Source organism: Marasmius oreades, chromosome 10 (assembly GCF_018924745.1).
Source record: "Marasmius oreades isolate 03SP1 chromosome 10, whole genome shotgun sequence".
Taxonomy (NCBI): Eukaryota; Fungi; Basidiomycota; class Agaricomycetes; order Agaricales; family Marasmiaceae; genus Marasmius; species Marasmius oreades.
The window spans coordinates 2,613,255-2,684,184 of record NC_057332.1 but is presented as its reverse complement, the minus strand read 5'-3'; the positions used below and the strand labels follow the sequence as shown (position 1 = coordinate 2,684,184).

The 70,930-nt window shown below is 43.3% G+C and overlaps 9 protein-coding genes across 9 annotated transcripts; 4 read left to right on the top strand and 5 right to left on the bottom strand.

The window, feature by feature from the left end:
- Positions 1-17,825: 17,825 nt before the first annotated feature.
- E1B28_002863 (uncharacterized protein) lies at positions 17,826-19,324 on the top strand (the record flags this gene model as incomplete). The annotated part of the gene is made up of 9 exons (XM_043159811.1): positions 17,826-17,912; positions 17,969-18,279; positions 18,334-18,366; positions 18,431-18,452; positions 18,511-18,589; positions 18,646-18,798; positions 18,864-18,951; positions 19,003-19,126; positions 19,181-19,324. 9 exons carry the CDS (start codon positions 17,826-17,828, stop codon positions 19,322-19,324), a joined length of 1,041 nt encoding a protein of 346 aa, XP_043003417.1.
- Positions 19,325-52,772: 33,448 nt separating this feature from the next.
- On the top strand, positions 52,773-53,654 carry E1B28_002862 (uncharacterized protein). The gene is made up of 3 exons (XM_043159810.1): positions 52,773-52,866; positions 52,923-52,953; positions 53,022-53,654. The coding sequence occupies exon 3, from the start codon at positions 53,030-53,032 to the stop codon at positions 53,564-53,566; it is 537 nt and encodes a 178-aa protein (XP_043003416.1). The 5' UTR covers positions 52,773-52,866; positions 52,923-52,953; positions 53,022-53,029; the 3' UTR covers positions 53,567-53,654.
- A 215-nt stretch (positions 53,655-53,869) lies between these two features.
- On the top strand, positions 53,870-56,333 carry E1B28_002861 (uncharacterized protein; the record flags this gene model as incomplete). The annotated part of the gene is made up of 12 exons (XM_043159809.1): positions 53,870-53,932; positions 54,009-54,520; positions 54,570-55,104; positions 55,158-55,191; positions 55,253-55,330; positions 55,386-55,439; positions 55,500-55,573; positions 55,622-55,680; positions 55,743-55,884; positions 55,939-56,006; positions 56,072-56,109; positions 56,184-56,333. The coding sequence occupies exons 3-12, from the start codon at positions 54,815-54,817 to the stop codon at positions 56,331-56,333; spliced, it is 987 nt and encodes a 328-aa protein (XP_043003415.1). The 5' UTR covers positions 53,870-53,932; positions 54,009-54,520; positions 54,570-54,814.
- A 559-nt stretch (positions 56,334-56,892) lies between these two features.
- On the bottom strand, positions 56,893-57,538 carry E1B28_002860 (uncharacterized protein; the record flags this gene model as incomplete). Its single annotated transcript, XM_043159808.1, has 4 exons — positions 56,893-57,071; positions 57,141-57,211; positions 57,273-57,444; positions 57,511-57,538. The coding sequence occupies 4 exons, from the start codon at positions 57,536-57,538 to the stop codon at positions 56,893-56,895; spliced, it is 450 nt and encodes a 149-aa protein (XP_043003414.1).
- Positions 57,539-58,191: 653 nt separating this feature from the next.
- On the bottom strand, positions 58,192-58,658 carry E1B28_002859 (uncharacterized protein; the record flags this gene model as incomplete). Its single annotated transcript, XM_043159807.1, has 2 exons — positions 58,192-58,518; positions 58,592-58,658. The coding sequence occupies 2 exons, from the start codon at positions 58,656-58,658 to the stop codon at positions 58,382-58,384; spliced, it is 204 nt and encodes a 67-aa protein (XP_043003413.1). The 3' UTR covers positions 58,192-58,381.
- Positions 58,659-61,709: 3,051 nt separating this feature from the next.
- Positions 61,710-62,060, bottom strand: E1B28_002858 (uncharacterized protein; the record flags this gene model as incomplete). The annotated part of the gene is made up of 3 exons (XM_043159806.1): positions 61,710-61,813; positions 61,875-61,979; positions 62,036-62,060. 3 exons carry the CDS (start codon positions 62,058-62,060, stop codon positions 61,710-61,712), a joined length of 234 nt encoding a protein of 77 aa, XP_043003412.1.
- A 975-nt stretch (positions 62,061-63,035) lies between these two features.
- E1B28_002857 (uncharacterized protein) lies at positions 63,036-64,539 on the top strand (the record flags this gene model as incomplete). Its single annotated transcript, XM_043159805.1, has 9 exons — positions 63,036-63,304; positions 63,370-63,532; positions 63,594-63,647; positions 63,709-63,785; positions 63,851-63,909; positions 63,985-64,114; positions 64,190-64,257; positions 64,325-64,362; positions 64,429-64,539. The coding sequence occupies 9 exons, from the start codon at positions 63,036-63,038 to the stop codon at positions 64,537-64,539; spliced, it is 969 nt and encodes a 322-aa protein (XP_043003411.1).
- A 788-nt stretch (positions 64,540-65,327) lies between these two features.
- E1B28_002856 (uncharacterized protein) lies at positions 65,328-65,835 on the bottom strand (the record flags this gene model as incomplete). Its single annotated transcript, XM_043159804.1, has 3 exons — positions 65,328-65,451; positions 65,507-65,685; positions 65,782-65,835. The coding sequence occupies 3 exons, from the start codon at positions 65,833-65,835 to the stop codon at positions 65,328-65,330; spliced, it is 357 nt and encodes a 118-aa protein (XP_043003410.1).
- Positions 65,836-67,432: 1,597 nt separating this feature from the next.
- Positions 67,433-68,532, bottom strand: E1B28_002855 (uncharacterized protein). The gene is made up of 5 exons (XM_043159803.1): positions 68,119-68,532; positions 67,986-68,050; positions 67,797-67,925; positions 67,684-67,738; positions 67,433-67,611 (listed from the first exon to the last, which is right to left on the bottom strand). The coding sequence occupies exons 1-5, from the start codon at positions 68,452-68,454 to the stop codon at positions 67,534-67,536; spliced, it is 663 nt and encodes a 220-aa protein (XP_043003409.1). The 5' UTR covers positions 68,455-68,532; the 3' UTR covers positions 67,433-67,533.
- Between the last annotated feature and the right edge of the window lie 2,398 nt (positions 68,533-70,930).

Here is a 70,930-nt window from a genome sequence, read left to right as displayed (position 1 = left end):
CAAAATCTGGGTTGAACGCGCTGCTCCGATCGTTGAACAAGTCAGCCAGTTGCGTCCCTACGCTAACAAGCTGTCCGCTGAGCTGTTCACCAAACAGCTTCTCGACGTTGTGGTACGTTCAGCACCGCTCTTTCATCTCTGTTTCATTGCAATGCTTCTGCACGTAGGTTCAGACCAAGCTCCAAAGCTACCAGTCTGCCAAAGACGATGTCGCGTTCGATCTTTATTTGCAACGTCGTCGAGATGGTCACCGCCGACATCGAACAGTTCTCCCTCGATAAAAGCGTCGACTTCGCGAAGGCCAAATCCTTCTACGTCGAAATGTGCGCTGTGCGCAACAAGGCATCTGCTATCAAGCGCAAGAATGTAAGCTCTTATTTTATTAGTCTTTCTAATTTTCGATATTGACTTCGCCGTAGGGAGCTAGCTCTTCTCGCAACGAAGCTACTATCGAAATCTCTGATACTGAAGAAGCAAACACTAAAGTAAGCCCTTCAGTTCGTTCTAAACCTATCTACGGCTCAATCCGTTTATCAGAATGACGACTTCAAAATGAAGGACAACCACAAAGGTAAAGACCCTATGAAAATTCGCATTTCCAAGAAGAAAGAGGTCCGTAGATCGCGTTATTCGCATCATATAATCATTTCTAATCTTTCCGTAGATCGAAGCAAAGCCTGCTAAGAAGGCTCGCATCGATAAGGCAGGCGTAGACCTTACACCCGAGTCCGAGGGTGAGTGTCCTCCTTGGGACCGTCCTCTCTTTATTCGTGGCCGTAGCATCACTTATGACAACTTGTTGGACAGAGGAGAAGAAATGCAGAGAGTCTACGCATCTCTCTGTACTCAAGGTCATAGCAGCATGCCGGCCTCATTTTGGTATGGACTCCCTTTCTGCGTCCGACCTCGCCGCCATTCAGACCCTCCTCCGTACGGAGGTCAATGCATCGGCCTTTTCGATCCTTCCACCAAGGAGCAGCGTACCGGGCAGCCTACGAAAAACTCGTCGAGGCAAATCAGCTAGTCCTTTCCCGCCTCGCCCTTTCCGTCGAACAGTCAGCTACGTCGACTTCACACAGGAGAGGTCTACAAACCAGCCTACTGAGGCGGATGCAGGTGCTCCTATGGAGTCTATTCAGTAGTGTATCTTTCCGTAGATCACTCTTTTAACAATGGCTGGCTGTAGCGATAAACGGTGTCCGCTCCTTTCATATTACTGTCATTTCGTATACTTGTGCACTAGTTAGATTTTATTAGAATCTAACTGGATTTTTCGGTTTCATATGTTCAGTCAGATCTGAGAGAATCTAACTTTCTTCTTAGCAGACCTAGTAACTCTTACTGGATCGTCCATTGGATCCTCAGATTCGCTAGGTAGCTCAATTTCATTATCATTTTCTGCCGTAGCTGAGGCATTACCATTCAGCCTCAGATTTTGAGCCCTGTCAAAGATGTAGTCCACTCCAAGTTCATACTCAGTTGGTTCATCTTCGTTAGCCATGGCTTCTAACTCATCTTTAGATAGCTGAATTAAATCTTTTATTTCCGTAGGAAGGTCAATGTGGTATCGCGCCGCGTGAGGTAGGATGCGAAAGGCTCCATATTTTCCCCGTAGCAACGTTCCATCCATTTCCGCTAAGATATAAGAGCCACCTTTAGTACGTCGAATGACTACGCAAGGCCCAAAGTATCTAGGGAACATTTTCCTATCCAAGTTCTTTTCAATAGCGGTATTCCGTACTTGAACCAAGTCTCCGGGTTCAAAGTTTAAGGGTTTTATAGTATGTATATATTCCCGTTCGTACTTGATCAAGCGTCTACGCTTTTCTTCTGTAATTCTATCTCGCATAGCTGTTACATGCGTTCTGTGTTTAGCCAGAGCTTGCGCTCGAAAGCCAATTAACTCTTCTCGTGATAGAAACCTATTGGGTAGTTTCACTAGCCACGTAGATTCCACAATATCAAGCGGTAGTATAGGTTCTGCACCGATAACAAAGAAGTAGGGGGAGCAACCTAGGTCCTTCCTAGTTGTTACTCTATCCGCCCACAAAATATGCTTCAAAAACCAGTACCATTTCGCAAGGTCTCCAGCTACGGCTTTCAAAAGCGCGCTCCGTAGATCGAAATGCGCTCTCTCAATCTTTCCGTTTGCTTGAGAATTGTACGGTGAAATCTTAATGCTACGGACGCCGTATTTGTCCGTAAGCCACCTTGCCATAGCAATCATTTGTGGTGCATTATCCGTAACAACCTCCTCGGGACAACCCCATCTACTAATGATATCGTCAAAAAACCACTCTGCGAGTATTCTGGCTGTATCACTTTGAATAGCCCTTGCTTCGGACCATCTCGATAGTGCGCATCGTCCGTGAACAATCAGTTTACAACTGTTGCTAGCGGGAGTCATACTTAAAACATCTACATGGATCACTTGGAACAGCGACGGTGTGTGAGTAACCACTGGTGGTATTCTCAAAAGATCAAGCCTTCGATCCTGGCATTCTTGACAGCTACGGACAAACCAATCTATGTCCTTGTCCATATGCGGCCACCAAAATCGTTTCTCCATGATCGACTTAGTCGCAAACATTCCTTTATGTCCTAGATGATCGTGACTTGCTACGAGCATCCACATCCTCTTATCAGGAACTACATACAACCTATGTTGCGTAGAACCATCCGTAGATCGTTTGTACAGTCTCCCATCAGGGTCTAGAAAGAATTTTGATCCCAATGTAATGAAACTGTTCATTTCGTTTTTAGATAACTCGCTTACAAAATCTGCTTCGGGATCTAGAAGCCACTCTTCAATTTGTGGAACTTTCTCATCGAACCTTTTAATCTCATTCGTATATTCATGTATAGGCTTATATGGATGAGAATCATTCCAACTGTCATCTACGGCGGGCGGAACCACTGGTACTTGCTTCAAAAATGTTGAAACATAGTCTGGAGGTTTCCGTAGCGCCCAATTTCTTATCTTATCTACAAAGTTTGCTTCATCTACGGCAGACCGTAAGTCTTCTAAATAGCAAAAGACAGATGTAGCCAACTTTGGTTCTTTCTCAGCTAATGAAACCAAATAACCTGACCGCGGATCTATATCATCCTTGAACGTATCAATGTCAAAAGGTTCATCCTCGATTCCATCTCCCATTCAAAACTTTACTGGCTGACCATCGTCGTCGACCAGGAATTCTTCCCATCCTTCTGGTCTAGGCGTAGATATCCCACCAGGAGGAGGTCTCGAAAGTCCATCTGGACCATGTACAAGTCCTTTAATATGAACTAGTTCAAAATGATAGAGTCTGATCTCTTCAATCCACCGGTTAATGCTAGCATTCGGAGCACTATCCGGATTGTTCAACATTCCTTTGATATAGCTGGCGTCCGTTTCTACGGTCAACGGTCTACATCCAAAAGTTTGATACTTCGACGCTCGTAGCGCCATAAGTAACCCGTAGAGTTCTCTTTTAGGTTGTGAGAAGCGAGCTTCTCTCTCATTGAACGTTATAGACCCAAAGTAATTGTAGAACTTCATTTTTGGATTTTCGGGGTCTACTTGGTACAAGTAATAGCCTACACCGTGCCAAGACGAATCTACGGCCAAAGTGATACCCGTCGGATTCTTATAGTTAATGGGCCGTAGCGCGGGTGCATCACGGATTCCATCTTGAACCTCTCGGACAGCTTCACAAGCTTCCTCGTTCATTTCAAATGGTACAAAAGCTCCAGTGAGCTTATTCAATGGTCTTGTCTTCTTAGCGTAGTCCTTAATGAACATGCGCATCTGTCCTGCAATCCCCAGAAATGATCGAATATCAGTTTTGTTTCTGAAGTTTTTCGGATCCCAAGAGAGAATGATCTCTGCAAACTTCTCCACAGGGTTTTCACCGTCGTAGGACACTCTATGACCTACTACCATTCCTTCAGCGCAACAAATGAAAGCCTTTGGACCTGAAAAGGTACCTCCTGCATACTTCATCCGCTGAACTATTCGATTCACGTTCTGTAAATGCTCCCAAACGAATCTACGGATGCCTGGATTCTCAGGAATCACCTCGTAGCCTCCGTCGGGCAACTCATATCTAGTACTAGGTCCTCGTATAGGTACGTCGTCAATGTATGGTCTAGTAACATGAGGAATTTCTTCCCGTAGGATGTATGTTACATCCTCATGAAACAAAGGGACTGAATTAGTCCATCCCATAGGTAGTTTTACTAATCTATAAGGACCAAAGGGCGTTTGGAACGTAGTAAAGTCTCTCGATTCCTCGTCGATAAGTCTTTCATCGTATCCAACCCAAATATCTAACATTCCTATGCATGCTCTTCCGGAAAAGCTACTAGCAATCTCAGCTGTTCCAGGTGGAATCCCAGAATGCTGAATCGTGACTGCATTCAATGGTTCTAATGAATGAACCAGCCGTAGACTCTTTCCATCTTTCTTTAGTACCATGAACCACTTCGATCGATACGACAACGTAGTAGGTTCGTATACTCCTGCTGCGATTTTGTCCTTCAAAATCTGGCAGACTTCTTCGTAAATCCCAGGTGGAATAGGGATATTACGCTCAACCCAGGGCTTGTGAGGCAACACTGGAAACTTAATCGGCGGGAAGAAATCTGTACGAAATGTTCCACCTTCATCTGCACTCCAAGCGAATCCTTTCTCTTGGATTTTCATCAGGTGGTGTACCAACTTCATTTCTTCGGGCCATAGAAAGCCTTCATTATGATTCTTTTCTATGATTTCCTTACGTTCTTCTGTATACCGTTCTCCTGGATTGAACTCAGGAGGGTGCGGCGATAGTACTGGCATCCCTTCAAGCGGATCGCCAGTAATATTCCTAAGAACTCGGAATTCTTCTGGCATCTTAGCCAATTGTGGTCGGACTTTAAGTGCTACTGGCTTATATTTTCCGTAGACCGACTGAACTGTATGTTTTCCAAGCGCCGTAGCACCCTGGGAACATAGTTCTCACGCTCTATAGACTGCGAGCTACTCAAGAATGTGCTATATGAATTCGTAGGAAGACTTTCTCTCGAAAGCTTTCCTTCTAAGTTGCGTAGAGCAAGCCCCATCTCTTGTACACACGCATCAAGTTCGATAACGTAGGCATTCAGAGAGTCCGTAGACGATAGAATCTCATCTATCGGGGTTTCGCCCGTATAAAGGTCCTTAGGAAAGTTGTCTATAGTCCCGTAGACTTGCAACCATCTTTCCTTATGAAAAGCTAGTTCATTGAACAAAGTCTTTCCACGTTTCTCAGGATCCTTAGCTAACCTATCCAAATCCAAGGCTATACATTCGTCGGTTTGGTAGTGATTTTCGTACATCCTTTGGTGATAATCTACTAGCGCAGATGCTTCATATAGCATTGTATCAAATGCACTTTCATTTTCAACCGCACCCCCTACAAAACTTCGTAGTCGGAGCAACGGGGGTATCAATCTATCTGGATTTTCTTCAATTCTCGACGCATCAGCGAGATCCTTGAAATTCGTACTAAGCGAATCAACAAGTTCACATAGACTATGGGTATCTTGAGCCTTCAAAAGTAAAGCTCTGCCGTCTACGGCGACCTCACTAAGCTCATCTATCTTATCTTGTTGAGAAGAGTCCGATCGATGTGCCAATTTTTGGCTGTTGAAGCCTTCGAGGGTTGAACCTCTTCTAGTAGTACAAAGCAACCGTTCTCGTTCCGTAGATTCACCGTGTATGGAACCTAGGGAATTCGAAACTAGTGCTGATGAATATAAAGAAAGAAAACTGTCCGTAGCACAAGGAGAAATAGAAGCACTGTTTCTGTGTTTTGTATCTTCTGTGTGTTTTTGGTCTTTTTCGTTTATATCAATGTTTTTCATCACTCTCGAATCAGACTGACTAGTAGTCCTTTCACTACTTGAAGCTTCTATGAAGGCTCCAGCCAGCTCCGTAGGAGAGAATTTTGTATTTATCAAATTTTTATATTTTTCAATTCGTGGAACACCGTGAGCATCTACGGATATTTGTAGAGCCACCTCTCCTTGATCCTCTATCAATTCATCAAGGTGGACTGAAAATTTGAAGATTCAGTCCCTCGTTGTTCTCTTTCTTTCTGCGCTTCCTCTGAACTCTGCGTCCGTAGGGTTGGTTCCCGCTTAGGTTTTATCTTAATGCCTTCCCCTCTCATGTATGTAGGGATGACACTTTGAATTCCTTTGTTTGGGCATGAAACCGTAACCCACTGATCTCCATCCTTGAAGTTTTGCACTTTTGATTCCGTTAGGACATCGAAAGGTCTACCCAAGAGAATCTGAAAGGGAGCTTTCTCCACCACATGAAGTTGCAAGTATACTGTTACTTCACCAAACTTGAAAGGTACATTTCTGCACACTCCCAGTGTTGGTTTCAGCTGTCCATTGGCAGACTGCATGTGAATCACTGAATTCGGATCCCATTGCAAGCCTAATCCTTGAGCAACCCATGCGTCAATCGCGATTATTTGCGATCCACCATCAATCACTGCTTCTACTCTTTCCGTAGAACCGTTAACCTCAGGAAAAACACATCTGAGACCCTCGGACAATCCAGCTACTATCACGACCTTCTGTTTTTCTTCAGAATCTAACTCGGTGCGATAAACTTCCACAACATCTCGGTGAACTACTGATCCCGCTTCCAATCCGTCTTCTTCCTCTTCCAAGGTTTCGAACGAATCTACGGTCTCAATATTATCTACTTTCACGAACTCTGCTTCTTCATCAAAAGATTCCTCAGCCGCCGTAGAGTCTTTTATCGGATAGTCTAACGTTTGAAGGAACGCTTTATAATTCTTCGTTCGAACGTGCTTATTCCTAACTCGCCGTAGCAATGCCTTTCGGAACTCTTCTGAAGCCGTGAGTTTGTTCAAGCAGACACTAGCCGGATTGGCCATCATTTGGTCAATTAGGTCTTGTATCACCCGTTGCTTATATCTTTTCGTTTCAACATTTTGAAGATTTTCCGTAGATGCTTTCTTCACGTTTTCGGAATGAACCTTCTTAGATTTTGAAGCACCCTTGTCTTCAGGAATTACGCTTCGGGGCAATACAGAATCCCTTGGTTGTGGGACACGTTCTACGGGTTGAATTTTATCGAATACCCTAGGCGGCGGAGTAGAAGGACGTCTATCGACCTGCGACGGAGGTTCTTCTTCATCCGATTCTGCTTCTTCTTCTTCAGAGACCTCTTCTTCGAAAGGCTTTCTCTGGGGTATCACATACGGTTGTTTCCTTAAGAACGACGGCGTAGATATTACTACTTGGGGTTTTGGTGGTAATCTTATTTTTTTGGGGTCCTCCGGTCTCCTCTGGGTATCTCGAGATCTATCTCTCTTATCTGAGGAGTCCATCATTGGACCTTTTAGTTTTTTGAGCTGTCGCCCGACTGGCGACGAGTCTCTACCTCCAAAGCAGCAATTCTCTGTAGCAAAACTTCTATCGTAGGCACAGATTGACGGTCTGGGAGATCATCATCAAGATCCAAGTCTCCTTGTAAGAAGAAACTGGTCTTTTCAGCACCTGGCCATCCCTTCTCTCTAGCGATAGCTCTAATTCTGTCTGCTCGCGACTCTTTCTTTACTGGATCAGGCGGTGGGAGGTTATTCCCATCGTACATCTCCAATCTATTCGTATGTTCATTCTTAACTATCCACTTCTTCTGGGATAGCTCTTGTGCTTGCCTGCATTCTCTCCAGAAATGCCCGGGTTCATCACAAATAATGCAATTTTTGTCCGTAGGCGCCCTATATGGCTGCCCCCGCGGCCGTAGAGTTGGATGCGATCTGGTTCGAAGGCCTAGATCCACCGCTACTCTGCCCTTGGCTTCCATTATGATACGCCATAGCTTGCATGTTTTTGTAGAAGTTAGGCTGACTGAAGTCAGGCATCTTCTTCGAAAGCTCAGAAACTGCACGCGCGAAGTCGTTCATTCGAGTATTCTGTGTGTCTACGGAGGCCAAAAGTTTCATTGTCAACTCATCAGAAGCTATTTCCTTCTTGTACGAAGACAATGGAGCTATCGTAGGCTCGATTTTTGCACGAGTGATCAAAGGGGTTCCTACGGGAGCCGCCGCTTTCACTCCTAGAGTATAGCTAACAGGATCTAAGCCCTGAGGTGTGTAGCAATCGCCTACTAACTCATTACTTATGGTCAAAGCCATATCCCTAACTTGGGAGAAAGCAAAAGGGTCTAGCTGGGAAGCCACCCACCCACTATCTACTTCTACGGGCTTTTCTGCCTGCAGGTTTCGAACGTAGTGAGGGTCCCGTAGCCTCTTTCTGATCTCTCGCCAGAATGTCGGGTCTAGACATTCCACAAACTTCTGTACTTTCTCTCGATTCGACAAACTTCCTGCAAGTTTGTCTGCTTCAAATTCAAACTCCATATTAAACGAAGTAAGCTTTTGTAGCTGCTCTTCTCCTATACCAGAGAACCTAGCCTTCAACAGATCTAAATTCTCCAGTGCTCCTATTTCTAAATCCCTAATCGACGGGAACGAATCAAACATCTCTTTCTCAAAAGCGGCCCAACTATAGCCTCTCGTAGATGGTAAATGATGTGCCAGGAGTCGAGAGGTCTCGAACTCCATTTGAATCATTGCTAGAATGATAAAAGATTCATCTAACTTCCAGCCCTTGACTTTCCCATATTGTAGGATAGCCGCCATCCATTCCCGTAGATTTCCAGGATCTAGACGGTTGAATGTGGGGAGCCTTCGTTTCGACGTATCCTTGTCTAATTCTTTCAAAGCACCTTTAGAGAACTCCGTCCAGGACTTCTTTATCGGTCTTTCTTCATCTGGCACACCTGCCGCTACTGGGTCATTCGATATATGGGACATACTTGTTAACGGTCTTTCCAGAAATAAACTCGGGTTTAGTTCAAAAGAATAAAACTCTTCTTCCCGTAGGTCGAAGTCTGAATTGTATTCGGAGGGTAGAGATGATAACGGTGAAGAAAACGGTTCAATGTCTTCAGTTAAAATCTCTGGGGTTTCGTATGGGGTTTCTAACGCTTGGTTTCTAGGACCTTGCGTAGATCTCGTATCTCGGAAAGCTTCTCTCGGACTTCTGTCAAAAGAGAAACCGGGGTTTCTTAAATCGTTTGGGATAACTTGGGTAGCTTCTCTTCCTTGCGTAGAATTGCGCGTAGATTGAGAAGACTGACCAGCTCTCGGTACTTGAGCTGGGGTACTAGATGCTAAAGCCGTAAGACTATGTGTCTGTAAGACTTGTTTGCCAGCCGCTAGTGAAGTGCGAGTATTACGTCGCTGTGAACTAATCTTTCTGAGAGAAGTTCTTTTGGTTTTTGTTGTTTTTGTAGTTCTCGCCGTAGGGCTAAAACTACCGGAATTTCACAATATTTCGTTTGATACTGAATGTAATCTTATTTCCGTCCGCTGCGGTGGTCACCAGATAATGGGCGAAGTATACCACTCAAGAGTTAACCTAATATCAGAGCTACGGGAGTAGCACCAACACCAAATCAACCCAAAAACTAGTAAACCTCCGTGTAAAGTCTATCAATAACTCTACACACCAGGAAAGATTGCAAGGGTGGACTGCTTGGCAAAGGTTACGCACAAGATCACAGTCTCAATATCGTATGAAGTTCTTATGAAATCAATGTGTAACTGCAAGTGTAAAAACACCACAGCTACGGGATTCTAAGGTTTGTAGGGGCTCTGTTTATTGTCCAGTGGACTAAGTGGGACTATGAATTTCGTCTACGGTAAGACTAATTCGAACGATTGGAGACTATTGCCCTCGACGGACACGAAAACTAAGTCCTCGGCGGACACGAACGCTAAGACCCTCGGCGGATCACGAAACAGTAATCAAGACCTCGGCGGCCTACGGACGGATAGTTCTCTAGTTTTTGACCTCGACGGTCTCGTATAGTTCAAATCAAATCTTATCGTTTCACTGCACAAAGACAGGGCAAATCTCTCTATTGGTGTCAAGAGCAGTTACTCACGGGCAACCCACTCAGGACTTTCCTACGCACGGGTAGTACTTTTTTATCTACGGATACATGAGCTGCTTTTATACTACTTCTACGCTAGCTTTGTAATCCTATCTCTACTTGTTTTATCTCTAAAAATAATGCACCGTAGCTACGAATCCATGTGGAATCTTATCGCTAGGGACTGCTACGTGTGCAGAATCTTGTCTACGGAGCTTTTCCGTATTCGAATCATATGTTTTGGACCAATCTGGACCGATCTTCATTCTTGTTTCAGCATGTAGAATGGACCTACATAGGCGTACCATATGGTATTTCCTGCCTACGGACCTTATCCTGCATTTCGACGTTATCAAATCATATGGACTTTGTGTGTCCAAGTAGTTCCAGCATATGGATCCAGAGTTCCGAATCGCCATAGCACATGAACAGTGTGGACTCCGAGATCCGTTGTTCATTCCTGCCTGGTTCCTAGGTACTCTATCTGTGATCTGGGATCTGTATCATGTCTTTCTGTCTTTTCCTCAGATCGGGGCTCGATCTACGGTCATATCAAATTTCTCCTAGTCTGTGTGGTCCTATGTCCAATTTCTTGTCAACCAAATCCCCCGTAGAAGTAGGTACTCCTAGTATGAAGGTCTTTTGACTTTGTTAAGTTCTGCTACGAACGGTTCTGTGAAGACTACAAGTCTTCTAATAGTACAATCCCTTGATATGCCAGTGCATAGTAGAATGTAGAGAGTAGAACTCGGTGAATTACCGCTTAAGTCCTCTGCTCATAGTGTTCTACAGGTTTCGAACGGTCATACAGTTTTCTGACACGATCTACGGCTCTCTCTAACTGGTCTAGCTGCGCCGACGGCACATCCTACTAGCGGCACTAGCTTTAACTAGCAATTCGGGCTCACTCTAGTTCTTAATACGATAAATATCGCTCCGTAGCACCGTTTAAAGTGCAAAAAGAACCTTGTAGCATAGTCAACTAAGTCGCATTACCGGTCGGTCTGGAATGGATCCAGCACGGATATAACAGTCGGTATCAATGGACACTCTCAGCAAGTTTCACTGAGAACTCTAAGATAGGACTTCAAAGGTGGGGCTTTATATGGTTCAAACAAATTTCAATTCTGTGTTCACAAGTCAAAATGACAAAGTGTAACATATCGTACGAATCTCTAGGGATTACATTGATCTGCTAACAATGAATCATATCAACAGCAACAGCAACAGCAACTATAGTTCTAATATCCAGGCTACCAAAATAGGCTGTACCCAACATGCCTGATATATCCAAGTCACCCGGCCGACACATGTCACCCTACGCCTCATTTCCCTCTGAGTCATTTTTTCAAGACACCTGTTTCTCCTAGAAATATCTCGAACATTCCTTTCCTTCTACAACATTCCTTTCTATTCCATTCTTTTATGACTCAGTATATCTTTCATAGTATAAATACTGTCTTCTGAATGTACAAGGCTCTTTAGCCTTACTATTTTCCCTAACTTGTTGTATCCCTTGCTATTATCTCCAATTTATCCTTCTATTTTGAAACCTAATTGTCCATTGAGAACCCTTCAATAACTGCAAATCCATCTGTGATTTACTTGCCAATTCTATTGAATTACTCCTCTCTGAGATCAAACCCACACTTTGAGTACTAAGTTGACATTGTGCTAAGCAGTCCCTTGCTTGTTACTAGCATCTCGAATTCTCGTCGTAGTCCTGCACTGTGAGTGATACGATTTGTTACACAAAGGCTTTCTACGAAGTTCACTACTTCAAGGAGGTGTTCCAATCTTTCCAAGTTCAAATAGAACTATCAAATTCAAATCAAATTCGAGTCAAAGCGACTCTACAAGTTCAAAGTTTCCAAGTACCAAAGTGGCAACAAATTCAAATCAAATTCAAAGTTCAAATCTAATCTTTTCCAAATACAAACACCAACTTTAAAGAAGTGGGGCAAAGTATGAGCCAGAGTTCCCTAGTGAAAGCACTTAGGCTTCTGTCATAGGTTACTGGGGAAAATACTGCTGCTACCACCCTTCCTTATATATGCTTTTTCGAATAAATAATAATCAAAAGTCGAAGATATAGTAAAAGTCGAAAATATAGAGAAATCCCTTTCAGAGATACCAAAGTACCCTTAATCAGGTATAATACATGTCAATTAGATATAAAACTGTCCAGAATATAGTATTTCTTATTTCTTTTCCTCATATTTTCTTTATTCCTGTTCTGAGTCAGATATCTTTGACATTTGCATGTGGATACATCCTAACCCCTTTTTGTTTCCAAGGCGAGTCCCCATGTGCTCCCTTGTTCTCTCTTGTTCTATCCAATCTGGAATAGTCCAAAACTGCTCGATCTACATTCCAGGGATCGTTCCTATGGTTCTTTCCTGGTAGAATATCCTTTCTGACCGGACATCGATGACATCCGCCCCTTTTCTTGTTTCCAGCTGTAAGTTACAGCCACTGGCATTATTTCTGTTCCTTAAGTCCGAAGTGGACTTTAGATAGTTACATCCGTCCGATTGTTACTTCCAGATGTACATCTAAGAGTTGTTTCTGTCTTTTCAACCAATATCGAAGAAATCAATAAATTGATAGTAAAATCAAGTGTCCCCATGTTTGCTACAAGTATTTGCGAGTGAGACAAGGCCTATGCAAATGAATGAAAGTTTTTAAAAGGCTGCTTCATTGGTTCCTACAGGTTTTGGAACATCGAAGACTCTTGTCTATAAGGTAATTCATACTTTGCATACTTCAGATAACCCGCAAATAGACCCGTGCTTTGACTAGCAGCTTGGGCTTGCCCTAATCCTCATATTATGTTCCCATTTTGATTATATTATATATAAAAATGTTGAAAATGCGTTTATTTAGGTACTAGTAGAGTATATCCGCAATATCGGTCCGAAATCAAAGAAGCTGAAGCTTGCAATTCTGGATCTGCTCATGGCACTAATAATGCTTGGAACACTCTACTAATGGGACTGGAAAATACACCTCAAGCACGAAGTATGCAAACCAACCACACCAAAAGAGTGTTCTTAGAGTATGGGGTGGAGGTCAGTATTTGAAGGCTTTAGTTTACACTAAGAGGCACTAAGAAAGAGAGAATATAGGGATATTCAGTTTTTAAGGTTCAATCAAAGTTCTATTCCTTCTTATCAAATGACAAGACAAAACAGTAGTTCAATATTTCAACAATAAGGATTCAACAAAGCTTTTTTCGATCAAGTCCAAATGCAATTCCAATTCAATGTAAGTTTAAATTGACTTCAAAATCCAAGTTCAATTTCAATAATAGTCCCAATCAAATCCAAATTACAAAAGGGTTCTAAATCAATTCTATCCAAACACAGAACACCAAACTTTGACGAAGTGAGGGGCAAAGGTAAAATCCCTGACCTAGTCCTAGTAGGTGAACTGCATCTCCACTTGTAGGCTGCTGGAGAGAAATTTCCTGCTACCCTCCCTCCTTATATACACTTTTCGAAATAAAAATAATAAAAGTCCAAGATATGTAATAAACTTGAGAATAATCATAAAATCCCTTCAGTCGAACAGAAACTCGCCTAATCAGGTATACTGCCAGAGATTGTGCCAGAAACCATGAATAAAAATAATAAGCCAAGAGTCCCCTGTCTATATCCATGTTATGCTGACAGAGCCTAGACTTCCCGAGGTCTCTGAGTTGCCCACATATCCTTGGAAACATGTCTCCTATGTCACCATCATCCTGTTGTCCTCTAAATAAGGAAAAGAACCAGTCGCTGTCCATGACATATTTCCTGTGTCCTTGTCCCCAGTAACAGCTGTCACGTCAACCTCGCGAGGTCTAGATTTCCTTTATTTCAGAACATTGTAATCCTTTCCTTTTCCTGTGACTTTATGGGAACCGGATATCTCTATCCTAAATCTGCATGTAGGTCCTTTATCTGATATGTCCTTCATTATTTCCTTTATAGCCATTTGCATAAATAATGAGACTTGTCAATTATCTATTTTATATAGAAATGAATGACATTGACGACACATACCTTATGAGTCCAGACCTCTCTGGACCTTCCCATTAGTTTTAGAAGGAGCGGAGCAGCGCCGTAACTGTAAGAGTGAGGGTAACCGGCGTCAATTGGCATTGAAGGCTGACACGTCCAGAAGGTGGGCAGGGCTCAGGGCACCAAATTGTTAAATTTCTATATAAAATACACGTTGAGTGAGTCTCATTATTTACACAAATGGCTGTAAGTCCGAGTTGTCCAACAATACTTTGTGAAGTCAAAGTAAAGTGTTCAATAAATTCCCTATGTTTGCCCCAAGCATTCCGCAAGGTAAAATGAGGCCTTCTATTCAAAATACGAAGGTTTTTAAAAGGCTGCTTCTTGAAGTTTCTACTGATTTCGAAACTTCACAAAGTCTCTCATCTTTACAGTTCTGTACTTTTTGTACTGCTAAAGTCTCACGTAGAGGCTTGTGCTTTGACTAGTAGTTTGGGCTCACCCTAGTTCTACATTCCCTTATTTTATAACTCAAATGTTAATAAAATGATTAAAAATATGCATATTAAGGCTAAATCCAATTTTCAGCACGATACTGAGCAAACTGCTAGCACTCAACACTTCGTTTCTTTAAGTCCGTCTCTATTCAAAAGTGCTCACTCTCTTTTCTCAGGAGTCTGTTAAGACTTTGTTCCTCTCAGCTACAAGTCTAGTACTGAAGCTGATGCTCCAATATCATATCCCCGAATTGCCTAGTGCATAGTAGTGTATGGTTAGGACTCAGTAACTAAACTTGTGGTTTCTACTTACAAGGGGTGATTAGGGAGTAAAATGTATGTAGTTAGAAATAATGTTGGGTTGTTGTCTAGCTTTGGAAGCTGGCTGTTGAGGGTAATGTCTAGCTTAAAAGCTGGCTGGGATAATAGTTTCACACTAGGTGGTTTGTAGAGACAGAATATAATTCAGCACTACTATGAGACGTTAGATGGGTTACAGAGTGGGTTATAAATCGTTAAAAAGGTTTAAAATATCGAGGTTGAGGTTATGGTGCCAAAACATCAGGGTTTATATACTCTACTGTTATCTATGTATGAGTCAGTTTACTTATCTATGTATGACTAGGTTTACTATGTAAATGAATGGAAAGATAAAGGATTGAGTCAGAATGACTGTATATGAGTGAAATCTATACTTAGTGAAGAGATAATATGGGAAATATTGATAAGGAAAGCCTGTAGAGCAAGCCATGAGGCTGTAATGACTGTGTTGTATCTCAGATAAGGCTGCTGAGGAGATATTACATGTGAATTGAGTGGGGGTTGTTGATAATGAGAATCTAAGAAGATTAGGTTTGAAAAAATTGCTGGGGGTACTGTTGCTGGTTAGTAGGGTATAGTGGGCCTGAAAAGTGAACATTTTGTAACATGTATAGAGAGTGGTTAGTGACTGCTCATATAGTGTCCTACAGTTTTTAGACAGCCTTACTGCCATGAACTGTCCAAGGGAAGCCTAACAAATCAATTTTCTGTGCATCTGGACATTCTAGCTATCTTTCATATTCCCTAGTCCTGCACAGTCACTCACAGCTTTGCACAGTTATCTCCATGTAGATAGCCCAATAGTATACAAAGCCTAAGTAACTATCTCTATCCCTAGCCTTGTAATTTATAACCTTCTGTTCTGTCTGTTTTCTCTTTGTCTGTTTCTTTGTCTCTCTCCAGTTGAGCCTTAGCTCCTGTCCAGCCTTCTCAAGCCTTATTCTGGTGCCCTTAGTGGTTTTCTAAGCCTTTCTTAAGCCTATCAATCTCTCCCTCAGTGTTCTTTTGTAAGTATTCACCTTAGAATAATTCTTGTCACTCCAGCAGTCACCCTTGTTTATTGTTTAGCTTGTCTGAGTTGAACAGTTTGTGACACTTACAGTTTTCAAGCTATCTCTATGGGATGCTCTCTAGCTGTTTCTCAGCTACACTAGCACACTCCACCAGAGGGTATAAACTTTAACTAGCAGCTCAGGCTCACTCTAGTTCTTATACAATGTCTATATCATCCCAAAGCACTCATAATCTGTACTAAAATGGACATAACATAGCGTAGATGTCAAAAGTTGCATTACCATATGAGATTAGGTGTACTTCATAGTTCTGCAAATCCTCTCCTCTTTTGCTTGGGTCTACTCATGTGCTCCCTGTTTTGTACTGTATAAAGATTTCCTCAGTTAGCATACTAAAGAGCTAGTTTTTCCTAGCACTCAGTATTACACATTTTGAGATAAGGGCATAACCTTTGACAAGCAATCCCACCCTTGCATTGAGTGGTACTAGACTCTTCATAGCTATATTTGTTGAGGATTGTTTGATCGTTTGGTGCTAGCTATACCATTGATAGGTTGGTTTATTCTTGAGGATAGAGTTAATATATTATTAACAGCACTCATTAACAAAAAATCTTGTTCCAATTCATTAGATCTGGGCCATCTCGAGGGTTCAAGTCCTTTGAATAGCAAGAACACTTCACTACCATTAGGATCCAAGTTTGATGATCTATAATACTATAGCACTTTAGAGCTACCATCTCCACTACCATAAGAATCAAAGTCTGATGATCATAGTGATCTAGTACAGAAATCAATGTGTGCTATGCTTCTTAGCTTGTTCCATTAAAGGATGTAAAGTGACTGAATTGTATTACTGCATCTATTCTGACCAATATGATAGATTTGAATGATGGTGGGGGGCTGGGTGGTATAATATTTCAGTGATGAGATGACTCAGAGAATAAGTCTTGCCCCTTCTATAGCATGGAGGACGACCTTTATCTGTTTTATACCAGCTAGTCTCTCAATTATCACTGCTTATAGAATACCTATTGCAAACTAAATGCAAATTCTTTTATTGAATTCTCATTTTTCAAGGTTGGGCACTATTTTTTAGGGTCAGTGTAGTATTGTATTTCTTTAAAATACCCTCACAGGTTTCAATTTACTAAATGAAAGAAGGAAAAAGTTTCAGTTTCAGCATTCAAATACTACTAATAAGGGTTGCTCTTCCAATCTAGATTCTTTCACAGCACTCAAAAAGCTGGGTTTTACTATCCATTTTAATTATAACAATTACCAGATTTCTGATAGAACCAGTTATAATTATCAGAGATCTGTATTGAAAGATGGTTTTCATTAATTTATAGATACTGGCTATGTGGTTTCTATGTGGAAAGTTGAGCAGTAGTATGAAATCCTTAACTCTTTCTACCAGGAGACTACTACTTATTAGCTAAGCAGATATTTTAGATTAAATTCATTAGTTCTAACTTCCATTTGATGATCTGAGGACTATAAAAATCAGTAATACACACACCCACTTATCTATTACATCTGTATCAGAAACAGAACTGAGCTAATAATACCTTGATTAGGTTGTATTACTCATGTAACACTAGGTCTGAATGAAATGCAAGTTGCTTAGATGCAAGTTTCATCTTGGATCTGGAATTATACATTGTATTTATGTTTAGACTATTTTCATAATACATTTTATAATGCTAATCAATCAAATCAATGGCAAATCAATTCACCTCCATACCATTTTGTCTAACAACCCCTTTTTAGCACAAGAAAGTCTAGGAGACTTCAGTACTTTGTAGCAGACCCTTTTATATAATCAAAAGCAAGCAGAAAGTCATGATTTAGTATTATTATGTTGATTATATTATATTATACAACAATTGACTTTTAAAAGACTTTATAAAAGGTCTAACTATGTACTTACTGAATCATCATTTGGGCCTTTTCCAACTCCAACACACCACAAGCAAACCTCAATATCCACTATATCATGTCTTCCACAAGTGAACTTGAACAGGCCTTAGCACCCTTCCTCAGTGCTGGGAATATTCTCACTGCACCAATCTCTACTCTCTCTGTTTGTATTATTTACATCTCTGAATTTCAAGGAGCACTAAAATTGCTCCTCTATAGGTGTTATTCTTCATATATGGCATATATTTCTGGCAATATTACCTTAATAACATGCTAATATCTACCTCCACTTTAGGAATTTACTGTTTTATCTTTGGGCTATCAATCTATGTTCTATTTTACCAGAATACTGTCCACAGGCTGTATAAAGGGGGTAACATAGCTCTCTTTTTACTAGCAACTATTTACACTTCTGTTTTGACTTGGGGATTATCTCGACAAGCCTTGATAGATCTCCATGCTGTCACAACAAAAGAGTATAATCCACTTATTCTATATCTTTATGGAGATGATGGGGAAACTGCTTGGTAGTGAGTAACACCATTTTGATTATATTCTCTCCTACTGATAGCCATCCAACTCAGTGGAACTGCAAGCACTATTCCAACTCTTATGAAGTATGCATATAAAGATCACTACTATTTATTCTTGCAATTGATGTGTTGATTTCATTGATCTCAGCTCAATAGCAGATGCAATGCTTGTAAGTTATTTAAAGCTCTTGAATGAAAACATATAGTAGTAGCTAATCTCTTCCATAGATTCATCGCTGCTATCTCATTTTCAATTCAAGCAAACTTGTTCTGTTTCCACTTGTTATAGCTGCATGTATTCTCAATGGTTTGTTTTATTATTCAAAGCTTTCTCCTCTGATATACTAATAATTATTGCAACAGGTACTGGCTTTGCTTCTGATGTCATTTCAACAATTGGATTTGGCACCTCATCAAAACCTGACAATCCTAATCTTATACTAAAAGGAGACACTATTGACTATGGAGTTGCAATAGCAATAGCTATTTTCCAATTGATATTGACACTCTTGACTGGTAAGTTTTTATTTGTCTTCATTACTGTACTGCAGCCAAACTGATGGTATTGTTTCTCAATAAAGGAGGGCGTATCTGGTGGATTACCCGTCAAGCGAGGCAATTTATGGGAGGCTCAACACGTACAAGATATAATGATATTGTAGCCATTATGTAGGTGCATATCAGTTTCTCTTCTACTTCCATACTAATTATAGATGTCAGTATTGAGTCTGGATTGCTATATGCAGGCTGCATGTTGACTGGAACAATTTTTAATATGGTATTGGACCACCAGTCAACAGGAACTGTGCCATTTGATCTCTCAGTTGTCACAATATTAATGTCTGTGAGTACTCAACTTTTTCTACTTTCTATATATAGCTTAAGTTTATCTAAATAGGGCCTTGCTCCTACAATGGTCTTTGCTCGGGTAGCATATGGAAAATCTGTGAACAGCATTCAGCAGACAATATCAACATTCCAAGTTGCTAGTGCCCAGGCCAGTCAACAGACTGGCATAGGACAAGCAACTATTGACTTTTAGGTACAAACTCGGCCTGGAAATACTGTTGATAACCCACTGAAAGTGGGGAGGCAATCAGCTATGTCAACAGTTGACAAGGTTTAGACAGTGAGGTATATCATAGTTATCTTCCCCTTTTTGTTCTATCAACATACAAGTCTAGAACAAGCTGCATATATTGCTGCTCTAAGAGATAAAGATCATGTTAAATAACTTGAAGAAATGTTCATAACAATTCAGTCTATTCTCTTAATCTTTTGAATCTGAATCAAAATTTATTTGCAATAGATGTTAGACAGAAGTTGATGGTAATGTGCCTTTTGACACCACACTTCATTATGTACTAGCACATATTATGAGTGCTTTGACACACTAGACATTGTAAATGAGAGTTAGAGTGTGCATGAGCTGCTAGTTACAGCTTATGTTCTCTGGTAGAGTGCACTAGTGTAGCTAAGAGTATTCCATAGAGCTAGCCTGAAAACTGTAAGGCAGTCCAAAGGCCACTGACTGTATGCTGTTGTATCTGTATACTGATTTTGAAAAAATGTAAGATATTTTCTATGCTTTATAATAATATAGGTAGGTCTGAAATAATATACATATACTAGAAATGATCCTGGACTGCTAATAGAAGGATTCAGAAGCTTACATATGTTGATAATTATACTGCCAAGATAATAAACCTGCTGTCTGATGAGTGTTACATTCACTTGGATGATGTTCACAGTATGCTGATAAAATTTTTGAGGAGGGATGTTATGAACTGTTTACTTTCCAAGGCCCAATGGAAATTAATTTTCTGGGCATCTGGACAATCTGGCTATTTGCATAGTCTTGCTTTACAGTCCCCAGCTCTGCACAGTCATCCACAGTCATCTCCATCTAGATGGCCCAGTAGTTTATAAACCTAAGTAGCTAGCTGTATCCCTAGCCTCAAAATTTATAATGTTCTGTTGTATCTGCTTTTCTGTCTCTCTCTCTCTCTCTCTCTCTCCACTTGAGCCTCAGCTCCTATCCAGCCTTATTAAGCCTTATTCCAGTGCCCTTAGTGGATTTCCCAAGCTCTTTAAGCCTATTCAATCTCTCTCAGTATTATTCAGTAAGTATTTACCTTAGAATAAATCTCCCCCAAACTGAATGTGGACTGTCCTCAGTCCCATCTTCTAGGGTCATCTGAGAACTTCTAAAACTTCAAAATTCTAATTCTGAGGTTAGTCTGGTACACTTCTATACATATAAGTGTTATTATCAAGATGTTGGGGAGGGTGACTGTCCATGCATATGCTGGGGATCAAGCCCTGATGCTGAGAATAGCATACACCTACAACAACTCAACACCCACATAGGGCATACTCCAAGGGGTACAAACCCCTGGTACTTCCTACTATGGGACTATGCTCCAGATTAGTGCTGACAAACCATCCTATGGGTGATTGGCAATAGAGAATGACAAGAATGTTGGAGTATATGAACGAACATTAACACTTATTATGTAATTAATGTATTACATTGCCGGACATGAGAGTTAATACACTACGTCTTAACTCTCGTATTCCAGACTCAACAGGTTATGGGCCCTGCAGTCTAAAGCCCCCACTGTGCTACTCTCCAATACATTTGTCTCTGATTGTTCTGTGCACTGTCTTGACGAGACAACATCTCTACACTCTACTCAAAATGTCTGAAGTCAAAACTACACCCACTATCATCCTCACCGCTGTCAACTTCCAAAGATGGCTACCCACAACAGAAGACCTCTTTAAATTTCATGGGCTTTTTGGATATGTTATGGAAGAAAAGAAGAGACCACACCCAACTAATCTGGACAGTCCAACTGCAGATGAAGAAGACAGACTGGATAGGTACAACAATGGATTGAACAAAGTGTCCGCCCTTATCTCCATGGCCATCGATGAATCACAAAAGCTGCACATCGCAGATCACCGTTATCGCGGATATACTCTACTAGTACCTAAATAAACGCATTTTTAACATTTTTATATATAATATAATCAAAATGGGAACATAATATGAGGATTAGAGCAAGCCCAAGCTGCTAGTCAAAGCACGGGTCTATTTGTGGGTTATCCGAAGTACAGAAAGTACGAAACACCCTATAGATGAGAGTCTTCGACGTTCCGAAACCTGTAGGAACTGATGAAGCAGCCTTTAAAAACCTTCGTTCATTTGGATAGGCCTCGTCTCACTCGCAATTACCTGTAGCAAACATGGGGACACTTGATTTTACTATCAATTTATTGATTTCTTCAATATTGGTTGAAAAGACGGAAACAACTCTTAGAAGTACATCTGGAAGTAACAATTGGACGGATGTAACTATCTAAAGTCCACTTCGGACTTAAGGAACAGAAACAATGCTGGTGGCTGTAACTTACAGCTGGAAACAAGAAAAGGGGCGGATGTCGACGATGTCTGGTCAGAAAGGACATTCTACCAGGAAAGAACCATAGGAACGATCCCTGGAATGTAGATCGAGCAGTTTTGGACTATTCCAGATTGGATAGAACAAGAGAGAACAAGGGAGCACATGGGGACTCGCCTTGGAAACAAAAAGGGGTCAGGATGTATCCACATGCAAATGTCAAAGATATCCGACTCGGAACAGGAATAAAGAAAATATGAGGAAAAGGAATAAGGAATACTATATTCTGGACAGTTTTATATCTAATTGACATGTACTATACCTGATTAAGGGTACTTTGGTATCTCTGAAAGGGATTTCTCTATATTTTCGACTTTTTACCATATCTTCGACGTTTGATTATTATTTATTCGAAAAGGCGTATATAAGGGAGGATGGTAGCAGCAGTATTTTCCCCAGTAACCTACGACAGAAGCCTAAGTGCTTTCACTAGGGGACTCTGGCTCATACTTTGCCCCACTTCTTCGAAGTTGGTGTTTGTATTTGGAAAAGATTGGATTTGAACTTTGAATTTGATTTGAAATTGTTGCCACTTTGGTACTTGGAAACTTTGAACTTGTAGAGTCACTTTGACTCGAATTTGATTTGAATTTGATAGTTCTATTTGAACTTAGAAAGAATTGAACACCCCCTCGAAGTAGTGAACTTCGTAGAAAGCCTTTGTCATTTTGACTTGTGAACACAGAATTTGAATTTGTTTTGAACCATATAAAGCCCCACCCTTGAAGTCTTATCTTAGAGTTCTCAGTGAACCTTGCTGAGAGCGTCCATTGATACCGACCTCCACAAATCAACTACGCTGATTGCTAGTGTTGGGTTTGGTTTTGCGCACTTCGTGCTTGGAGTGTGTTTTGCTGCACCTTGTAGTAGCTTTTAGTGCCGTTATCATTGGTGACCACCGCAGGGGGTGGTATCACTAAGAAAAGACTTCATCTACATTGTACATCTCGACTTCGAAGAAGTTCGCTTCGAGAAGTTACCCTATACCCGTTGAACTTTACGGAAGAATCTGTCAAAATTGCTCCTAAAAGCGACCCACCAGTTGCGAATAAAGGAAAAGCATTAGAGACTTCTAAGAAAAGAACAACTTTGACTTCCACTGTTGCAGGACAGTCACAATTGTTTGATCACAGTCTCTCAAATATTCAGAAGAAGCTTGAGGAACTGAGAAAAAGGAATACAGAACAAATAAGAGATTCGGAAGCAGCCTGGTTAAGAATAAATCAATCTTTAGCTGAGTCGCCGACGAAAAGAGGGTATTTTACCGTCGAAGAAGGCATTAGTACTGCTAGTCTAGTACCATTACCATCTTCCTCACGTGAATCATCTTTATCGAGTTTGTTGTCAGACGTAGAATCAGAATTTAGAATGTCGAATAGAAATGAATCAATGGCGCCGATGGAAATGTCGGATCGCCCACCAAAGAACTCCTGGATGGAGCTCTCCGAAGAAGCAAGAGATGTCCTGAAAGGGGACAAATACAAGTTGCGACTTCAGGTCTTTAGTAAAGATCACCCGGAACATTTCGAAGGTTGGCTTACAGCCTTAGAGGATTATTTCCGGTTCCATAACATAGAAAATGGTGAAGCGCGGATCAATTTTACTATGACTCAGATGGACATAGCAACCAGAGAGCTATTAGTGGAGGTTGTACCGTCGTCTCGAGGTTATGATTGGGAAAAATTTCGAGAAGAGTTACTTGAGGAATTCCCGGAAGCGCAGGACAGGAAGATTGGCTTTCGTGAGCGTCTACTTGCCATTTGCGAGAAAGCGAAGTATATACCGATTGGACATACCTCAAAGTTAGCTGCATTCAATCGTGAATTCAACTTAGAATCGAAGAAGTTGAAAAATGTGAATCCGCCGTTGATTACGAATGTGGACCTAGTCCGGTATTATATCAACACTTTGGAGCCCCGCTTTGCGGAGGAGCTACAGAAACATCTATTTGCCAAAGCCATGGCAGAGTCCAGTAAGGACATGGACATCGCTGAAAAGCTAAAGAAACGTCAGGATCCGTGGATGATCGAAGATGTTCAGGAAGCAGCTATCAACATGTCTGTTACGATGATACAAGGTGCATATTTACCAGAAGTAGGACAATCAGGTAGAGATACCTATGCGGGGTTAACGCCTGCAGGGTATACGATGCTTCATGGTGTAAGACAGTCTGAAGATCAGTTTTTGAGACCACCAGTCCCGGAAACTAGGGAAAAGAAATTCAAAGACGAATGGGAACAGAAAGTTTCGTCTTCAATGGACACATATAACGTGAAACTCCGAGAATTGGGACAGCAAGTCTCAGAACAGAATAAGGCAACGGAAAATAATAACCGATTACTCCTTGAATTGATGAGAACAATGAAAGTGAGCACCAGAAATGGGACTCAGAATAGCGGAAACCAATACCAACGCCCTGGTGATAGACCACGCAACGGAAATGAGTCTTCGTCAAAGTCTAACTGGGTCGAAGATATGCAGTGTTGGTTCTGCAATAAGGAAGGACATACCGTGAGGGACTGTCCGGAACAAGCAGATTTATTGGCGAAAGGAATTTTGAGAAGGAATGCTGATGGAAAGTTCGAGTTGAAGAACGGGGACCAGGTTCCGTTTGTGAGATTCAGTGAACCAGGACCAACTCGTGTGGAAAGGATTTGGGCAATTGCCAAAGAGAAAGGATGGACGGCTAAGACTTCGGTGATGGCGCAGAGCTTAATGTTTGAAGTCGAAGAAGAGCCAACGCCGGTCTCGAACTTCCAATTTGCACTGGAAGAAACTATCAAAGAAATGGGTGACTCAGATGAATCGAAAGTATTATCGGTTCTGATGAAGAAACTCAATGGCTCAAAAAACTAGAAGTTCCAAGGAAAGGGCAGGGCAGTAAAAGGGATAAGGCCCAGGAAAAGACCCTTGAGGAACCTCGAAGATTGAAGCCTGAAGTTGTGATTTCGCCACCGAAAAACTTTGATAGATCCAAGTACGTAGTTCCACAGTTGAGAAAAGAAAATGAAGGAAAGGATAATGCGTCGACTTCAAAGAAGTCGAAAGAAAAAGAAACTATTGAGGAACAAACTTCAGAGAAGGAAGATCCTCAAGAGAGACACTTTGATCGGGTAGAACCGATTGAGAGGATATTTCAACCAAGGGATTTTGCTTTACCCAGGAAACCAGAAGAAGACCAGGGAAACAAAGGTCAAGGAAGCCGGAACATTTCAGAGAAAGTCGAAGACATTAGAAGGGCTATTAGGCCTAAGTCGGAGAAACTTTCTTTGAATGATGACGATTGGAAAGTCGTAAAGCAGAAAGCGGTTGAAGAAATTGCGGACAAAATTCTGAGACAGGAAGTTGAGATTTCGACATCGCATGCTATAAAAGCTTCGCCGGAATTACAGAAAGCCTTGTTAAGGAAACTTAGAAATCGAAGACTGCCTAGAAGGGATGCGAAGTCCTTTTTCGAAGCAGAAATAGATGAAAAGTTAGTAAAGCAATTTTCTAACTTTGGAACGGAAAGTGAGTTCGTCGATCTCGATGAACTCGAAGTTGACCAAACATTTGAAGTTTTGGAAGAAGCTAGAGGACAGCTTGAAGCTGGTTCGATAGTTCAGAAAGATCCGGTGGAACAGTATATCAGAGACCTTCCTACGGAACGGCAGCGTAATGTTTTTATAGTTGCTAATGTAATGGATGGTCTTCGATGTATTTATCCAGAAGTCAATGGGTCCAAAGAAAGAGTGGAAACTATCATAGATAGTGGATCTCAGATAGTTGCAGTAGATATGGTTGTAGCTATTGGACTTGGAATGATTTGGGATCCAGACACAAATGTGGTTATGCAATCTGCAAATGGTCAACTACAAAGGACTAAAGGATTAGCAAGGAATGTACCTTTCACATTTGGTGAAGTAGAAGTTTTTTTACAACTTCATGTTGTCGAAGATGCTCCTTATCAGATTTTGTTAGGAAGACCTTTCGACGTTTTAACAAACTCAGAGGTTCAGAATTTCCCAGATGGTGATCAACTCATAGTAATCACTTGCCCTAATACTAGAGTAAAGTGTACTATACCAACTTACCCTAGAGGTGAGGGAATTAAGATTCACCATAAAACAAAGAAGCCAATCCTTAGAAGAGAAAATGCTAGAGCCAGACAGGCTAGAAAAGAAAGAGAAGATGAATTAAAAAGAGAGGAAAATTCAGAAACAGAAAATTTTCAATGAGCCTTGAGGAATTGTTAGATGATCAAGGAGAGGTTGCATTGAGTTTTGTTTTTGAGGATAATAAAATTGAGATAGAAGGGTATAAATTACCAGAAAAGAATAACTTTGAGTCAGTAGAATTAGCAGAAGCATTTATCTTAGCTAGTAAAACTGATTTCGAAGAAGTCACAGCCTTGTTAGCCTCTAGCGCTAGAATAGAAGAAATGGAAAAAGGATTAAGTGGAGAGAACCCACTTATCGATGATAACTCAGAAACTCCTTACGGAAACCCTGAGAATCTAACAAGTTCAGAGCCAGCCTCTGTATTTGGGAAATATAAACCAGTGCACTTGAAGGTTAGACCGCAACTTGCACCAATGCCAGAAGAATTTAGGGTACAAAGGAATATTACTGGAAATCCACTAGCGGAACTTCCAGAACTATCTCCTAATCCACCTGAATATTTGCCTGGAGAAAGATATACTTTAGAAAGGAAAGAGGTCATTGATAAGAATCACTCCGAAGATTTCTTGTGGCCAGAAGAAAGGAAATTGTTGCATCATTTCATGATAGTACAGGAAAAAGGATTTGCTTGGTGTGCGGAAGAAGGCGGAAACTTCAGGACAGACTTCTTCCCTCCAATCAAATTTCCAGTACTACCACATACTCCATGGGTGGAGAAGAATATTCCTATTCCACCTGGGATTTATGAAGAAGTATGCAAGATCCTGAAAGATAAGATAGCAGCTGGTGTTTATGAACCCACTACTTCGTCTTATCGGTCTAGATGGTTTATGGTTTTGAAGAAAGATGGAAAGAGTCTGCGCTTAGTTCATAGCTTAGAAGCTTTGAATAGAGTTACGATCCAACACTCAGGAATTCCGCCAGGAACAGCAGAGATAGCTTCTAGCTTTTCTGGAAGAGCATGTTTAGGCATGTTGGACATCTGGGTTGGTTACGATGAAAGACTGATAGATGAAAAGTCAAGGGACTATACTACGTTCCAGACTCCATTTGGTCCTTATCATTTGGTTAAATTACCAATGGGTTGGACAAACTCTGTTCCATTATTTCATGAAGATGTATCATACATCTTTAGAGAAGAAATGCCACATGTCACAAGACCATATATTGATGATGTTCCTATCAGAGGACCGGCCTCTAGATACGAAACACCAGATGGGTCATTTGAAACCATACCAGAAAATAAAGGAATTAGAAGATTTGTTTGGGAACATTTCCAGAACGTCAATCGGATAGTTCAGCGCATGAAGTATGTTGGTGGAACATTTTCGGGTCCTAAAGCATACTTGTGTGTATCAGAAGGGTTAGTAGTAGGACACAGAGTGTCCTATGAAGGAGAAAAGCCAGTAGAAAAGTTGGCGGAAGTCATCCTATCATGGGACCCTGCAAACTTTGAAAACAGAACGCATATAAAATCTTTCTTGGGCACAGCAGGACAAATGCGAATGTTCATTAAGGATTATGCGAAAATTACACGTCTGTTGACTAAGTTGACTGCAGCGAACGTACCTTTTGTCATTGGGGAAGCGGAGATGAAGGCTGTTAGAACAGTTCAAGAAGCTATTCAAAATGCGCCAGCACTCAAACCCATTGACTATGAAAATCCTAATGGAATTACGTTAGTGGTAGATACTTCATGGCAAGCAGTTGGATTCTACTTATATCAAGAAGATCCAGAAAATCCTCGCAGGAAGTTCTTCAACTACTTTGGTTCCATTACCCTTAATGAAAGGGAAGCAAGGTTTTCTCAACCGAAAAGAGAATTATATGGTTTGATGATGGCTCTAAGAGCTACCAAATATCAGACCTATGGATGCAGAAACTTAACAGTTGAAACCGATGCTAGCTACATCAAAGGAATGTTGGACAATCCTAGTAGCACACCAAATGCCAGTATCAACCGTTGGATAGAAGAAATTAGACTCTGGAGATTTACCTTAGTCCATATCAAGGGATTGGTACATGGGCCAGATGGTTTATCAAGACCGCCACCAGGTGGCAAGTCAACTGAAAGACCAGAAGGTTGGGAAGAATTTCTAGAGGATGACGATGGAAAACCGGTAAAATTCAGGATGGGTGAAAACCAGACTGAAGAACCATTAGAATTTGAGACCTTCAAGGATCATATAGATCCTAGGTCAGGATATTATAATGAAGTTGTAGACTTCACAGAGTTAGCTACAGATGTAGTGGATTTTGAGGAAGAATTGCAAGAAGTCAGAGATGAAGAAAGACTTTGGGCTTATTATTTTGAGTCCTTTCATTATAAGAAAGAAAGTTGGGCTAGAAGCTATTCACTAAAGGAAGTGGTAGTTATCCCATCAGAAATAGACTTGGAATGGTCAAGGGACCATCCATATGATGAAATTCATCGAAGTCAAGAAGCAATTGATCAAGATGAAGGAATTCCAAAGATTGTTGACTGGTTGGTCAACTCAGACTCAGATGTCTTGAAATTAATGACCGCATCAGAGAAAAGTAAATTTATACGAAGGGCTGCTAAGTTCTTTGTAGACAAGGAAGGAAGATTATACAGAAAGTCTTTGGATGGTTCTAGCCATCATAGATTATTTGTACCTAAGGAAAAGCGAATGTGGATGCTAGTTGCATCGCATGATAACTTAGGGCATAAAGGAATGTTCGCTACCAAAGCTCTTATTGAGAAGCGATTTTGGTGGCCTCACTTAGAGGAAGATGTGGATTGGTTTGTCAAGTCTTGCAAGCCTTGTCAAGAACGGAAATTGGAGTTACTTAGAATTCCGCCAGTTCTTACCCATACTCCTTCTCTATTTCAGAAAATACATATTGATGTTATTAAAATGACACCTGCTAGTAGAGGATGCAAGAACATAGTGCATGGAAGATGCGCGTTGTCTAATTGGTCTGAAGCAAGGGGTATCACCAATGAGAATGCAAGGCAACTTGCGGAATGGTTCTTTGATGACATCTTATGTAGATGGGGAACACCTGAAGAGATCGTAACAGATAATGCTCCTCAGATGTTAGCCTTGACCAAATGGTTAAGAGACAAATATGGAGTTAGAGGTATTCGTATCTCACCATATAATTCTCAGGCCAATGGAAAGATAGAAAGAGCACACTTTGATATAAGACAAGCATTGGCAAAAGCCACCAGTGGGAATTTACACCACTGGTTTTATTTCTTGAAACATATCTTGTGGGCAGACAGAATTACAACTAGGAAGAGTCTAGGGTGTTCACCCTACTTCTTTGTTTTGGGGGCAGAACCTATTTTGCCTCTAGATCTGGTAGAATCTACTTGGTTAGTAAAAACACCTGAACGGGTTTGGACCAGGGAAGAACTTATTGGATTTCGTGCTCAAGCCCTAGCAAAACATCGTACACATGTATTAGATATGGTGCAAAGGGTATCCGAAAATAAAAGAAGGAATCTAAGAAAATTTGAACAAGACTATATGCACACTATAAAGCCGTATGACTTTAAACCGGGTACATTGGTCCAAGTTCGAAATACTCAGATTGAAAAGAACTTAGATAGAAAGATGTTTCCTCGATACTTTGGTCCTTGTATAGTAATTAGAAGGACAAAAAGAGGTTCGTATATCTTAGCAGAAATGGATGGGACTCTTATGAGAGGAAATTATGCTGCTTTCAGAGTTCTGCCTCATGTGGCAAGATATACTCCGATCGAGTTACCTTCGGAAATAGAAAAACTTATACATTTGTCTAAAGAAAAGTTAGATAAATTAGTAGAAGAAGATGAAGAAGTTGAGTATGGTCCGGACAAAGACTATATCTTCGACCGAATTCCTAACTTGCAACTTAGCGAAGAGGAAACAGACATCGGACACAACTTTGAAGAAGTTGAAGAAAGCGATGTCGACGACTAAACTCAACTTCAAATCAATCACATTTGCGCAACAGCGCTACAGACGACAAGTACAGTATAAGTCCAAGCGAAGTGTATGGATTATATATTTTACTTAGAAAAGGAAAACGGAAAAATGGTAAATTAGGCGGAGACGTAGCCAGTCTTCGAGGTCTCGCCTTGGACAGAGACGTCCTTGATAGCCTCCTCGATGGATTTGGTGTCCATAGAATCGTCGATACCTAATTTAGCAAGGCGGACGCGATTAATTTCGTCGAGCTGAGAAATAGTGAACTTGTACTGGTTGTGAGCGTAAAGGATGGTATGCTGAAGAGTAACCGCCTCAGTGCGCAAGAAGTTGGCAACAGAAAGAAGATGCTCCGGATCGTATTTGGAAAGGTTGGCAAAGGGCAGCAACCCTGCAATGTGAAGAATACGTTCGTGGCCTTCCTGATGAAGGCGGAGTTCCTCTTCGATATGTCAGGACAGTACAAAGTAAAAGGAAAAAGGAATAAGAGAAGATACCGGGTGTTTCTTCAGCAGTGTCAACAATTGGAGTTGGCAAGCGAGCCTTCTTGGCCCTGGACAAGGCCATGGCGGAAGTACCGTTAGGGCCACTCTGAAAGGAATAATTAGAATGTAACAGAAATCGAAGACTTCAAGAAACTGACTTTCTTGAACTTAAGGGCAGAATTAGCACGGGCACCCTTGCCCTTGGCAACATCCTTACCAGTGGACTTGCCTTCTTTCTGTTTGAGGACGGAATGGATAGAGGCTTCGAGCCCCTCCATCTCCTGAAATTTAGTAAGGAAAAACAGAAACAGAGTTGGAAAGTACCTTTGGCTTAATGGAAGCGTCAGCGACGAGTTCCATATCTTCGTCAGAGTCGGACCCGACCAACTCTGCAGATTTCTAAAGGAAAGAAACTATTAGTAATATCTTCGACATCGTTGAGATAGGAAGAGTACAGCAGAGCGCTTGGAGCCTTTGGCCTTGTTGCGAAGGGTTTCCTCTTGCTTGGTACGAATGGCCTGCACCTCGTGAACGAAAGCGAGATGACCGCAGTAGCTGGGAACCTCAGACACGCCGGGGACCTTCTGGAGCTTCTCGAGAAGCTCGACACATTTCTTGATGAAATTAAAGGCCTCAGTATCTTTCACGATGTGGTAGATAGACATGGAAACAGACTACGGAAGTTAGTCGAAGAAGAAAGGATACGAATAAAACAACGTACTAGACAGTTGGCAATAGCGTGAGCGCCTTCATCGGCGAGCATGCTCATATTGCTGGCGAGCATGGCTTCCATATGTTTGATGAAAGCATCGTTGTGCTTAAGGAAGTGGTCACGACCGTTCCAAGCAGGGACTTTGCTGGCAGTAGACATATCGAAGACGGTACGAGTTGAGAGTGTAGAAGTAAAAAGAACGGAAAATTGGGTAAGGATAGGAATGGCCTCACTGAGGCTTTTATACCGAAAGGTATAGTCAACGGAGTTGACAGTTCTTTTGTCAGGGGGAGAGGACTTGAAATTCGAACAGAATTTTGCGTTTTGCAACTAAGCAACGGCTAAGAATGGATCGTCAATGTTGGTGCAACAGCCCAGAACTGCCGGAAATTCGATCTTCCGAGTAAACCCTACACTCTAAGAAACAAGAGAACCATAAGGAAAACCATGAGGATGATCGAGATGCCATCGAGACACATATGGTTTCAATGTCGAAGATGGGGTCTTAGTAAAAGAAAATAGAAAAAGCACATTGAAAACAAGATCTATACTACGGACAGCGTGGCGTAGGAAATGTAGATCATGTCTAAATAAGGAAATTTGATCGGAACTCGACTTCGAAGATTTAGGCTACAGGAAATCCGCGGATATGTACCTAGCAGTGTTGAGTTCAAAGTCAAAGAAACCATAGTAGGCTTGTGGAGGAACATATTGGATGGAATCCGATACTATGAAGAAAGAATGGAAAACGGCGATGCACCAAGCTTCGACAGCACCTGGAATTGAGGCAATTTCGAGCTTCAGGAATCCGACTCGAGCCATAGCGTTCGCAAGTCGATGAAAGAATGAGCGTGCAGCCGTAGGAAAAATGTGATAGCAGAGGGGACCCATGATAAAAGGTCTCTGTGCTGGATCGAACGTGAGGACAAACTTGAAGTAAGGTCCGTCAGAATGACGTAGGGAAACCATGAATTGGAGTTGGATGGCTAGTTCAGCTTCTCGTTTAGTCGAAAGAGGCATACGAAGAACGATCTGGTCTCCAGCAATGTAGTAGGAAAGCCCTACATAAGGAACAAAGTTCCTAGGGTATGCCTCTATTCGATGTCTAGATTCAAGATTGCGTATCGAAGACATTAGAATGGACTTACTAGAAACCAATAACTCATACAGCACTTCAATGGCTAGCTTCATGTTTGTCAGGATAGAAGGGAATATAGAAAAGAATAAAGGGAAAGTAGGACTTAGGGGTCTCTTCGATATCGTTGAAGTCACTAGACAGGGGCTAACGAAGGCACTCTGTCTAAGTCAAAAGTCTTCAAAGACTCTTAATTCCTTTATCACACAGTAATAGAAGGAAAAATACAGAGTGTATTTTTATGCTACACAGTAGCAAAGATATAGAAATACATTTTTTAAAGTAGTATGTATACTACTGAACAGATAGAAGCATTACAAGAAATAAGAAAAGAATAGGTCCCGAGACCAATGTCTCGAGAACCGCAAGTCCAAGCAATAGTCCATTACAAGATATCGGCGAAGGTCTCTAACAGGAATAGTTAGTGAGGTCGAAGATATCTAGGATATGAGCTGGACTTACACTTAGGTGAACGTCCAAGAGGATCAGAAGACGGGGCAACATCCCCAGGCGATGGTGCCTCAACCGAACGCTCTTTCCCCTCAACAACCGTTTGACCCGGCTGTTGAACCACGGATTCCTCAACCTCCCGAGCTGACGCGCTGTCATCGCGAACTGGTTCTGGAGCGTTCTGCTGAAAGGAAAGGAGTATTTAGAAAGGAAAATAAAGAGGAAATGGAATCTTGAAGAGACCGTGCTTGTTCATTGAGCTGGTCATATATCTTCAAGAGCTGCAAGAGCTCGCCTAGACGCAAATGGAAGTCTAGAAAGACACGTTAGTCAAAAGAATAGGATAGAATAACAAGGACTTACTGCTGGGGGTCGAACTCGCCCAGTCCCGGATGATGTCCATCCTAGACCAGGACTCCGACTTCGGCAGAATCCAACTGCACGGGAACCGTGACACCTTGCATCGATCACACTTCTCGCTTTTTGTCGTAGAGCGCTCGCACTTGACTTTTGCGGAAGCGCAGGCAAAGCAAGGGAGCATCAATTCCTGTTTACAGGTGAATCAGTACCAGAAAAAGAAGTAATGGAAGAACTTACTGAAGAAAGTGTCCAGCCGCTCTCGAGGACATCTCGAAGCGAGAAAGCTTCAGCCTCAGGAACATTGAAGCGGAGCGGAACATCTAAGATAAGAATTAAGAACGGAATTTGTAGAAATATAGGAAATAGACTTACTATCGGCATCGCGACCTTGCGGATGTTTTTGGGTTTGCGAATGCTAGATAGTAGGTTCTTAGAAAGGAAAAGAAGTATTAAAGAAAGGACTTACAATGTCAAATCGACGATTGGAAAACCATTTTGAGGGCTTAGGAAGATAAGGGGATGGAGATCTGGGCTTAGCCTTGCCCTTCCCCTTGTCCTTTCGAACCTCGATGACTTTAGTGGAAGCGGGGGTCTTCAACGATTCTTGCTTGATCTTCACAAGGGTTCCAGTTGAACTGCGCGTTGTGCGAGGGCCGGGGGACCGAGTGGATGAACCAGCAGCCGGAGGGATCTCAACCTTCTTGATCTTCGACGGGTCAGAAGGCGGGACCTAATCGGGTGTTAACAGAGGAAAAGAAAATAAAACTAAGGACTTACCAGAGAGCGTGCCGGCTTAGGCAGAGGCTTAGGGAGCGGACGTTGGGATATGACCACCTCCAGTTGCTTTTTCGAAGGCGGAGGGGGATCTTTCTTTGAAAGTCTGGTAAGCGGCTACGAAGATATTGTTAGTCTTGAGAAAGAAGGAAAATATTAGAAGAACTTACTTCTGGGGGAGGAGAAGGTTTCAGGTCCACTTCGGACTCGATTTCGTCTTCCTCTTCCTCAGAGGAGACTACTGCCTTGGATCTCTTCGACGTTGGCTATAAAACAGTTAAGAAGAAGTCTAAGAGCGGAAATAGAGACTTACCTTGCGCATAGCGGTCTGTTTGAGACGTTTAGCTGGGGGATCGTCGACAATTTCGACTTCGGAAGAAGAGGCCTTCTTGTCGTTCTCTTCAGACCGGCGTCGTTTTGAAGACATCACACGGACCATTCGGTATCCGGGATGCCAGGGAGAGTAAGGGCAAAGTTCAAGATCGGGGAGAACGTCGTATAGAAAGTTGACGGAAGGCGCAGCCTTAAAGTTATGTTGAGGCTACAGAAGACAGTTAGTATCGAAGACAAAAGAAAGGAAATATGGAACGCACAAGGTTATATGTCGCCCAAGTGGCGAGTTCATCAGCAGAAAGCACCCAGGAAGCTTCGTAACGTTGAGAATTCGCTATCCTTGAGGCAGCAGAAAGGATCGATCCCACTACAGGAGGGAAGCTTCGATGAAACGAAAACTTGCGGAATTCGAAAGCCAAGCAATCCTAGAGTGCGAAACGCGTCAGAAATTAAACAGAAAAGAAGAGAAAGGGAATTAACACGTACCAGCTCTGTTCCGCAATGCTTGAGAGCACAGAGGAGGAGTCCGTCGCGTGAAAGTTCTTCGGAGGGAGGAAAGGTGATTGCGTCGCCGAATGTGCGGTGTATTGTGAACATGGCCTCATTGAAGGACAAAAGATCGCTGAGAGCCGCTGGCGAAAGGCCCGAAAGCGACGAAGAGGAAGACATGGTAGAATAAGGGAGGAAGGAAAGTTGAAAAATGAACCCTTGAACCTTGAAAATATAAAAGGGGCGATCGGCAAACCCTGAATTGACTTAGAAATATTTTGAACATACCTCTCGCAGAAGTTGTGGAGTGGGAAAGTTCTAAATAAGGAAACCTTAGCTACAGATCTCGAAAACGAGTTGATGGCTAACTCGCTAGTGCATAATCAATTCAATTTGATATCGATAATGCTTCTAAGCGAGATATATGAAGGAACCGATTGATGTGGGGACTTAGAGTCCTCGGGAAAGAAATTTTGGACTTCGAGGAGGTCTAATCAACCAAAGAACATTGCGAAACAGGTCGTAGACATTGCAGATTGACTCCGGACAAAGATAATATGGACTGAGGACAGTCCTTTCTTTTGTTAGGGGGAGATATTGCGGATATACTCTACTAGTACCTAAATAAACGCATTTTTAACATTTTTATATATAATATAATCAAAATGGGAACATAATATGAGGATTAGGGCAAGCCCAAGCTGCTAGTCAAAGCACGGGTCTATTTGCGGGTTATCCGAAGTACAGAAAGTACGAAACACCCTATAGATGAGAGTCTTCGACGTTCCGAAACCTGTAGGAACTGATGAAGCAGCCTTTAAAAACCTTCGTTCATTTGGATAGGCCTCGTCTCACTCGCAATTACCTGTAGCAAACATGGGGACACTTGATTTTACTATCAATTTATTGATTTCTTCAATATTGGTTGAAAAGACGGAAACAACTCTTAGAAGTACATCTGGAAGTAACAATTGGACGGATGTAACTATCTAAAGTCCACTTCGGACTTAAGGAACAGAAACAATGCTGGTGGCTGTAACTTACAGCTGGAAACAAGAAAAGGGGCGGATGTCGACGATGTCTGGTCAGAAAGGACATTCTACCAGGAAAGAACCATAGGAACGATCCCTGGAATGTAGATCGAGCAGTTTTGGACTATTCCAGATTGGATAGAACAAGAGAGAACAAGGGAGCACATGGGGACTCGCCTTGGAAACAAAAAGGGGTCAGGATGTATCCACATGCAAATGTCAAAGATATCCGACTCGGAACAGGAATAAAGAAAATATGAGGAAAAGGAATAAGGAATACTATATTCTGGACAGTTTTATATCTAATTGACATGTACTATACCTGATTAAGGGTACTTTGGTATCTCTGAAAGGGATTTCTCTATATTTTCGACTTTTTACCATATCTTCGACGTTTGATTATTATTTATTCGAAAAGGCGTATATAAGGGAGGATGGTAGCAGCAGTATTTTCCCCAGTAACCTACGACAGAAGCCTAAGTGCTTTCACTAGGGGACTCTGGCTCATACTTTGCCCCACTTCTTCGAAGTTGGTGTTTGTATTTGGAAAAGATTAGATTTGAACTTTGAATTTGATTTGAAATTGTTGCCACTTTGGTACTTGGAAACTTTGAACTTGTAGAGTCACTTTGACTCGAATTTGATTTGAATTTGATAGTTCTATTTGAACTTAGAAAGAATTGAACACCCCCTCGAAGTAGTGAACTTCGTAGAAAGCCTTTGTCATTTTGACTTGTGAACACAGAATTTGAATTTGTTTTGAACCATATAAAGCCCCACCCTTGAAGTCTTATCTTAGAGTTCTCAGTGAACCTTGCTGAGAGCGTCCATTGATACCGACCTCCACAAATCAACTACGCTAATTGCTAGTGTTGGGTTTGGTTTTGCGCACTTCGTGCTTGGAGTGTGTTTTGCTGCACCTTGTAGTAGCTTTTAGTGCCGTTACCGTAGTGATCCAAAAAGGATGATGGAAGCCTTAAAGAATGTCCACATGCAACAGAAGGCCAGGAACTGATTCAATGCTCTAAACAACCTCCTTTCCATTCAGAAGGACAATAATGAAACACTTTCCACTCTCATTGCCCGTGTCAGTGCTGCCATTCGGCTTCTCTGTGACCTCACTCCTGACATCATTAAATCTGAGTCCTTGCTTGGCATGACGCCATATACACTCCAAAATCTATATAACGACCTCAAGTCCATGTCCCTTGTTCGTTCCCTTCCCCCCGAGTACGACACTCTTGCCCGCCAACTTTTGATCAATGATTGTCTCTTGGTTGAAGAAATTAGGATGGCTTTTCATGTGGAAGAGTCCCAAAGCCGAGCGAGAGAGTCTGCGGCTACTGCCATGGGGATTAAACCGAAACCAATCACCTAGGCCATATGGAAAAAGACTGCCGCCAAAAGGAAGAAGACAGGAAATGAACCCAGGAATATGTCAAAGCCCAGTCATCAGGTCAATTCCGACAGCAGAAGAAACCAAACTCACCCAAAGCTACCAGGAACACTGCCCAAGAAGAGACTGCTACTAAAGCAAGTATCGACTCCTTATCTCCATTACCCCATCACTGGAACCCTGATACAGGAGCCACTTCATGCATGACCCCCCACTGAAATTGGTTTTCTTGCTATACCCGCCATGTCATACCGATTTGACTAGCAGATAACACCGTCATTTATTCTGAAGGAAAGGGAGTGGTTATATTTAAGCCAGATGGGAGCCACAAGGAAATCCATTTCCATGATGTACTCCATGTACCGAATCTACAAAACAATCTACTGTCTCCATTCCACCTTACACACCGAAAGGGATACACTATCGAGATTGATCAGACCACCATGTGCTTCTATCATAGTGGTAAATTGCAATTCACAGCCACCATTTTTCCCAACAATGCAGGACGTCTAAATGGAATTACTCTGACTCACTCCGAATTTGTCGCTACCGCATCCATGTGTCCCTTGGACACCACCCTTGTTCATCACCGCTCAGCACATGTGAACCATAGAACCTGTGACCGAATAATCCGAAACGGTATTGTTGACGGACTAACCAAATTCTCTACTGTACCTGTCGATCCAATTTGTGTACCGTGTCTCCATGGAAAACAACACCGTCACAATATTCCACGCATTGCTACACCCTGCTAATGCGACTTAGTTGACTATGCTACAAGGTTCTTTTTGCACTTTAAACAGTGCTACGGAGCAATATTTATCGTATTAAGAACTAGAATGAGCCCGAATTGCTAGTTAAAGCTAGTGCCGCTAGTAGAATGTGCCATAGGCACAGCTAGACCAGTTAGAGAGAGCCGTAGATCGTGTCAGAAAACTGTATGACCGTTCAAAACCTGTAGAACACTATGAGCAGAGGACTTAAGCGGTAATTCACTGAGTTCTACTCTCTACATTCTACTATGCACTGGCATATCAAGGGATTGTACTATTAGAAGACTTGTAGTCTTCACAGAACCGTTCATAGCAGAACTTAACGGAGTCAAAAGACCTTCATACTAGGAGTACCTACTTCTACGGGGGATCTAGTTGACAAGAAATCGGACATAAGACCACACAGACTAGGAGAAATTTGATATGACTGTAGATTGAGTCCTGATCTGAGGAAAAGATAAAAAAGACATGATACAGATCCCAGATCACAGATAGAGTACCTAGGAACTAGGCAGGAATGAACAATGGATCTCGGAGTCCGCACTGTTCCTGTGCTACGGGAGTTCGGAACTCTGGATCCATATGCTAGAACCACTTGGACACACAAAGTCCATATGATTTGATAACGTCGAAATGCAGGATAAGGTCTGTAGGCAGGAAATACCATGTGGTACGCCTATGTAGGTCCATTCTACATGCTGAAACAAGAATAAAGAACGGTCCAGATTGGTCCAAACATATGATTCGAATACGGAAGAGCTCCATAGACAAGATTCCGCCCATGTAGCAGTCGCTAGCGATAAGATTCTGCATGGATTCATAGCCATGCTGCATTATTTTTAGAGATGAAACAAGTAGGGATAGGATTACCAAGCTAGCATAGAAGTAGTATAAAAGCAGCTCATGTATCCGTAGATAAGTACTACCCATGTGTAGGAAAGTCCTGAGTGGGTTACCCGTGAGTAACTGCTCTTGACGCCCAATAGAGAGATTTGCCCTGTCTTTGTGCAGTGATACAATAAGATTTGATTTGAACATACGAGACCATCGAGGTCAAACTAGAGAACTATCTGTCCATAGGCCGCTGAGGTCTTGATTACTGTTTTGTGATCCGTCAAGGGTCTTAGTGTTCATGTCCGCCAAGGACTAGTTTTCGTGTCCATCGAGGGCAATAGTCTCCAATCGTTCGAATTAGTCTTACTGTAGACGAAATTCACAGTCCCACTTAGTCCACTGGACAATAAACAGAGCCCCTACAAACCCTAGAATTCCTGTAGCTGTGGTGTTTTACACTTGCAGTTGCATATTGATTTTATAAGACCTTCATACGACATTGAGACTGTGATCTTGTGTGTAACCTTTGCCAAGCAGTCCACCCTTGCAATCTTTCCAGTGATAGACTTTACACGGAGGTTTACTAGTTTTTGGGTTGATTTGGTGTTGGTGCTACTCCCGTAGCTCTGTTATTAGGTTGACTCTTGAGTGGTATACTTCACCCATTACCGCACATATTGAATTATCGCATATATCCACACAGATCTCAAGGGACCCCTTCCTACTCAAAGTTCCAAAGGCTATCGATACTGGATCCTCTTCATTGATGATGCTACTGACTGGTGGGAAGTTGACTTTTGAAGCGCAAGAGTGACACATTCGAAAAGATTAAGGCATTTGTAGCAAGGGTCAAAAATCAACACAGCATTAATGCAAGAAGGACACACCAAGCAAATAGATCAATGAATCTATTGCTCTTAGTATTCTCTAAAGGTGGGGGTTTGAAAGTTCGACTTGTCGAAGGTTACGCCTTCTTTGATCTCTCGAGATGGAGACAAAACTAGCTCTGATATTGAAGTCTGGTCTGAGATAGTAGATTTCTCTACTACTGATCTGTTTTTGTTTATATATTTACGAATCTAACAGTCTGAAGCCTACTTTGGCTTATGAAACTCGAATAATCTGTTGTGGCCCAAGTGCCTAGAGTTCCCAAGTGAACTATTCCAAATTCCAAATTCCAAATCTGTGTTCTGATAAAACCAATACACACTGACGGAGTCAGGGCAAAATCCAATCACTTCGAGAGTTCCTGCTTAATCGTAGAATTTGGGCAGTACTAACTGAAGAATCCTAGCTTTTACAGGGCTCCTTATATATATACCGCTCAAGAACTAGAAAATATGAAAAGTAAATAATAAACGGATTTTCTACTGAATCTCTGATTTAGATGAGAAAAGAATTGGAATAGACATTGAATTTCCTTCTTCAGCCATTTCTTCGTCACTTTTGAGTATAATCTTCTTCTTCCCTCGGTCTTCTCGGTCTTCTCGGTTTCTACCATGTGCAATCCTTGTAGGTCCAAGCCCCTCTTTCTTCCAGTCTGAAGTCAGACGCATGGTCTGCATATTCGATCGCTCCTTTCCATTCCACATCTTTCTGCTGCCATGATCGAATGAATCTCATATCTCTTGTTCTCCTAATCTGTTCAATGTCTGAAAACACTCTCCCTCGGACTATTTCTAATCTCCTCTTATCTGACTTCTCTTATCCTATCTCTGAGTAATCTAATCTTATTCAGAAGTTGTCAATCCCAGATCTAACTTTGCTCTAATATCTGTTAATGTCTTAACAATCTGTCTGTAATCTGTTTTCCTCAATATATAATAGAAGTAAAACAAAACAGCATAATATCCCTTGATTACCCAAAACATGTTACTGAAGGCAGAGAGGCCAATGAACATAGAAGGTTTGGAAATAGCTGTCTTCTCGAAGTCCTACAGGTTTCAGATTGCTCTTCTCGAAGATCTCTCTCTATTCAATTTCCTTCAAACAAAGGTCTAGGGTTTTGACTAGCAGATCGGGCTATCTCTAGTCCTCTTATTCCACTAAATATTATCTGTTCTTCTTTCTTAAGGGCAAAAATTGAAGCCTTTTATAGTATTGCACAAAACAGGCACAACACCAGGAATCTCAACAACGACCTGCAGATGAAGCAAATAAATGGCACAAAGCGGCCCTTGAGGAACTTCAATTGTTACTGAACCATGGAGTTTTCGAATTGGTCCATCAACCCAAAGGACGGAAACCCATCGGTAGCCGTTGGATACTCAAGGTGAAGCGAAATGGAGATGGCTCCATCAAAAGGTATAAGGCCAGACTTGTTGCAAAGGGATATTCACAACAACCCAGCTTTGACTTCACAGAAACCTTTTCGCTGATGCCAAAATGGGCAGCACTATGTGCTATCCTTGCTCTTGGCACACTGGAAGACCTAGAACTTTGGGGAGTTGACATTTCCACTGCTTTCCTGAACAGAGACCTGGAAGAAGAAGTATTCATGGACCAGCCCAAAGGATTCCAAGAAAAGGGACCGGAATGGGTCCGGAAGCTGAAGAAATCACTGTATGGACTAAAACAAGCCGGACGTCAATGGCATGTGAAACTCAACGAGATACTCACCACAAAAATGGGATTTGCCCATGTACGCTGTGACCATAGTGTATGGGTCTATTGCCGAGATGAAATACGGATAATTATCCCAGTTTCTGTAGACGATGTCACCATCGTGACGAAGTCCACTGCAGACGTCAAAAAGACCATATCCAAGTTATGTCAACACTTCAAACTACAAGATCTGGGACCACAGACCTTCCTTCTAGGTGTCAGCATCATTCGAGATCAAAAAAACGCACCCTAGCACTTTCTCAACACCAATATATCCTTGATCTACTCAAAAAGGTTGGCATGTCTGATTGCAATATGGTATCCACCCCCCTCGACACACATGTCCGACTCTCAGACGAACAGTCCCCAAAATCACCTGAAGAGCTCAAACCAATGGAGAACATTCCATATCTAAACACCCTTGGCACATTGTCTTACCTTGTTATTGCCACTCGACCCAACATCGCATATGCCATCAGTTTCCTAGCCTGCTTTCAAAGAAACCCAGGTCAAACTCACTGGACAGCATTAAAACAGGTACTACATTATCTAAAAGGCACTATGAACTATTCCATTCAATATGGCCCTCACAAGAGCTGGGAGAATGGAGAATTATTCACGTTGTACAGCGATGCGGACCATGGTGGAAACCCAGACAATGGAAAGTCCACTAGCAGATTTGTTATTAAAATGGGTACAGGTGTGATAAGTTGGGCAAGCTGATTATAATCTTTTGTCTCTCTCTCTATGACAGAAGCAGAATATGTCAGCATGGTAACCGCTGGTCAAGAAATTCTTTGGCTACGAAATTTACTTACAGAGTTTGGTTATACATTCCAGAATCCCTCACCTCTCTACATTGACAATCAATCGGCCATTTCATTAGCACGAAATCCAGATCACCATGGACACGTCAAACATCTTGACCTCCAATTCTACTGGCTTTGAGACAAAGTCTCAACCTTCAAAAATATTTCTGTTTTTCATACCCCATCTGCAGAAATGCCTGCCAACATCTTAACAAAATCGCTTCCTCGTGATAGATTCCATACATTACTACCACTACTAGGAATCACAGACTTGCCCATTCAGGGGGGAGTGTTGGAGTATACAAACAAACATTAACACTTATTATGTAATTAATATATTACATTGCCAGACACGAGAGTTAATACACTACATCTTAACTCTCGTGTTCCAGGTATGATACATACTTTAATATCGTCTAATACACTATGTCTTAACTCTCGTGTTCCAGACTCAACAAAGAACTGGTGGTCAAGGAGAATGAATAGTGACAGTGTCCTAAATCGTGAATATCTGTGAACCATGTAGTGAACTGAACCATGCAATGAATCACACTCCAATAGCAAGAGTGTACTCCAGTAGTGAGAACATTAATGGGCAAAGTATACCACTCAAGAATCAACCTAATATCAGAGCTATGTAAGTAGCACCAACACCAAATCAACTCAAAAGCTAGTATGCTTCCGTGTAAAGTCTATCAATAACTCTACACACCAGGAAGATTGCAAGGGTGGACTGCTTGGCAAAGGTTATGCACAAGGTCACAGTCTCAATATCGTATGAGGTTCTTATAAAATCAAGTTGTAACTGCAAGTGTCCTGCAACAAGGACCATACTCCTACAAGTCAGCACTCCAACAACGAGAGCATACAACAGACAGTACCCAACGTACACCAATGTAGTGTACCACACTGTCATGAATTGTTCACTTTCCAAGGCATGTCCAACCTCATAGAATCCCCATAAATTATTTTTTCGGCATCCTGGACATTCTTGTCATTCTAGAAACCTTGGCATTTGGTCATTCCCAGCCATTCCAGCCATTTACAGTTTCCATCTTATTTCCTATTGACTAAGTCTTATTCCCATGTAGATAGCTCAGTAGTATATAAACCCACCATGTATCTAGCTTTTTCCACAGCCTTGTAATTTTAAACCCTCTGTTTGTGTTTTGTCTCTTGTGCCTTCTGCTTTTCTCTCTCTCTCCCCTCAGTGGTCCCAAGTGTTCCCTCAAGTATTCCAGTGTCCTCAGCCTCAGTATCCTTTCCAGTGTGCTACAAGCACTTCCAAGCTCCCTCCCAGTATTCTCCAGCAAGTATTTACTTTCAAGTAAATCTTGCCACCTTGGTGGTCCCTATCATCTAGCTTGCCATATAAGCCTTAAAATCTCACCAGTTGGGTGCAGTGGTTCTAATGTTGAACAGTTCGTTACACACACACCTATTCCATGTGTACCCCATCCTGTACTCCAACATAAAGGAAGGGACTCTAGGATGAGTCCAGACTCACAACTGGACAGTGAGTACCCCAATAAAGGTGACCTGGACGATGTGGAGTGAATAGGGCAGAGGCGACAGACACAGATAGGAAAAGGATAGAGAACCAAGACAAAGAAGATCAAATTCTGGGGAACTACCTACTACTAAGTACTCCTTATATACCTATCTAAGAGAAAGGGTTGTACTCCTATACTGATGACCCCTTCTTCTAAGATTAGGAGTACTCCCCTATGAATTGACCCTTTCACATGATATTCCCCTTGATCATAGTTGACTCTATAGGCAGAAAAGTCGAAGGTAGGGTGCTACCCCTGTTCCAGTTCATGACACCCTTGATATGCCAGTGCATAGTAGGATGTAGAGAGTAGAACTTTGTCTAAGTCCTCTGTTCATAGTGTTCTACAGGTTTCAAACCGTTGTTTGAAGAAGTTGGTCATGACTACGACAACTTTGGAGGATGCTGGACACAGCTACCAGCAGCCTGCCCATCAACCTCAGATGAAGACAGGTATGGCAATGCTAGGGAATGCTGCTAGGTCATTTTCCAGATATTGTTTTATGTGTGATGAACCTGGGCATAGGTCTCAGGATTACAGATATCAGCATGATCTACTTGGGAAAGGATGGATCTGATAGGATCAAATGAAGAAGAAGTATGCCACCTTTGATGGGACTGGACTACCATTTGTGAGATCAGAGGATGTAGAAATGCATTGGCAGAAGATTGTCAAGCTTGCCCAGGACCATAGTTGGCCTGGCATGCAAAAAGAGGATGATCCTACAACTTTCCTCTATGCAACTGCTTCTGAACCTCTGTAATCGTTCTTACAAGCAAATGAAGCAGTCCCTGTCTTGAAGGATCAGAGGTTGGATGATATCCTGGAACTGCTTCAGGCAGTCTATTTGTCAAAGGGTATAGAATCAAAAAACTGAGTAAACCAAGGATGGATCAAAAGAGCCCATCTAGAAAGGGCTTATCGCTTCCTGAGGTTCCCCAAGTTGTGATTCCGCTGCCCCCAAAGTACATTCAGGCGCTGAAACATTCTAAGAGGACAAGAGAAAAAGAAAAGAACAAAAATATTCCCGATTTATCTGTTTTGTCTGATTCTAAATTATATGTACCACCTCAGAAGCAAACTGAGAAAGCGGTTGTACCATTAAATGATACCTATGCAACTTCAGAGGATGAAGACAAGCTAGATTATTCGTTGGACAAAGAAGTTGCAAACCTGGCTGTGGGAAAGTTCAGAGGTGATAAGGACACACTTTTGAAGAATATGCTGCCTGTAGCTGTGAAACAGCCTTTTGATGGGGTTCTTCCTATCAGTCTGATAGACCCATGATACCCAAGGAACATGCCATTCCTTTAAAAGAATTGATTCGGGAAGTTAGACAAGTAAACCCGGACACAGATACAATTCAGTTGAAGAAGGGACCTCACCTACTGTTAGAGAGGGTTACTTTGGAAGCTGAGCAGAAAATGAGGAACTTTTAGCCATCTCTCCTGCAGTAAAAAGAGTTCTAATAAGGAAGTCAAGTAATAAGCATGTTGAAAAATGAATGCTTCAATCATTCCTAACTTCGGAAGGACTCAATCATACAAATGAAGAGATTCTGGAAGGAGCCACCTATGTAGTACAAGTGGAAGACATTGAATCCGGGGATACCTTTGAGGTACTCAGATATGAAGTCGGAGATTTACCTGCTGGAGCTGTTGTACAGAAGGATATTATCAAAGTGTTCAAGCAGGATGTAGCTCCAGAAGATTGGGACAAAGTAGTTATTGTCATGAGTACTTTGGACACACTGTGATTGGTATTTCCTAAAGTTAACAATTCAGAAAAGGTGGAATGTATTCTGGATGAAGGTTCACAGATAGTTGCGATGGGCATGATGATTACTGTTGGCCTAGGAATCAACTGGGACCCCAACACGATCATTCATATGCAAGGAGCGGATGGACGGTTGAAAAAGACAAGGAGATTGGCCAGAAATGTGCCCTTCCTTTTTAGCGATCTCACTGTATATTTCCCAATCCATGTAATTGATAATGCACCATACCAGATAATTCTGGGACAACCATTTGATGTTCTAACAGAATCTCAAGTAACTGATTATCTAGATGGTTACCAGGAGTTGAGAATTACCTGTCCCAATTCTGGTCACATGAGTATGATTGGAACTTATCCAAGGGGACAGGGCAAACAGATGTTCAACAAAGATCAGAACCACTTATGAAGAAACTAGAATGTCTGCCCCAGCCTGAGAATACTTTGGAAGTTGTGGGTAATGAAAAGGTGCAGTCTCTGGTAACCAACCACTCTTCAGAGGAAGCTGTAAATTTTCAAGTAACCTCGAGGGACTGATTTCAGATCAGGGAGAGATGGCCATAATTATTGAAGAAGATGCCGAACAGATGTTCCACATCTCACATGTTAAAAAGGCAGGAAATCAAAATTTCAATAGGAATGAATTAGCGGAAGCATATACTCTAGCATTAGAGCCAGATGACATGGAAGCTAAACGTGTTGTGGGGTTATTTCAAAATCAAAGTTATGAAATTGAAATCTCCAAACGTAAATCTAGACTCAGAGCCCCCATACTGGGTTCCAATGCTGTTGCATGAGAAGGATTTGGAAGAGTCTAGAAAGCAGACAGTGTCACGAATCATTCACTTTCCAAGGCATGTCCAGCCTCAAGAAATACCTGGAAATTAATTTTTTAGGGCATTCCAGGCATTCCAGGCATCTGGGTGTTGGTTTGTTGTAGGTGTATGCCATCCTCAGCGTCAGGGCTCAAGGCCCGGCATATGCATAGGCAGTTCACCCTCCTGACATTAGGTCAAATTCTAGAAGTTGCTCAGGATAGCGTGAAGACAATCAGTTGTCCACCTTTGTTCATTTAATCCTTTCAACACTATCCTTACTATCCACTACATTACACTTGAAGGAATTACTGATAGCGCCTTTCAAGTCATCCAAGTAGCAAGAATGGTGCTACCCAGGTGAAGAATCACCAGTTCGACACTATGGACCATCATCTCTTGTCATTGTCGCAACGTCATGACACACACATGTTCCTTCGCAAACAGTCACTCCATAGTTGATTTAAGATAGGTCAACTGAGTTATTAGACTCTTTCCGAAGTTGGAACGAGAGGAGTATGGATGTCCTCTTAGGACTTTATTCCAGTTAATGGAGAAGTCACACAGGATGCATTTCCCATTCTATGGTCCACTGTGACAGCAAGCGGTTCAGGATCGTTCATGTATCAGAAGTCAAGGACTGGGCTTAGTTTTCCTGCTTGATTATGAACTGAACACTGTCAACATCGAAAACTTAGTTCAAGAACACGGAAGTTAATTTCATCCACCGACATGTTGGTGATCGGAGTACCACGTCAACCAGGGGTACGGTGATAGCTTATGCAAAAACTGAACCTGACACTTACAGTACTTCAGTACTTATGGTGTTCATACTCCAAGAACCACTGTTGCTTGTGGAAGTGGAATTGAATCAACATTGAGAACACTTTAGTGTGATGTTGGGAAGTAGTAACCTTATCGGTTTTACTTCAGGCATTTCTGGGACAACAGAGAGAGTTCTCAGTAAGGCGTCACTGTGGTATGGAAGACCATTAGCTGTGCCATGAAGGTGGGAGCAACAGCAATGATCACCCACAAGTTTAGAAGAAGGAGATTACCTGGTATTTGATTTACTGCAGAATCACCCAGAGTATGGTTTTGAGCTAGGAGTACTGCTATGAGAATGCGTCTCCTTAGCGCCTTACAAAAGTCACGCAGCAGAGTACCAATTGTGGAGTACCAGACTTTCGATTTGTTGGTACAAGAAGAAATACAAAATTCCACTTTACAATAGAGAGTACCGCTATATCAAACAAAAAATACAAAAATCAAAAAATACAAAACCACCCTTGCCTAGGGTTTCCGACACAAGTCCCAAATTCCGAATCCTGATTAAGATGACCCACTAGTCAATGCAACCCCTGCCAATGCAACCCCTGCATCCAGGAAAGCAAACTGTTCTGACCTTGGACTTTTGTTGTTGTCGGATGGCACAATGAAAGGCCGTTGGTGATGAAATGGGATGAAAGTAACACCGTCGAACATGTATGGCAGAAACTGAGGGTCTGCATTCACTTGAAGGCAACACGAGTACTGGTTGTCGAGATGCCACTGGCAGCTCAAGCAACCAATGCAAGAAGTTCAGACTACCCATCGGTTCCAGTACTTGCATTCCATGTCAAGTGTTCCCAAGTATTCCCTCAAGTATTCCAGTGCCCTCAGTATTTTCCACTGTGCTTCAAGCACTTTCAAGCACCCTCTCAGTATCTCCCAGTCAGTATTTACTCTCAAATAAATCTCGCCACCTCAGCAGTCCCCCTTTGTTGTTTGTCCATATTGTTTAGCTTGCCACATAAGCCTTAAAACCCCACTAGTTGGGTACAGTGGTTCTAAGGTTGAACAGTTCGTTTCAGACAGCCATGAACAGAATTATTCAGCACTTTCAGATGAAGAGAAAGAACTGGAAAGAGAGTACGTTCATTTTATTGAGAACTATGGGCTAAGGTTTACTGTAGTGTTTAGGCAGGACCTCATACCACTGGTTCCTTGTAGATCCCCCATAAGTCATCAGTAAAATGACATCATGTTTTTTGCCTTTTCAAGGCTTTTTTCAGCTTTTTCAATGGCAGGCAAGTCACAAGACACTTTTCTTTACATTTTTAACTATATATAGGTAAGAAAAGCTGTAATCACTCTTTCTAAATCTTATGTGATTTTATTTACTTCTATTTGTGCATTCACACTTGGAACCAATAACGGCACTAAAAACTACTACTAGGTGCAGCAAAACACACTCCAAGCACGAAGTGTGCAAAACCAAACCCAACACTAGCAATCAGCGTAGTTGATTTGTGGAGGTCGGTATCAATGGACGCTCTCAGCAAGGTTCACTGAGAACTCTAAGATAGGACTTCAAGGGTGGGGCTTTATATGGTTCAAAACAAATTCAAATTCTGTGTTCCAAGTCAAAATGACAAAGGCTTTCTACAAAGTTCACTACTTCGAGGGGGTGTTCAATTCTTTCTAAGTTCAAATAGAACTATCAAATTCAATTCAAATTCGAGTCAAAGCAACTCTACAAGTTCAAAGTTTCCAAGTACCAAAGTGGCAACAAATTCAAATCAAATTCAAAGTTCAAATCTAATCTTTTCCAAATACAAACACCAACTTCGAAGAAGTGGGGCAAAGTATAAGCCAGAGTCCCCTAGTGAAAGCACTTAGGCTTCTGTCGTAGGTTACTGAGGAAAATACTGCTGCTACCATCCTCCCTTATATATGCCTTTTCGAATTAATAATAATCAAATGTCGAAGATATGGTAAAAAGTCGAAAATATAGAGAAATCCCTTTCAGAGATACCAAAGTACCCTTAATCAGGTATAGTACATGTCAATTAGATATAAAACTGTCCAGAATATAGTTAGTGATGTGCGGGCTCGGGCTCAGGCCCTAGGCCGGCCCGAGCCGAGCCCTAGCCAGGGCTTTGCAGGGCCCAAGGCTCGGGCTTGAGGTTTGGAAAGCCCAAGCCTTGGGCCTGAGCCCGGGCTTTTAGTAACCACTCTTTTACTTCTTTTATGCAGCTGACAAGTCACTAAAGACTGTATAATTCTTTGTACAGACTAAAAAGCTCAATTTTTTCGAGTCAAATACACAATATCCAACTCCTCATAACCTTATTATCAATACTTCCTGCCAGGGAAAACCTCCCACATGTGTTGCTGCTGCCGCACTTGCCAATAGTAAGTACCACCACTTCTCTAAAAGTATTCTAGATGTGTAGTTGTACTAAATAACCTAAATAATGAAGCTTCGGCCTTGATACAAATTTTCCTTAGTAAGCCTGGGCTCGGGCTTGGATTTTGTTAGGCCCAAGCCCTCCTAAGCCGAGCCCAAGCCCGAGCCCGCACATCACTAAATATAGTATTCCTTATTCCTTTTCCTCATATTTTCTTTATTCCTGTTCCGAGTCGGATATCTTTGACATTTGCACATGGATACATCCTGACCCCTTTTTGTTTCCAAGGCGAGTCCCCATGTGCTCCCTTGTTCTCTCTTGTTCTATCCGATCGGGAATAGTCCAAAACTGTTTGATCTACATTCCAGGGATTGTTTCTATGGTTCTTTCCTGGTAGAATATCCTATCTGACCGGATATTGTCGACATCCACCCCTTTTCTCATTTCCAGCTGTAAGTTACAGCCACCAGCATTGTTTCCGTTCCTTAAGTCCGAAGTGGACTTTAGATAGTTACATCCGTCCAATTGTTACTTCCAGATGTACTTCTAAGAGTTGTTTCTGTCTTTTCAACCAATATTGAAGAAATCAATAAATTGATAGTAAAATCAAGTGTCCCCATGTTTGCTACAGGTAATTGCGAGTGAGACGAGGCCTATCCAAATGAACGAAGGTTTTTAAAGGCTGCTTCATCAGTTCCTACAGGTTTCGGAACGTCGAAGACTCTCATCTATAGGGTGTTTCGTACTTTCTGTACTTCGGATAACCCGCAAATAGACCCGTGCTTTGACTAGCAGCTTGGGCTTGCCCTAATCCTCATATTATGTTCCCATTTTGATTATATTATATATAAAAATGTTAAAAATGCGTTTATTTAGGTACTAGTAGAGTATATCCGCGATACCGACTTGTCTCAAAAAGGACATAGATTGTGGCTTGTTGGCTTTTCCATATTTTTGGTGGGGAAAAAGCCAAAAAAGCTGGACAAGCTGGCACTGTTTGTTTACTGATGAATATAACTGTGTATATGTATAATAGTTCATCATGAATATCATCATCAACCTCATGATTAGCACCTTTGCCTATGAGCAATTCTACATGATGAGTCGTCACATGGATTACAGTGCTAGACAAGAACTGACCATAATTATGATTGACTGCTCTTTGTGTAAGCCCATATATCAGTATAGTGGACCTGCAATCTCAAGCTGAAAATATAGTTTGTGGTGAGTCATTGGATAGCTTACAACACTACAACACTAGACAAGAACTGAACATGATTATGATTAGCTGCTCTTAACATACAATCTCCAGCCAGAAGTATGATATGCAATGAGATGTCACACAGATTACAATGCAGCATGCCAGACAAAAACTGGCCATAATTATATTTTACCACTCTTCATACAAGCCTGTATAATCCCAGATAATACTCTATGTCAGCTGACAGGGTAATGACACATATTCTAGGACAAGAACCTGCACACATGCTAGGATAAACCTGTACCCAGGCCCCCAATCTTTGCGATGCAATAGGTTGAAATACTTTTATAAGTGGCATGATGGTGTAGTGGCAAAAGTTGTCAAGTGTATGAAGGCTTTGCCTGGTGTTGATGGTTCACCCCCTGTGTTTGCCATTTATTACTTGTTTGTAAGCACAGCTGAATATCAATTATCAGCCAATGGTTATCAGCCAATGGTTATCAGCCATTGTCAGCTGGTGACAGGATTATAAGCCATTTACTACTTCAGTCAGTCTGTATAGAGTTATAATCTAGGTTCCTGTATATTTCACAGATTGATTGTAAGTACATGGTCTCTTCCACAAGAATGACATGAGAATGCCCTCATCATTTCTTCTCTCCCCTCCACCACCATCTTCCATCCCGTTCTCCTACCTTTCATCAAAGGCCAACTCATTCATACTCATCAAGTTAAATTTTGGTCATTGACATAGCTCTTATACGGGTCCTGATAGCACCATTTAAGCTACTTGTGGCACTGGTTTGATCGAATTGAGACAGATTGATGGAAGGTTTGTGGTTAATAGATTGGTCGTTGTTGTTGTTTTTTCTTTGACTACAATCTATCTGCAACATATCAATCCAGTGGCACATTGGAGGGAAAAAACCGTTCCGTGGCTGATAGGCTTGTGGCCAGTCCTGAAGGTAAGATCGATGGTGACACAACAGCACAACGACAAAAGAGTTGGATCTCGATCTGCACAAAACAAGTGGAGACGCTGAGAGAGTGATAGTATTCGTTGGTGATTCCAGGTGGCCTGGAACTCTGGTTTGGGAACCACCGAAGGCGAATTAAAAAAGTAGTTACTCTAGAACCAAAGTAGTATGTACGTACGTAGATGGATGAATGAGAATGAAGTTTAAGCTTGGCCACGCGAACCATTTTAGGTTCGTGCAAGCTGTTCTGTCAGACTAGAAACACTGAATATTAGGCATAGGGGTGGGTATTTGGTTTTTTTATGTAGTATGAAAAACCGGGGGGTTAACGCTGGTACCGTTCATACTGTCATGTCCTGGTCCAGTGTGTTTAATACCAGTTTCTGTGGGCTGCGGGCTGCATTACATCCAACTTGGAATGGCCCGCATTGGCCCCGCACGCCATAGATTTCTGGCTAGTACTTCTGCAGTTTATTAGTACTAGTAAGGTTCGATAGATAATCGAGTCAGATATGATACGATGGCAGTGGGTGAAAGGAACGAGTGACTCTGTACTATTCAGGGTATGGTGTAGCTCAGGCAATGTTACTCAGGACATGTCGGTCACCAGGTGTACTAGCCGACAGGTCAGTGGCGGACACAGTTTGTAGCCACTTCCACGACAATTCCCCAATCATGGACCTGGGCAGAATACAGTAAAAATCGGAGGTTGAATTCGAGTGGCTTGTCTGTATTGCAGCTCTCAGCCCAATTGTTCAGAAAGGAACTAGAATACTATGCTAGATTCATACTTCGAAGTAGATCTGGGATTCCGTCGACACCCCTGAGGTTTGTCCTGGCCTAGCTCCATGGCAAAGACATTCGTGTGTTCATTTCCTCGAGGCTAGGCTGGAATCAATCCCCGAATGTGCGTCTTGAACGGATGTAACCCCCCCGTGGCGCTATATTGATTGAGCTAATTCACTTGGAGTATGTACTACTATGTATTGGAACTGACTTCGATATTTTGTGGCTGAAATAGTGGGCGCTTCACAGTTCAAGCTGTCAGCCTGCCTCAACGTTCGTCCGATCCGAGAGGCGATTACAGCACGAAGAAGTCCGAGTATCACTCTAGGCTGTGAAGATCTGACGTGTACAAGCTTATAGCCAGTCGGATGACTGCCTGCAAAGATCAGGGGGTCCGACGGGATCGACAATTGACTGACACCTTATATGAAGACTCGTGAAAGCTTGAGGCTTGAAGGGTAACCGCAGTACGCCCGGCAGGTCAGGCGTAACCCATGGACTTCCTTACTTTAATTTCTGAGGTTCGACTGGAAGCATAAAAGGTGGGGTTGTCAAAGTGCGTCAACTCACATCTCCAGCATTCCGCTCGCAGAGTCAAAGTAACTTCCAAAGAGACGATAAAGACAGCCTCATCGACCCCCAGGTAAGCACGGCCACAATCTTTTCCCTCGGTGTCGTTGGGTCTAACCGTCGGGTCTTCCTCCTCGATAGCGTTAAATATGGCAGACACCAGAAATCCAATCATGAACACGATCGTTCAGTGGGGGAATGCCAACGGAGACAAGATCTCGCAGGCGTATGGTTTTGTCGGTGGATGGGAAGGATGGGTCCAAGTCGAACTCGCCATCGCGTTCAAACGAGCCTTTGAAGGGCCTGGTTCCACCGTCACCGTTAGTCGCGAGGATGCCGTTTATCAGGGTAATAACCAGCGATCGGATATCCTCTTCACTACCAGGAGAGGTGCCGAACACTTCACAAATATGCTCGAGTTGAAGTGCGAAACTTCGAGGGCCGGTGGAGCTGCTGCTTTCGCCACTGCAGTCGGAGCAGATTGCACCAAGGTCAACACTGGGTTGATCAATAACCAACTCACTCCTTGCAAGGCGTGGGTCATCGCCTTTAGTGTAACGAGAAACCTGACGAATTTGACGGTGGGAGAGCCGGGGCATCAGAGGAACTTGAGGGCGTATCCGGACACGATCCGTGCAGGCAACCATACTATCACGTTGTACTGGGGATACAGAGACTTTCCTTAGATAAATTTGAGGATGAGAAGCTGGAAACTTACAGTAATCAATCGTGTCAAAAAGACCAATTAAAATCTGACATCTCGCATGTGAACACTTTGTCGCTCTTTTCGATTCATCTCCGCACTACAGCAACGGGAATCCACCTCGGTATGTAACGTTGACAGTCTGAATGGTGTTTCCTAAGATCGACCTTCATGACCACGGATGTACTAGGAGATTTTAATTTCGGAGCTTATAAGCCGGTGAGTCGTGTGGGAAACGGACCTAAGTCCCGGGTAACACGCGGCCTTTTTCGCTTCCTTCCTGCCTCCCATCCATTCATGAGCATCTACGATAGAGGAGAGGACGGGAGTCACTTTACGTGCCACACGGGTCGGTCTTATTTGCACTTAGGTGACACGCGATTTCAGCTTTCCCTTTTCCTCGTCATTCTCGGACTCGTATCCAGGCTTAACGATAATCTTTTAACCGTCCAACATATACGGTTTCCACCACGGGTCTCGCATTCCGACATACTAAAAATTGTCATCTCTAATCCGACCTCAATGGCTCAAAAGTCAATTGAACCGGTTTCACCCGTCGTTCTCCCCCTATCCGAGTCCTCCGCATTGGAACTATGAAACTCAGCCTGCTTTACTTTAAACTCTATAAACGGCCTTACTAAGTCTATCACCTTGGCTAGATTGCCTTATATTAATGTGATTTGTGCTCATTTTCGGTTGTACAGCTCCGTTTCGCGAACCTGTGAGGCATCAAGCCATCTGTCGATCCAAGGCTCCCCACGACTCAAAAAGTCGCATCTGCCAGACAGATGGACAGGTTTAGTTTGGCTTGACTACACAGATATTCGAAGTCCCAGTAGCGCTTTCGCGGTCGGTATCCACATCCAGTAGCCTCAACTACTGAGGGCGATCGCCTCCGACACCATCCAGTTCCGACGCGCCCAGTGTACGAAGTAAAGTGTGTTATTTGGGGCTTTTTGACGATCAAATTTCGATGATATGACCAGAATACCCTTTGGCACGGGAAATCCCAACGGTTCATCTTGATTATCACAGACATGGCGTGGATTTCACTATTACCAGCCGTACTTAAGCCCCTCTTAACGATGGAGGTAGTGGTGTCAGTCCAGCGCCTTCCTTTCCCCCTCCACTCCCTTCCTTTCGCTTGATCGCTTGCTGGGCAAGCCTTCTAAATTTCTCTTTTTTCGTATCGAATTGGAAACCTGACAGCCTTACTGCGACAAACATAAGGATGGCATCTCGCAATAGCATTCCTGAAGCCTACCGTATTTCCGTCACCTTCTGGATACCGATGCACTTCACTTCGCTAGCCGGGATCATTCTCATCCAACTCACCACCTGGTTCGCTCGCCTCGTGAGAGGAAGAGTTTGGTACGGCTTCATGACTTCATTGGCCATCTTCTGCCTATCAAGCTGTCTACTCTACATCTCCGGTCAACAACCGACAAGCGATCTTGACCAAGCGCCCAACTATTTTCTTTGCTTGACGCAAGCTGCCTTGGTTTATTCAGACGAGCCGCTGTAAGCCATACCTCTGGAGGATTCTGGTTTGTATCCTAAGACGCATTCAACAGGGCTATCCATATGCTTCTGTCGCTCTTGCTCGAGGTAAATCCTTGACCTCCGTTACCCGAGCAATGTAGACTAATATATTCTTTCTCTCCCGGAGCTTTATTGGAAGGTCTCGTCAGCACATTCGCAGAACGGCAAGACATTAGAAAAGCATAAACGAGCCAGCTCGCCATGGGTGCGTAATTTAATTGATTGATGAGGGTTGACACCAACTCCTGGCGCGCTTAAAGCTCCTCATCCTTCCCTACGCCTCGTGGTGCCTCCTGACTATCGCCTTTCTTGTCGTACGTCGACAACGCATCTGTCAAGTATCGTTTGATCCTACGCTGAATCATTCCTTCCAGTTTGGCCTTAGAAATCCCAGCAAAGTCGTATTCAGTGGTCATAACCCGTACTGCGCGTTAGATCAATCTGTTCCGTAAGTTAGCCTCGGTTTACCGTGGTTCTTCATCTCACTTAACTGTAGACGAATATTCAATTCCGTCGTTTGCGCCATACTTTTGCTGGCAACAATGATTGTACTTGGTGAGAATTCAGCGCGACTGTGCATCAAGTGGCCTTTAAAAGGTTTTATAACTTTAAAATAGCCATGATAGCTGTCCGACTTGTGATGATCAAGATTAACTGCCAATCGCAGCCTCAAACCGGGGCTTTACCGTCCCTGGGAGAATATCTCGGACTTTTCATCCGCTTTACCCTGATATTGATCTTCGGCGTCATCGCGGTGATGTACGTACTCTTCATCTCTCAAGTTTCCTGGAACTTTACGACCGTCATGGGTAGTATCAGCATAATATTCGCCATTGAGGATAACTCACCTATTATGTATCATGTTATCGCTCAAGCCGGTGGTCAGAATGTTCACTTTTGTTCTGCGGCGAGTAATTTCGTTAACTCTATCTCCCACCCTTTTCAGTGCCTTTGGTAGCCATGATCATCTTTGGGTCGCAAAAGGTACGCATTCGCTTTTGCCGCCTTTTGGCTTCGGTGAGATATCCGCATCGACGTTGACGACATTCGTTTTTTAGGACGTTTTGTTGGTATGGAGAGATTTAGGTCGTAGGTGTTTGGGAAGGGTTAGGACTATGGGGATGTTCCGACTCGCGTCAGGCAAGACCTCAATGACTTCGAAGTGTCGCTGTAGCAATCCAGTCCTGCACAAATGCGAAAATGATTGAATTGCCCATGAGCTACTTGGATGTTTAGGGAACGGACTGGGCGCCACCAAGCCGCAACCGTTGCGACATGGGCATTGGGAAGCACCGGTTCTCACAGTTTAATTTGAGAAGTCCGGCCCGGGGAATTATGGTTGACATAACAAGCTTTCGGATTATTGAAAGACTCAAATCTACTTAGTATGTGCGCATCGTAATAGCCCCCGTAATAGTTGCGTAATAGACTTCCGGCGGTGCAAGACGGTTGGAATGGTCAGGACGATGTGTACCTGAGCTCAACGTTGATAACGGGGGCTCGTCGTCGGAGCTGGAGCTGATAATCGATAATGAGTCGTTCGCACCAGCAGAAAGCCGCTCACCATCAGGCACCAGTATGGCAGTACCGTCTACATGGAGAGGACATGGAGAGGACAACAAGGTGGAGGAACTTCAGTTTTGAGTCGTGCCGCCTACGCTCTACATTACTACCCCACTATTATTATCGTCCAAACTTGAATCGATACAATCTTCAAGCCACGGGCCCGCGCAGCGGTTCGATACATTACATTTACGGGCCAAATCATTATTGAGAATAGTCTGTTTGCCAGTCCGTCAAGGCACGATACTTCCCGACACTGTTCCCTTGCTTCAGTCCAACGTTCAAATTGTAATTTTCAGGAGTGTGCTCTTCAAGCAAAAGAGAAGGATGTGCGACATTCCATATGAAGAACGCGAGGGTGACCAATCCAGCTTCAAAGACATCTAGGAAAGATATCAGTAATATTGCCAAAGCTTGAACGTCACGGTGACATTATTGAAGGGAAGACTGACTGAAGAACCACTCTGTTTGGGCAACCTTGCCACTCCACCCACCGCCGAGCTCGACGAGACGATAGATAGCACTAGAAATTATAACAAAAGTGAGCGTGACTTACAAAAAGGTTACAGATGAGGCTCTCGTACCGAATGAACAGCAGAAGCGTCGTGATAACCAGAGCGAACAACAAAATTTGACGACGCGTATCTAATGGAGAATGATGGGATGCTGGATCTTTTGTCGTCCTCCTGAGAGGCATGTTGTTGACATAACGGAAAGCGTATTCGCTGATAAGAACAATAAAGACGGTCATTGTAGCTGAACGAAGATTATGGCAGGTTAGTGAACGAGTAACGCCTCGTTGACGACCTTGAAATCACTCACTAACTTGCACTACAATACCGGCGATCATTAGATTAGTGCCCTGCGAAGAAATTATTTAGTTGGTGGATGTTCGGTTTGATGTGAGGTGTGGTCTGCCAAACTCACCAGATCAAATTGGGAACTGTCAGGGTCTGTCGCTGTGGCAACCATCCCTCCCCCGACCCCTTGTAAGGCGAGGGACAAGATATCCTATAACGGCTCGTCGGAGTCAGTTGTTAAACCTGTCATGTTCAGAGCTGTCGACTCACACAACTCAAGAAAATATAGGTATCTAATTCGGCAGTCGCTCAGTTTCAATACCATGATAAGTAATGAATTCAAATCGTACAAAGCTGAGGTCGTAAAAGTCTTGACCCAACAGGTTGACAACCCGCCCCAAGATGACGAAATTCGCCGCAAGAAGTGGGGTTGGCGCAAGGATAAGGCAGACTAACCTACACGAGATTGCTCCCTTTTTTGAGGACTGGAGAGAATCATAATCAACTCACTGCATTGTGAAAGGATCTTTGTTAAAAAGGTCTTGAAACGACCATAGCCTGCCGCTCCAGCCCAAAACCTCCAGAGATGCACCGAGCACGATAGTCCACGCCAGGAACCAGTACCGAGATGAGATTGTTTGCATCAGGTGCAGTCCTACAGGATCTGAGGACGGCTCGAAAATATAGCTTCCGCAGAGACATACCGAGAGTAGTAGAAAAAAGGGCAATATAGAGAACGATGACAAACAACGTTGGGCGATAGCCATAGAGCGAGTCTCGGTCATCCAGGGGCACGGGGGGAAGTCCTGTGGAATTCATCTTTGAAATTATGATGCCCACCTCTCAGTACTATATATACGCAAAACCAGCTCGCTCTCAGCATTGAATCGAGTTTACGTCTCGTTTGCGACGAAAATCAGTGTTCTCCCGCCGAGCAACCCGTGTAACCCATGCCCTACAAAGGAACCGGTGTACGTGACCGTGTGTTTAAAGTTTGATGCAGCCTTGTCCGGATCCCGCCAGGTCACAACTTCAGTGATAGATCAGTACTGCTTTGACTGCAGAGGATGTGGTTCCGCTTTTCAACTACCGCTGGATCTCACCTCCCACATTACCGCAATACCATTCATGTCTCAACTGTTGCTCCCTTTTCCTCATCGCCCTCGCCATAAGAATAACGATAATCTAGCTCAAATCAATGGCAGATGGAGATCTCGAGCTAGACCTATTTTCAGTCACTCGAACAAATACAATATATACTACTTACAGATCGTAGTCTAGTGTTGGTTTCTACGCTATCAAATGATATTCGGTTAAACCGGCAGACGGATGCCCTAGGTGCCCTAGGTGAAAAGGGATCTGCTGTGGGCGACAACTCCAGAGTGCAGAGCGATGGAAATCCATCTGACGCGTTTAACGGAGAGTGAAGCAATGCTAGCGGCCATAGGCCTGCCCTCAAGTAATCACATGACGTTGGTTGTGGCCCTTTGCCTCTAGCATAGCGACAGCCAGAGCGCTGCCTCGTTCCATCGGAATCTGTGGAATAGAATAACAGTTAGAACCTTACTTCGACAGCATTACTGTCACATACTCCTTCGAACAAAGAAGAACACCTGGAAGTAACCCTCGTTCTTATCTTCGGATCCAAGCGATAACGTCCCTTCCTGTTCGGACCCTCAGAATCAAAAATCGAAGACTAGCGGTATCATGCTGTTCGCACCTATCATTGTGGCTTCATTCCATCTGAAAAAGTTCATCCTGGCTGTTCGCCTCCCGCACGACGACTTCCTGGCCTCATCTCGTCCCTCATTTTCTCCAATTTACTGAGATGGATGCACGTCGCGTAGAACTTCAGCTTTCATGAACAGGAACACCGTTTATCCTGGAATGGATTAAGAACCGCTAGAAAAGGTGCAAAGAGGGAAGAGACAGAAGCCGGAACGGCGGAACGGGTAAAAATGGGCAGAATATCAACAGGGAGAGAGAGGGTCATAACTTGGACAAAAAAAGGGAACACTCACGAAGCACAATTATGGGCTTATTGTTCCAAGAGACACGACTTCCTACTTGGCATGGACAGTCCCTCTTCCTCCCATCGTTGGCATGGAAATGCTTAACTTAGACGCGAGAGAAAATTGAAAGGTTGCTTGGGCCGCAAACACGGTAGGGTCTCTCAGGAACACCGATGCGAGACACCTGCAAAAGACTGAATTATGATGAAACACGGGGAAGAAAAAGTAGACATACCGTCCTAAAGGAAAACTCCAATTCCAATTCACCATCCCTGTTTCTCGGCAGCGAGAAGGAATCCGACAACCTCTTTCCGACGCAGCATCGACGACACCGGTGTTTCTCCTTCACAATCCCAAGGCCGTACGCAGGTGCATAGGTGGCGCAGAAACCTGCTTATCTTTAAAAGGCCGCAGGTGCTGACACTGCCAGGGAGCAGAGGAGGAAGGAAAGCAGATGAATGCCCACCGAAAGGACCTTAAGGGCTAGTAGAGCTGTAGATGATGTTTAAAATTAGAAAAATTGAGTGAAAAGAAAAATTACGAACCCTAGCGTCCGTGTCAATGGTGTATGTTCGTGATGCTATATTCCACCGCCCTGCTTGCAATCCTGATTGAGCTGCTGAGGTGCCTCGAAGAAACAATATACTGCTGAATTGGCGGTATCGCTTTCTTCTTCCATCTCCACCTCGGACAGCCACGGTGATTCGGCGATCGACGACAGTTTTGTCGATCTCGGTAAAGAGAGATAGACAATTGCGAGCGACTAACAGTGGGTGCAAACCACTCGGGATAGGGGGAGAGGGGGAGAGGGTGGTGGAGCACTTGGTTGATACCGACATAGCCATGTAGGGTCATAGATTTCAAAGCACCCCCCACGACGGTCGAAAGAAAAGCACCTCTTGCATTTCCAGGAGATCGCGCAGGAAGAGGTCAAAGATCGGATTTGCAATGCTTTAGAGCGAAAGGATAGTATCCGGTCTGATGTAGAGGATCATCGCTGGTGTTAATGGCGTCGCCTAATTCGAGCGATATGGCCACAGCAGCACTCCATTCTAGATAAAATGGTGCGTACGACGAGAAGGGTAGCCGAAAAAGGGTGTGGTGTGGTGTTGATTTGTTGATATCATAACGGTTCGCCGCATCATTGACATCATGGCTTTATAACCCTCTCTGAGGTCACGGAAGACTCGTACAGACCGCATCCTCCAGAGGCTCCTCGTTTAGGTCAAGCAGCTCCAGCGCGCTCGCCTACCACGTCTCCCAGTTGGTGTTGCGATTGCCAGTGGTGGTGGATACTCAGAAGTGTCACTACCACCGTCCACAACGACATGGGTCGATCCTCGAGCCAATCGTTCATCCTGAAGTATATCTTCATACCATCGAATCTCGTGGTCTTCTTCTGTGTTGCCCGCAGGCGCTGCCCTAACAAAGGAACGGAATGAGCGATCATCGACATCGACAACTGTAACAGATTCAATAAACGCACCGTTCTCCTCCTTTTGAGCAAGCTCAGCAGTCGTTCTTTACCTCGGATAAAACTATCAGAGACTGCACCGTATCAACTTTGGCGGTGCTTCCACGAGCTATATGTAAATAAACAAGTCCTTTGAAAGGAGCAGTTGAAGCACTTACCGAAGAGGGGATAAACAGGTCATATGTCAGAACGGCAGAAAGGAGTGGTGTGTGACAGTAGCCTATCCACGCGGTTCTTCCTTGTACTTCGTGTCTGAGCCCCTCTAACCGCGGCGCAACAAATTCTGGACCCCACGAACGACGTCCAAAACCGACACTAGTCTACCATTCGCCACCAACCCATAAGATATGACATACAAGCCGGATCTCTTGAATCACTAGGCGCAGATGAGGGACGAGTGCTGTGATTGTTGGGTACTCGATCTCCTTCACCAGGAGAGACGACATCGAGACGGCCGGGAGTGAGGCCTTGAGGGATGGTATCAAGTTACCGTTTTCGATCGTCGCCAAGGTAATGAAGAACTGTAAGATCTGAACATTGATATTCCTTCGTGTATGGAATGTCGCAAGGTAACGGTGCTTTTGTTGCAGACTGAATATCAATGTATGTACGTCTAGTCTTGTTCGGTCCAATGCTTAAGGATAGAATGGTTGAGGGAGTAAAAGGAAGTAAGAAAAGTTAATAAACATACCAAGACCAGTCCCTGTTACCGTCTGTTCCTCACCCTCGACCCCTTCACGACGAGCGCGAGACGGCCTTGAGCGTAGTAAGTATACCCCAGGCAGTAACGGTAGGTCTCGGTCTTTTTTTTTTTTGTTGCCTTCTATGAGTCTCAGGTACTGCGAAAGAGAGATAGGATGAGCAAAGTAGAACGAGAAGCGAAAGAAAGAAGAAACATACAGGCTTTAATGCCAACACCAACTCTATTATCCACCTTCTTTACTTCCAACGGCGAGCACAACCTCCTAACAAACGACCATTTTGGCCCTCCGTGTTCCGTTGATGCTAAAAAGAAAAAATCAGCAACAGAACGTATCAGAAGGAGAGAAAAGGATACACACGGCCGAATGTTTGAGTTTGCTCCATTCTGTTCGTCGTCTATCATCCCCGTAAACCAATTTGACAGGCAAAAAGCGATAATTCACGTCTAGAATCCGGGTCTTCAGAGACTTATAGGCAATGACACTGCCAGCGAGTGGAGAAAAAAAAAAAGACCATCTGCCGTGAAATAAGGGATTATATAAGGTTCACAAGATAGTAAAGTCTTGACGAACCTTAGATCTCTTGTAAGTAGCGTCGATGTCGCCGTTCGGGAAGCCAACGAGGCGTGAGATAACGGTGGTCAACGTTTCAACATCCGAATCACGGGCACCATGGGAAAGTTACTACCTATGTCTTTCGCCGACTCCCACCTAGGCCTCTCAGCGACATGTATCTTTGAGATCTGAAGCCACTTCCTTTTGCGGTCCAGTGGCAGTTCCAACACAAGGAAACCACTGGCGTTTGGCTGATGCTATCTGTCTACCAGGCAAGTGAAACGAGTAAGTGGAGAACCTCAGGATATTTCAGGAAGGCCGTTCTGATAGATAGATAATAGTGCTGCAAAGGCCGCCGCCGAGTTCCGTGTAATACATCTACCAAGTACACTCAACCGTGGTCACCACCGCGGTGGGCGATCAAGCTTCAAGGCTTATGAACCAGACCAAGTCCATCTAAAGTCAACCCATGGCCATGAGTTACAACCCTCAGCTACGCTAGGTTGATTATGGTATTCACACAATCATCTGGCTATCAGATTTCAACAAGAGTAATCACTGATATAGCATGAACTTTGAAGCAGCGGCAACCGTATTTAGACACTTGGCCTCACTAACAGTGACAGCGGCAAGCTTGGTTTGTCCGCACTCGAGCATCCTCCCTTTCTGTTCCCTCGACTGCCTGCTGAGCAAGCTTTCTACTTTTTCTTCACGCATTGAAAGGCCCCGGCGGCTTGCTAGTACGGTCGCTGTTATACCGAACTCCGAGCTCCAAAAGGCGGCGGCACTGGCACCAGACACCCTAATGGAAACTAACCACCTTTCCATCGGCACCCTCTGGGTACCACTCCAACTCACTTCATTGGCTGGTATCATTGTCATCCAGCTCACCACCTCGTTTGGTCACCTCGTGCGTGGAAGGGTTTGGTATGGCTTTATGATTTCATTAGCCATCTTCTCCCTCTCGACCTGTCTACTGTACATTTCCGGTCAACGACCAACAAATAAACAACAAGCACCGAACCATCTTATATGCCTGGCACAAGCTGTCTTGATGTATTCAATCGAGCCGTTGTAAGTTTACTTCCGTACTCTACGGGAGACGTGATTGTGCATGTCATTAACGACCCGGTTGATAGAAGCTTCGCGATGCTTCTGTCCCTTTTCATCAAGGTAAAATGCCTGACGACCACCATTGATACGCGGACTAACGATTGGTTCTCCGAGCTTTATTCGCAAATCCGATCTTCAACGCGTTCACAGAACCGCGAGACATTGGAAAAACGAGCTGGCTCGCCTTTGGTACGCAAATAATGTGTCTGTTTCCGAGGTGTTGGCATCAACTTCTGACTCGTATAAACAGCTCCTCATCTTTCCCTACGGCTCTTGGTGTCTCCTGGTGATCACTTATATAACAGTGTGTCAACATCTCGTTTCACTGTTTCACAAAAGTCATTTAGGTGACTCACGGCTCTTAGTTCGGTCTTCTCAATCCCAGTAAAGTCATATTCGATCATGCTCAGAATCTGTATTGCGTTTTCGATGATCGTGTTATGTGAGTTCTCTCTTTTTGTTTTTTGTTTTCTTAGGCTTTACGGTTTACTAATTTCTAAACTACAGCCGAACATTTAACTGTATCGTTTCCGGGATCCTGTCACAGGCAATAATGAGTGTAGTTGGTGAGTACTAAAAGACACCTGCAAGTTCTACATCTTCTCACAACGGGTGTCAACTTGGACAACCTTCTCATGTAGGTATGGTAGTAGTCCGCCTTGTGATGATCAACAACCAGTCCGCGCCTCATGCTTTACCCTGTCTCAGAGAATATACCATCCTCTTCATTCGATTCGCACTCATCTGGATCGGCAGTCTCGTTTCCGTGGTGTACGTCCCATTCCAGCAATTCCCGCGGGGAGAAACCAAAACTCATGATCACTGACACTCGACCCGCTTCAACAGGATCACTATAATATTCGCCATCCAGGAGAACACACCCCCCATTTACCACGTTATCGCTCAGGCTGGTGGTCAGTGTTTCCGCGTTCAACGAATATTCTCCTTCCTTAACTTCTGTCTCCCCATTTTTTCCCTTAGTGCCTTTGGTGGTAACAATCGTGTTCGGGTCGCAAAAGGTATATATCTACTTTCTACTAAGATACTTGCAGTCATTTTGACTACGATTACGTTCGTTTTTTCAGGACGTTTGGCTGGTGTGGAGAGATCTAGTTCGTGGATTCTTGGGGAGACTAGGCATATTCAGAGCAGCACCGACTACGGTTCCCACTGATTTGCACAAACACGAAGGATGAGATGAGGCATCTGTACAGTTGGTTCAGTCTAATAAAGCATCAGAAAAATTATTCTATTTTTGCGACGTGCGAGGCGGAAAATCCGTTGACGGAAAGTGAGATATTGTACGGACAACTCGAGTAGTTTCAATAAATTTTCGCCGGGATGACCCTCAAGTCACCCTTGACAGTTCCCAAGGCAGGCTGTCCGCCGCTCCAAATAAATCCAACCGGCACAGTTTTAGCCAATTACAAGCCTTCATTCTTCCAGTGCACGCGGAGAACCATACATATTATATATTACGTCTTCCCCATAATATGCGGGCCAGAGGCTCGTACAGCGGTACGGTTCATTTATAACCCAATAACCTTATTTCCGCTTTCCGTTCTTCATCTTCTACCCTCAAGGTTCAGGTTCTTTGACCCTTCCTACTCGGGTGGGTTATTTATGAGCAAAGCGACAATTCCAGAATGAATCTACCCAACACGATTGAGCTGATTGCATCCTCCCTTCCATGCATGATGAAACCTCACCAACCTTTTCCTTTTCCATCCCGTATTGCCTTTTTTTTCTTCCAAGGGTCAAAGGAGGTAGAGTGAAGGCGATTGGAAACCTGGGCAGTTCTGAAACAGACCAACAGTTAGGGAATCCTTCCGGAAACGACACCTCCCACTTACTCCTTTGAATAACGAACGGTTCGAATTTCCACTTGTGTATTTTCGGACCTTCATGAAATATCCAGACGTATAACGTGGATCGGCGTACATGTGCCCAGTGCCAACCTCGACCACTCTGTCCTCGACCACTGTCAACTGGCGAAACCGGCAAGCCCGGGATCCAAACACTCGGCGACGAAGGGTGATAGCGCCGCCAGCGAATGGAGGAGATCAAATAAGGCTCGGATGTAAGATCTAAGGTCCGACGGCGGGCTACTATGAACATCAGTAAGTGATCGGAAAGTCGAGAGAAAAAGCCTCAACGACTCACTCTGGGTTCCTACTCAGCTTGCGCGATGCCAACTGAAATGCATGAGACATGACCCTGTCAATGTCGTTGGGTAGGTTGATGAGGTGTCTCGTTCTTCTTCCGTTCCCTCCTGGCATGGCCGTACTTGAACGTCCGGAAGGGTTAAGTTTTCCCTCATGAATAGGTTCAGTCATGATATCCTAAAGTAAAATAGAATGGACCGTTAGCGATAGTGCAACATTGGAGCAGTAAAAAGGACAGCGGGCACGTTTATTAACCGTGACCGTGAAACTAACAGCACGAAAACGAGAGAGAGCAGCCACCGTATATGTCCCCGAGTGTTCCGTCATCCCCAAAACGTTGGGTGCAAATGCATTGAGAGCTGGAAAAGATCGTAACGAGCACCATGGTCCTTCCAGCGACTAGCAGACGCCGCATCAAAGCTTTTTCCATTCAAGAGTTGCTCTTCGGCTCGTGTAATGATTTTCTGGTATTGAAGGCCGTCATTTCTGCTTCCATCTTCTTAGTACGTTCCAAGTGCATAAAGTTTTTTCCTGCACTATGACGGACCAAAATCCGACGATAGCTGCAACCTGATGAAAGGAGTGAGCGGTTGTACGACGGAGAACGTAAAAGCGCAGAAAACGGGGGAGTATGAGTAGGATAGCGGGCAGGAGAGCGAATCGTAGCATCGCAAAAAAAAGGAAAAGGAACATCACCACTCACTAATGTATCCAGCTCATCGTTCCAACCGACATGAACACGCCATCTTTCTCCAACAGACACTGAGCAGTTCGAGGTGTTACGTTCCGTGGCAGACATCAAGGAAGGTGTAACCTTCAAGCTTTACTTTCTATTCCTTGAGGTTTCTGAGTACCAACATACAAGTGCAAGAAGAATGAGCTATAGAACAAGCGGAGGAGCTACTGTAGGGAGGAGAGATAACATCAACGTACCGGTAAACGCCAACCCCACTTTTCCAGCCTACGGTTTCCAGCAACTGGAGGAAAATACGACCATGAACTCGACCTTCATATTCCTTGAATCTCGTGCAGTTACTATCCTTCAGGCCGCTCGGAAGCTCACAGGTAAAGTTCAACCCCAGATGTATTCGCATTGCCACCTAGAGAGAAAGAAGAGGTCAGTATCTAGACGTAGGAGTTGCCAAGGATTGGTATACATGCCACGCGTAACGCACGAGACTATCGCATTCTCGTCCTCCTCAACAACAGCTCCGAAAAAGAGTTCCACCTCGCCTTCTCGCGCGACTTTCCTTCGACAGTATTCCCCCTCTGAATAAGTCAGTGGTGTACATTGAGCTTCATCTTGATGATAAGGGATAGCCTAGGGGGACAAATCTCCAGGCCCATGGATGTATCGCGTAGATCTAGTACGAAAAAAAAAAAGTGAAAAAACCATTAGTGACGCTGCAACGACAGAAACACCAGACAAGCGGGAAGGGCAGAGATGAGTAAAACAGTGGAAAGAGGTCGGATTGTTGCATCGCAAAGGAACACTACCCACCAGCCACGAATCTGGCCTTATCATCTAAGCAGACACGACGTGACCTGCAGGCCTTCTTCCTTCAACTGTTTCTACGCTTTGAGGTTTTTTCCATTTTTCGTGATATCCTGGGGAATAAGGACCGTGAGCGATGGTATAACTTTGAACGGGAAAAACGCGGACAGAAGAGGCATGATTACTCATGGCCTCGTAAATAAGAGTAGAAAAGTAGGAAACGAGAAAGAGCCCTCACCGATACGTGTAAGTATTCAAATATTCACCCAAACACTTGGTGAAATGCATAACGAAGATCAGTTTTTCACGTGGTTTAACGAAAGAAGGTTTTACTGTACACGGTCAGGTGACCTCTTTTAGGAGGGCGGATAACTCCTGCGCTGCCCTTGCGGGATGCCAGACTGCTGCCACCTTCTTACGCGACAAAACTGCAGGTATCGCTCAAAGCATTTCAGCTGAATTCTCCCGACGCGCCACGATCAAATTTACATTGAACTCTCACTAGTCACTACTCGTACAGCTCTATTCTTTCACTGGGCCGGTTCAGCGGCGGGCACCGTTACGCCTTTCTTAACCGCAGGGCGACTTTCAATCCGATCCAACCAATCCTGTTGGAGAAAATAGGTTTAGTGACGAGATCGAAATGTGTATGTATTCAAGGCGCAATAAGGTATGCATACCTTCAGACCAGGCCACTCGCTCACGTCAATTCCGAGAACTGAGGCGCGACGTATCCTGCAATGTAAAGGTCCGTTAGCAACACCAGCTAGTAATTTGAGGGCAGTGATCTCACCATCCGTGGGTCTTGATATCAGCGATCGTATACTTTTCACCGACCAGATACTTGTGTTTCGATAAACGAGACTCGAGTACGGAATAAAGCCTCTTGGTTTCATTGAGGTAACGGTTCTGAGCGTATGGGCTACAGAGAATCGAAGGTCAGCCATCAATGGAAGGTCAGCCCGGTACAACAACTTCGTACATCTTCTCCGGTGCATACAAATTGAAGTGATTAGCTTGACCTTGCATAGGGCCTACACCTCCGTGCTAATAATCATTAATCAATAGTAGCAACTTAATCGCTTGATGAGAATCAACAGAAAAGAAAGACGTACTGCAAAAAACAACCATTGTAACACCTGACTGTACTCCTTCGGGTCCTTGGTAGGACTAAATCCGAACTTGTTCTCCTTATCGAACTCGGCCTGAAGATAAAGAAGGATGGCACTTGTCTCGAAGACGTTGAATCCGTTGTGGGTAATGGCAGGAATACGGCCGTTGGGGTTGATTTCCAAGAACCAAGGCGATTTCACCTGTTTGTCAACTTTCCCAATGTCGTTGTCTGAAATAGACATTCTGATGGCTTCATAGGGGACCCCGAGCTCCTCTAGAAAGATGGAAACGGGTACACCGTTGGGGGTGGGATTAGAGTATAAGGTGACTTGAGACATAATGGAAATGAAGAGACGTTGATGGGGTTGAGAGATCGCAAAGCGGGTGTATTTATGGTGGAGCAGCGTGGGTGCGAGCCGTGAATTTGGAAAAAATTACTCAGCTCGCTTAGTTAGTTACCTTGCTGACCGAGCACACCATTGGCGTACAACGATTCGTCAGGATGATGGATACTATCGTCAATTGATTTAGAACTTCTGACGACTTTCAAATGACCAATCGACGATTCCAGTTGCGGAGGAAATCTTCTCCCCTGTGTACCTTGCGTGAGCGACATTCCTGCGGACTCTGAGATGATCATTGATATGACTTGAAGTAGCTTTCAACGAGACGGTGCTTGGACATCGCAAAGGAGGTATCGAAATGAAAAAGACCCTCCTGCAGCTTGTGTGCTAGGAGCAAACGTTCATTGCTATCTCTCAAGCCTGATCGCCGCGGTCCATCTATGACGTGTCTTCGTAAGATTCGGCAAATCGGTTCCCACTTACCATGGCCGGCCCGTTGTCCCGAACTTGAACTTGAACTTCCTCGAGTATTCTTCATATGTTCATGGTCCTAGTATTTGTAGACGCAGAGCAACCAACAATGGGATAAAACAGAACCAGTCTTTTCTTTATCCAACAGCTATCAATCTCGTGCCAACGATCCTTCCTTCAGTATCAATTCGGCGTTTTCGAAACGTGCAGCGTCGGCCCACTGGGCGACTCGGACTTCAAAGAAATTCCTTGAGGCATCCACAACTATCAATGCGGTGCTTTGAGGTTTCTGTCGGCAAAAACAAACAAGTTCGAACGGTTCAATATGCCTTTCGTGGCGCTCGAAGAATAGTTAAGCGTACCCATCCCGAATCTTCATCTGATGAATCTGAGATATACGACCATAGGAGAAAATTAAAATCTATGCCTGAAGCTTTAGTCGAGCCTACAGGACATCGACGAGATAACACGAACCAGTTTACGCCACCCTGATCGTATTCATCATCCTCCCTAACGCAGCCACGGCACCCCGTTACTCTAGCTTCCTGCTGTGCACTTCGTCGTATACGTTGATTTCGCTCAAGCTAATATGAGATCGCAGGTGATATAATGCAGCTGTAGAAGCGGGTAGAGCGATGTATCGGCATCGCACACGTCAGATATCCAGGCAAACGGTCGGGTGTGAAGCTTCAGGCCCAGGTTTGAAGGCTGGGACAAAGTCGGTGGCTCATATGAGCTGTATCGGTGATGGCACCATTTCGAGATGTCGACTCTGGTGGAAGATAGACAGGTCAACTAACGTTGAGTTTTGCGAGGACAAAAAGAAAAAACGATATTGTAAGAAAAAGTTATAAAGAAAATAAAAGCCGCGCTTACTTATGAATACCCATCCATCTTCAGCTCGTACCACAACAGTCTTTCTCCCAACGAAAAAAAAAACTTCGAAAAAGAAGGATAATTAAGGGTAGGGTCAAAGATGACGCTGTGACTTCCGAGTCACTTCAAGCGGCGTGACACCTGGCAGCCGTCCCTTTTATTTACTTATAATGGTTCCCTCCAAGTTCCCTCAATTATCCCAACCAATGCCATTCTACCAACGATCTACGACCTCAGCTCCGTAACAAACTTCTGGCATTGCACCTGACTCAAGCAGTAGCTAGCGGGGAAGCCCTTCGAATCATTCAACCAACATTCAATAGAAGTTTAGAACGTCCGGGTAGTAACAGGACCGAGACCCCATAGTAAGCTCAAGGGTTGCCCGGGTAATTGGCATGGGGAGAAGGTACGTCTTTGGTCATTGCCGTTCTTGACGTTAAGCTGAGAATCAAATTTTGTTGGGTTCAGACTTCTGTAAATTGAGATTCGTCTATACGAAAAATTCGCAACATTTTTGTCTAGGGCAACGCAAAATGAAATTAAACCCATATTTATTTCTCTGGTTGACGTATCATACATCAAGGTCGAGAATCGGACCTTTCTTCAAAATCCTCCACACCTCATTCACCCGGATCACAGGAAGAAAGGAAAACAAACTAAGCATCTAATGGTCGAGCCTGCTGTCGAAAAAAACATGCGTACCATCTCGCGATGTCGCCTCCTTGGGTTGTGCAAACTGGCTGCAACCCAACACGATTTCCGCGTGGTGCGCTGGCAGAGGTCACCGGTTACTAGTTCCATCTGACCACAAACCGAAGGAGGTCTATCATGGGTTTTGGCATCCCGTACGTGTCGATTGCAGGCTACCCAGATTCCTTCCTTACGAAATGAGGACTGACACTTCTTCCCCCTTCTCAAGTGTTGGCAACAGTTTTGGAAGGCAGAGGGAATCGTGCAGTGAAACACGAAGGACTAAACCCAATGGTGAGTAATCCCTTCGATGGAGATCAATGTATGTCGCTAAGGCTGCGGCTCAATTCACCAGGGATGATTAATGATTATATAGCCCGGAAGAAACGGGAAATGCGTCAAATGGTATGTGTGTCGGGCTCTGACCTCCTTC

Coding starts and splice junctions, on each gene's coding strand:
- E1B28_002862 (XM_043159810.1), top strand. CDS start 53,030: ATGGCAGACACCAGAAATCCAATCATGAACACGATCGTTCAGTGGGGG.
- E1B28_002855 (XM_043159803.1), bottom strand. CDS start 68,454: ATGTCTCAAGTCACCTTATACTCTAATCCCACCCCCAACGGTGTACCC. Junction 68,051..68,118: donor TACAATGGTTGTTTTTTGCA/GTACGTCTTTCT, acceptor AATGATTATTAG/CACGGAGGTGTAGGCCCTAT. Junction 67,612..67,683: donor GCGAGTGGCCTGGTCTGAAG/GTATGCATACCT, acceptor TTTCTCCAACAG/GATTGGTTGGATCGGATTGA.